At 41.1% G+C, this 72,089-nt stretch overlaps 1 protein-coding gene and 1 long non-coding RNA gene across 2 annotated transcripts; one reads left to right on the top strand and one right to left on the bottom strand.

Moving 5' to 3' along the window:
* Positions 1–31,371: 31,371 nt before the first annotated feature.
* Mrpl39 (mitochondrial ribosomal protein L39) lies at positions 31,372–54,872 on the bottom strand. Its single transcript, XM_048422592.3, has 10 exons — positions 54,716–54,872; positions 53,958–54,164; positions 51,917–52,056; positions 50,542–50,641; positions 49,734–49,801; positions 46,643–46,755; positions 44,076–44,141; positions 35,614–35,767; positions 32,523–32,570; positions 31,372–31,553 (listed from the first exon to the last, which is right to left on the bottom strand). Exons 1-10 carry the CDS (start codon positions 54,777–54,779, stop codon positions 31,503–31,505), a joined length of 1,011 nt encoding a protein of 336 aa, XP_048278549.3. The 5' UTR covers positions 54,780–54,872; the 3' UTR covers positions 31,372–31,502.
* Positions 54,873–54,994: 122 nt separating this feature from the next.
* On the top strand, positions 54,995–70,090 carry LOC146895696 (uncharacterized). The gene is made up of 3 exons (XR_015000634.2): positions 54,995–55,729; positions 60,766–60,875; positions 69,722–70,090. It is a non-coding gene; the product is annotated as an uncharacterized LOC146895696 (long non-coding RNA).
* Positions 70,091–72,089: the final 1,999 nt, after the last annotated feature.

Genomic DNA, 72,089 nt, shown 5'->3' with positions numbered 1-72,089 from the left:
TTTTAGTATGTAAGAATTTGAATTTTTAACTTAAACTAAAAGTGCTAAAGAAATGAGCAATAACTTTACTGAACAGAATAGACCCCAATTGCTCATGTTGCTGTCTCAGAAAGCTGGCCTCATCACAGTGCTGTTGGGCATTTTTCTCATTTACTGCAAATCCAAGACTTCGAATAGAGTTAAATAAAACGTTTTACTTATGTTAACAAACTATCTCTATGCCTTTGAGATTCTCTCAGAAGTGTAGTCCATAAGCTTGGTGACTTTTTTGCATGAGACGCTTGGTACATTTTTATGAACGCAAGTGTAAGCTGAAAGATTGTTCACTGTTCCCACGACTGATGGCTTGCCTGGCATTTCTTTTTTTCTTTAAGATTATTTTTCTATGCTAACTTTCCTGTAGAGGAAAATAGATGCAGTGCCTTTGATTCTAAACCCTTTGCTCACTTAAATAATGACATAATAATGAGCATCTTCCAAATCTGTAACTCCCTATGCTGAAGCTAACTGAGGAATAAAGTGATGTATGAACCAGTCTTGCAGTTTGAAAAGCAGTGACTAACTGCTATTGAGCACCAAGCAGAAGGTGATGTCTGCCATCACTGCTGAAACAGGGGGTTCATTATAATCACCCACTGACACAAATTCTACACTTTCCCCATGTAACCTTCAACATCAGGAAGAAATCAATGGGTTAGAGACAAAGTGAGTTGTGCCTAGAATTGAAAATTGCAGTTATTAACAGTCCACAGAGAATGCATATCAGAAAATGTCACTTGGAACTTAGCCTGGCTGGTGGGAAGAGGCATCTATGAGGTGAGGTATAGATGAAGGTTGCTTGTTCATTTTCCAGCTTCCCAGACCCAAAACAATCACACAGAAACTATATTAGTTATAAGACTGTTTTGGCCAATAGTTTAAACATATTTCTTGCTAGCTCCTACACTTTAAATTAGCCCATTTCTATTATTTTATATTTACCACGAGACTCATGGTTTATCAGTAAGGTTCTGGTGGGCATCTGTCTCCTTCAGCAGATACATGGCATCTCCCTGACTCTGCCTTCTTTCCTCCTCTATCTGCTTGGAATTCCCATCTTACTCTATTCTGCCCTGCCATAGGCCAAAGCAGCTTTATTCATTAACCAATAAAAGCAACACATATACAGAAGGACTTCCCACACCATTTTCTCTTTTCTGTCAAAATAAAAAGGAAGATTTTAACTTTAACATAGCAAAATACATATAACAAAACAGTTATCAAGCAAAACTTATAGTTACAATATTTAGTCCATTTACATTTGGCAAATTAAGGAAAAAACTCATCTATTCTATCTTTGTGAGTCTAAAGTTTTATATCTAATCTATCTTTTATAATTATAACTATCTTTCTTCAATTCTATCAAAGACTCCAGAAGGACATAATATTACCTAAGTAAACATGAAGTGCAGTGTAAGCAACCTCCAAAACTTTAGAGTGGACAGAGACATCTCACTGCCCGGACAGTCACCCAATGTTCTCTTTTAACATTGGGGCACCCATCTTCAGCCTACAGGACCATAGTATCTGGCAGACTTTTCCATTAAGCAGGAAATTTGAAAGGCTTTCGCCTCTATTGGCTGTATGTCAGTTACTTTATTCTGCACTCTGCAGAATGTCTGGCAGATTCTTTCATGAAGCAGGAACCCTGAAGGACTATCTCACCTTTAGGAAAGTTCAGAAGTCACTCTTCTGTGGTTCCTGCATGTCCAATTCATACACCATAACATCAAGCAGTCCAGGCAAGAACAGTTTCTTGCCCAAATGGCTAGGAAACTCCATAAGGAGTCTCTTCTATGCCCATCTTCCTCTTGAAGTAGCTTGGTGCTGCCAGAAGCAGATATGTCTCATTATTATGAAAAGTCCTACGTTCTTAAAACATTTTAAATGCCATATTTTATTTGTCTTTGAAAGATTTGAAGAATATCTATCCATCTAAAATATATATCTGTACATATGAAAAAAACTAATTAACATGACTACAAGTTTGACTGTTATAGATGACTATCTATTAACCTGTATTTCTTAATTATACATTTTTAAATGAGCTGCACATGCACAATACCTTAATCAAGAGCAGACCTATGCATATAACAAAATTGACCTTAATAAACCATGATCCATACGAATACATAGTATTCATCTCTATAGCATATTCCCCTTTAAATGTAAATGATAGATGCCAAACCTTACCAGTAAGCCACAACCACATGGAGATAAGCAGATTAATAGAAATGGGTTAAATTAATATGTAAAAGCTAGCCAATAAGATATTAGAGCTAATAGGCCAAGCAATGATTTAATTAATATAGTTTGTGTGATTATTTCAGGTCTGAGCTGCCAGGAACCAACAAGCGACTTCCTGCCAACAAATTGGCCCCAAGAGTTAAGCATGGTTTGGTAGTGGCATTTTCTTGGGTGCATGAAAGGAGCATGGCTCCTTTAAAAGAGGTTTTCCTAATTCAGTGGTAGCAGAAAAAAAACCACGCCATTTTGAAATGGCAGTTTTTTGGGCCATGCTTCCAGTAGAACTCTGATGAGGTCTGTCTGGCTATGAAGCATTTGAATGGGTTTAGTGAGCAAAGCACTACAACTTGCGCTTAATGACAACATCAACTCTCTGTGTGCTCAAAGATGAGGTAATATACATGGCTCTCTGAGGCAGCGAACAGCTCCACCATGCTGGACTGGATGGGGCAAGCAGGTAGTGCCATATTTCCCCTAGCAATGCCACAGCTTAGGTTTTAAAGAAGCACTTAGCATTTAAAAAAGCAGACCTGGTCAGAAAATAATTATAAATATATAATAAAGACAAATCCAGATGAAAAAGACCTCTAAATTGGTCACAGTCTGTTTAAAAAATGTACGTAGGCTTGTGGGAGAGAAGAAGAGTATAAAAATTGTCTCAAAATAATCTTTTTTCTTCTTTTTTTATATATATTTTCATTTTTCCATTCAAAAATTTACACTTCCTCCCCTCCTCCCTCTCCCTCCAGTCTTAAGAGGTGACAGGGTACCCTGCCCTGTGGGAAGTCCAAGCACCCCCCTCCATCCAGGCCTAAGAAATTGTGCATCCAAATAGACTAGGGTCCCAAAAAGCCAGAACATGCTGTAAAAACAAGTCCCAGTGTCATTATTAATGGCTTCTCAGTCAGCCCCCATTGTCAGTCACATTCAGAGAGTCTGGTTTGATCTCATGCTCGTTCAGTCCCAGTCCAGCTGGATTTGGTGAGCTCCCATTAGATCAGGCACACTGTCTCAGTGGGTGGACCAACCCCTCGAGGTCCTGACTTCCTTGCTCATCTTCTCCCTCCTTCTGCTCTTCAACTGGACTTTGGGAGCTCAGTCCAGTGCTCCAATGTGGGTCTCTGTCTCTATCTCTATCCATTGCCGGATGAAGGTTGTATGCTGATATTCAAGATATTCATCAGTGTGGCTATGGGACAAGGCCAGTTCAGGCACCTTCTCCTCTGCTGTCCAAGGACCTAGCAGGGGACATCCCCATGGATACCTGGGATCCCCTCTAGAGCCAAGTCTCTTGCCAACCCTAAAATGGTCCCCTTAATGAAGATATCTTCTTCCCTGCTCCTATATCCGCCCTTCCTCCATTTCGACCCCCTCACTCCCCCAAGCTCTCCCCAATCCTCTCCTTCTCCCTTCTCTCTCCCCATCTCACCTTCCCCCACCCCGCCCCCACCCCCATGCTCCAAACTTTTGCCCCGAGAACAGAGTACAGGCACCCTCAAAATAATATTTTAGTGAAAGATTAGGTTAATAAAAATGAAAATAATAAAATTCCTAGAAAACCAGGGAAGAAATTTGCCACTCTAAATGATTTTTGCTATGTCACTTATGATAACATACACCAATTTCTGAATTTCCTATTGCTTCTGTGAGCATTTTTATTTTCATTTTTATACTATACTTTACTATGAAGAAACAAGCTTTTTAAAAACTGTTTATCTAAGTATTCATTCATTTATTCATTTAATGCATGTGAACATGCAGTGCAAGCCGCCGTGGCTTTGCTGGAGACCTTTCTCTCCTTCAACCACATGGAACCAGAGATTGGACTCAGATAATAAACCTCGGTGACAAAGCTGCTTTACCTGCTGAGCCATGTCACTAGTACAAGACACCAACTCAATTCCTTAAAAAATGTCCCTAACTACCCCCCTACAAACCCACACAATTCTTCTACTTAAGTTTTCCACTATCCACTCTCATTCATTGCTTTTTCATAAGAGACCTGGGTACATTAAATTGGATTCATTGAAATTCTTAGTCAATCATAATTCCTGGAATTGGCATATCTTTCAGTATAAGCTTGCTTGGCATGTGTTAATGATTTAACAGCAGAACACAAGAACACCAGCTACACATCTTCCTCCATGCCAGAGATAGCTTATCTCTAACTTTGTGTTTATCATTTCCAAACTCTTTAAAACATATTTTTCATATCAGCATGCTTTTTTAAAAAAATGCTGTTTTGATTAGTTCAACCTTAAAAGCATTAGTTTTTATAGAAATATTTTGTCACGTCTTCTTGCTTCTCAAATGTTTAGTATTTTAATTGAAGTATAGCATAGGATAAATAACTTGGCAAGGAATTATTACAAATAATTCATACTTCATATAACAAATCTTCATACATTTGTTCGCATAATCTTCATGGACAGTGTATGAAGATTCCTTGTGGTGAAAGCCAAATACCAGTGAGGCTATCAGTGGGTACACAACTGAAGGCAATGGCTCCCCCTCCCTGACTCTCTCAGTAGCGAATAGTCCAGCAGTGTAGGGTAGGGATCCCTGAGTCCGTTCTCCGTCTGTGCCTGAATGTTGATGGGACCAGTGCCGGCATCCATAGCTGCTGTGAGTTGTGACTGCAATGGCTGTGTCTTGCCCAAGAGGAAACATTCCCTATCTTCTGGCTCTTACATTCCTCCTGGCCCCTCTTCCTTGGTGTTTTCTGAGTCTTAGACATTTAGGAAACTAAATGTCTTGTTTAATCACTTACTCTCAGCACCTTGAGCAGCCATGACTCTGCGTTTAGAGACTTCTCTGATTAAGGCTAAGAATGGTTTGTGTCTATGGCATGCATCTATGGGTATAAATATAAATATTTAGAAGGCAGTTTGATATTGTTGATTTTATAAACCACAGTATTCAGTTCACCTCTGGTACCTATGCTCTCCCTGGTATGTGGGTTTTTTGGCTGTTTGTTTTTGTTTTTGTTTTTTTATTTTGTGGTTTGGGTTTTTGTTTTTTCCCACATTTACAGTAGATTCCCAGTAGAAGACATAGATTCCCTCTCTTGGAGTGTGCCTCAAAGACAACAGATGATTTTGCCAAATAGCTTCTTTTTAACATTATTTCGTTTTAAAATACTACATGAAATTGTTCTTTTAACAAAAATTGTAACAGAATTGTCTGATATAACTAGTATAATTCCATATTAATTGTAACTATTAGTGCTGTTTTAAACAATTTTTTACTTATTTTTATGATGTTTTAGTTATCTTTGCTAGTGTTAACCAGAAAATTTTTCATATTTAAAAGTTCTATTCATAGTTGCTTTGACATTTTAGGGAAGAATAAAACTCATGTATCCAATCAACAAATATACTCATCCCTTAATCAACAAATATGCTCACCCCTTAACTCTTCTATTCCATCTGCTGTGATAAAATAGACACATTATGTTTTTAAAAAATATAATCTACTTTAGTCTCTACATGACTTAAAATCTAGTTGAAATACAAGCAATTGAATAAGCATTTATAAAGCATTATTAAAGAGGAAGTTACTGGAAATGTGTGTTAGTTTCCTGTCATTATGACAAATACTGAGACAATCAACTTACAAAGATAGAAGATCTGTCTTGTGTGCCACTTTTGGAAGTTCCAGCCCATGATCAATTGTTGTTTTGGGCTGGGGGTAAGTTAGTACAATACGATATTATGGCAGACCATAATAGTTCACTTAACGGTCAGAAAGTGGGAGAGAAGAGGAAGGGCTTTGTCCCACAACTACCTTCCAGAACATTTCTCTCCCCATAACCTCAACAGTAAGACACACCTCCTTCCACCCCCAACTATCACCAAGCTGAGGATCAAGACTTACCCCAGGGAAATTTAGGAAATACTAGAATCCAAATCTTCTGGAAACAGAAGATGTAGTAGTCACTTCTCTCATCACTGCAAAGGAATATCTGGGAAAGGCAACTTAGTCGTGAGGCCATGTGTCTACTTCTCCTCTCATTCTAGGCCGCTCTCTCGTGTAGACCTCTGCAGCCCCTGTGCACACTCCTCAGTCTCTGTGAGTTCAAATGAGCATCAATCCTGTTTAGAGAGCCTTGTGATCATGGTGTCCTTAATCTCCTCTGGCTCTTACACTCTTTGCATCTCCTTTTCAGCAAAGTTTCCTGAGCCCTGTGGGAAAAGATCCCATATAGGACTAAGTGTTTGAGATCTCTCATTCTCTGTAGAATGGCTGAGGGTCTCTGTATTTGTTCCCATCTTCTGTAGGAGGAAGCTTCTCTAATGATGGCTGAACACGTCACCAATCAATGAGCATAGCAGAATGCCACTAGGATTCTCTCTCTCTCTCTCTCTCTCTCTCTCTCTCTCTCTCTCTCTCTTTCTCTGGTTGTCTGAGGTTTCTGTCCTGCCCGGTTCCCACAATCGTTAAGTCCCAAAGAAATCACACAGAGGTCTACATTAATTATAAACTGATTGGCACATTAGCTCAGGCTCCTTATTAACTATTACAACTTATATTAGCCCATTATTCTTATCTGTGTTAGCCACGTGACTTGGTACCTTATTCAGCGGGGCAGTCACATCTTGCTTCGTCTGTGGCTGGGTCAAGACTGCAAAAAGCAGAATCCTCTTCCCAGAATTCTCCTGTTCTTTTCGCCCTGCCTATACTTCTTGCCTGGTTGTTCTGCCTATACTTCCTGCCTGGCTACTAATCAGCGTTTATTTAAATTATAATTGACAGAATACAGACAATTGTCCCACACCTTTCCCCCACCCTCTCTCTCTGTGTTTTTGGGATTTTTTTGTTTTTGTTTTTCAGAATAATAGTATTTGGTTTTGTCCTAGATCCTGGGCTATCTAGTCTCAGGCATTGGGTCACCCAAACAGTGCTGGTCTAATTTCCATCACATGGAATAGGCTTTAAGTCAAATCAGACATGGATTATCCCTACAGCTATGTGCCACCATTTTCCTAGCATGTCTTGCAGGCAGGGCATCATTGTAGCTCAAAGGGTTGTGGATAGGTTGGTATTTACCTTTCTTTCTTTCTTTCTTTCTTTCTTTCTTTCTTTCTTTCTTTCTTTTTTTGATAGCACACAGAGTACCTTCCTGTACCAAAGGCACTAGGACATAGGGGTGAGGGTTCTATGTAGACATCAGTCAGTTTCTTTAAGTTCACTGAGTTGCCTTGCCACCAGTTTATAGAGAACAACCTATATAGTCTTGGCAACAACCTGGGATGTTTGGAGGTTCCCCTGGGGCCCCTTTGGTCAATGACTCAATTAGATGTAATCCAATTGCAATACTGGATGCTTCATTTAGTGAAAAAAAAAAATGTGACTCTGTCTCTTCCATCATTCGGTGATTTTATTTTGATCCCCTTATCATATGTATATACTTTACAGAACTTCTACTGTATTAGGTTTACATACTATTCCTCTGATCTTGGCTATCGTGAGAGGTGTAAGATGAAATCTCAGTGTAGTTTTGATTTGCATGTCCCTGATTTCTTTAAGTCATCCCTGGTCATTTGAGTTTCCTCTATTAAAAAGTCTTTGATGGCCGGGCAGTGGTGGTATACACCTTTAATCTCAGCCCTCAGGAGGCAGATATAGGTGGACCTCTTTGAGTTTGACGTCAGCCTGGTCTACTACAGAGCTAGTTTCAGGGCAGTTAGAGCTGTTACCAAAAAAAAAAAAAATCTTTGATTAGATCTCTACCCCATATTTTAATTGGGTTGCTTGTTTTGAGTTCTTTATATATTTTGAATATTAACCCTCTATCACACAATTCTTTCATTTACTTGGCTAGAGTTCCCCCCAAAGTTATTTTATATTATTTCAGGCTATTGTAGAAGGTTTTGTTTCCCATATTCAACAAATGGTACTGATCTATCTGAAAGAGATTGTCCGGACTCTTGTCCTACCTCACATTTCTTTCTCAAAGCAGAATGAGTACACACCCATGGTGCTGATACCCAGCTGCCCAGCCAGTGCTTTTTCACCTGCTAGCCGACTACTCATACATTGCACACTGAGTTCAGGATATGAAGTCCTATGATATGTGTAGCTTGATATAGAAATTACATTTCTGCTTACAGAAGATAGTTTTTACTTCTTCTTAACCTTTCCTAGAAGGTGAACCTTTCCTAGAAGTTGGTATCTAAACGATTCAGTTTCCTGAACACATTTTTTGAGGTAGTGGCAGGATTGTATAATACTATTCTTTTTTAATGCCAATTAAGATGTTCAGGTTAAACTACAGCATTCCTGATTGCCTTTGGTAGGTTCCCATGGTAGTGATGGGAGAGGGCCTGCTGGGTGCATTTGTGCTTATAAGAAGGTTGACTTTCCTTTCTGGTTGGAATGATCTTTGATGATCTCCCCATCGTATGTCAACATCATACTAATAGGATATTTACAGAAGGCAGTGGCACAAAAAAGGTCAAACTAAGGTCAAGTCTTACCAAATGGGGAGCCGTGTCTTATTAAAAGGTGCTTTGTGATGTTGCATTGTGCTTTGAAGCAGTATGTGTGCACATATACATATAGAAACATATTTAGGGCCAGGAAAGCTAACTGCTGACCTTCACCTCGTCCTCCTTTCCTCCAAATCCATTCTCCTGTGTTATCCAGCCTCTTCTGCTCAGACCGCCTGCTACAGGCTCTCTCCTTCCTGTCCCCCTTCTCCTCCTCTCCAGGGGATCACACAGATATCCCCTTGCTTATTGCCTTCCTCCAGTCATCATTTTACACCAGTCCCCACCTCTGGCAGGCATTCCCTGGACATATGCAGGGAACTTAAGCCAGTGGAACGGGTAGCCTAACAAAGGACCTTTACTGTTCCCTCCTCTCCACTAAATCCATTCCCTCAGTCTCACCCCCAACTCTGTAGCAAACTACCTGTCACAGCCTCCCCTTCCTCTTTGCCCCCAATTCTAGTGGCTCACACATACCTCTGTCACCATCCCTTCACACTCATCCTGCTGTCTCAGTCCAACCCCAGAAGGCATTCCCTGGGAACCTGAGAAACAAGTAGGCAAACAAAGCAGGTAGGTGAGCTTCAGATCACATTTTTCCTCCTCTTCTTCTCATCAAATTCCCTAGTCACATTCTTAACTCTAGAGCAAACTACCTGTTGTGGCCTCTCCATACTCTCTGTCCCAATCCTCAGGGGACTAAAGAGATCAGGCTGGAACACCCAATTTTCTTCTCTCCTGTAGACTCCCTCAACACTCCTCATCCTATCCCATCCCCATCCCTAAGTGACAGCCCCCAATATCTAGAAATATGTTTTACCTGGAATACTCCAGTGACCACAACTAGCAAGATTCCAGAAGAATTCCCTACCAGGCAGAACATGAATTTTATTAAACCAATATGAGTGACAAATTTTTACAGTGTACAAGAGCATTGTCCCACAGCACAAAGCAGACAATGCTCTTTGAGTTCAATGCCATCCTTAACTACACAGTGAGTTCCAAGCTAGCCAGAGTTAAATGGTAAGACTCCCCCCCAAAAAAAATAAAAATAAAAAGTGGAAGTAAAGAGACACACTACTTTGGCTATATATGGTGTGGGAGACAGTTCACCCAAGAGGATTAGTGACTTTATTATAATAGCAAAATAGATGTGGGCAGAAGTGGATGGTGTTAGGATATGATTTTATGGTAGTTTCTATAGAATTCTTAATGAATTGGACATGTGCAGTAAGAGAAAGGAAGAAATCAGAGGTGTTCAATGAAATAGACAGTGGAACCAATTACTCAGATGGCCAAGGCCAGAGAGGAGTAAGTATTATTTCTTAAAGTAAGAGTTATGGCAACTGCCAACTTAAAATTCAATTTACATTATTCTTTAAGGAAGGGGTTCATATCAAAGCATACTAAAGATTCTAGTAGATGCTAACTATCGTATCTGCATTAACAGATCTTTAATCTGTTATATCAAAATTGCACCCCTATTTAGACAACCTTGAGTTTGGTTTTTATGTAATTGCTTTTGGGACAAGATCTAGCTCCACAGCGCTGACTGGCCTCAAATGTATGGCAGTCCTTCTGCCCCAGCCTCTCAAGTGCTGAGGTTCCAGGTGTGAGGAATTCCTGCTACATCTTGGAACAAAACTACCTATTGCTCTTTTGTTGACCTTCTGTTTCCTAGAAATATTATTTATTAACAACCAAATACTGATAATGCAGATATATGATGAAATCAAGATAATTATTAAGTGCAAAGCTTAATAATAGGAAAACATGGAGCTGAGGATATGACTCAGTGATCGAGCATTTGCCTAGAATGTGCAAGAGCCTGGATTCAGTCCCCAGAACCATGAAAATTAAGCAACAACAATAATAATAGGACAAATTAGAGTCATGGAAGGTTGAAGAGAAAGTTTGGCTTTGGAGACTAGAAATCTCAGAGAAAGTTTTGGAAGAATAAACATATAGAACACCAACAAAGCACTGTTTGCAATGCAGCATAGGGAACAGAATAGAAACCTAAAGACGTGAAAGACATCAGCCACTTCTACAGAGAGTTTTAACTACACACTCCTTTCCAGGCTTCTTTGAAACTACAGTAAAATGAGGTCACCTTGTGTGTAACAGAAGCTATCTTGCTCTATCAAAGATAACTGAGCCGGGAGCATACTTGGATGCGTATGTTTCTGGTTAGAAAGCACTTTTTCTACACCAATGATCACCGTGCAGCCCCAGCCCAGCTCCGTCCTCTAGGGCACTGCCACTCCTCATGCTAGTCCTTAACATACATTTTTTCCCACACTCTAAAGTCGCTGGGGTCATTCTTGGTTGTACGCAATAGAATGAACAATAGAAAAATGAAGATCTGAAGATGCTAAGGAAAGTCCAAATGATTTTGTAGAGAAAAACTGGTAGGATTTCATTTGCACAAAGCAAGGGAGAAAACCAAACACCCTACCCCAGTGAGTGTGGTAGATTGAACTATACCCCTGATTTTATTTTTAGATAGGACTTTGAGAGATAATTAAAGGTTACATAAAGTCATAAAGGTGGTGTTCAAATCCAGTAGAACAGGTGCCCTGGTGTGAAGAGGCAGAAAGAAATCTCTCTCTGCATGCACTCAGGATGGAGAGCGGTGCGGCCACAGTGAGAAGGCCCTCTGCAAGCCAGGGAAAGAGCACCCTCAAGGCATCTAATAGGTCTCACAGCTGAGATTAGACTTCCTAGGTCTCGAATTGTGAGAAATAAAATTCTGCCAGCTTAGCTAAAACTTTGCCTCCTGTAGTTTGTTAGAGTAACCGTAGCAAGAGTAGCGACTTTGGTGTTAAGACGTAGCGTTAAACACAGGAGGAGGTTTTGGAACTGGGTTCTATACAGAGCCTGAAACATTTTCAATATGCCTTCTAAAAACACAGGGGCCAAAAGTGAAGGCGTAAGTCACAAACAATCCCACACCAGTTTGGAATTATGATTAATAGAATGGTTATTTATTCAAAGGGGAAAAACTTACAGATCACCGTCCCAGACAAGAGCCCCTCTGCAGGAACAGGAAAGGAGTCTAGGAGCCAGAAGCGGAGCAGGAAGCCAGAGAGAGAATGGAGGACAGCCACTGCTTTTTCAAAGAGAGAGAAACCACGCCCCAATGGGCTGGTATTTCAGCGGCTATTGGCTGAAGGAGCGGAAGGAGCTCCCACAGCATAAAAGTGATTCTAGTGGTGTATAAAATGGAGAGAAGTGAGCCAGAGAGAAAGACTGTACCTTGTTGGTGAAGAAACTCTTGGTAGAAATATGTCTGCTAAAGGGTATTGCAGTGAGGTCTCCTAGAGGAATATGAGTTAGGCTGTCAAAAACTTGAGGAAAACCCATCCTTGTTACAAAGTGCCAGAGAACTTGCCTCAAGTGTGCCCATGGTACAGAGTCTTAAAGGGCGAAACAAACAGCAACAATAACATAGAACTTGAGAGGGATGAAATTGGCTGCTTAGCTGAAGATTTATCTAGGCAGAGTGTTGAGAGAGTGGCTGGATTACAGCAGAGTGGGAAACATGAGCAAGGAAGGAATTGTCAGCCAAAAGGAACAATAAGACTTGGAAAACTGCCAGTCTATGACAAAAACAAGAAGAGGACACTAGAGGTGTCGCTGGACTGTAACTCAGCTCAGTAAGGGTCCTGTTCAATTAGATAAGCAAAACATTTTCAGTTTGAATTGAAATGGACAGAGTAAAGATAGAATAAAGGAAGGCTATCCAACTCCTTGGCCCTAAGACACCAGAGCATTCAGAGTACTCTGCCACCGGTAGGTCGGAAAGGCAGAGCACTGAACAACAGATTATTGGCAAGTGTTACAACCAACCGAAACATGACTTGCCAGTCTTTGAACACCTGGCAATCGGCCACCTCCTCTTTCTTCCCTGTTCTCTTTTCAGTTTTGAATAAGAATATTTGTCCTATTCCACCATTACATTTTAGAATCAAATAGCTTATCTGGTTTCAGGAGTTCACAGCCAGAGAAGAAAATTAGTCTCTCTGCATCTGGTTTAGAAGGTATTCAGACAAGAGCGCGCACTGCAAAGTTGATGCTGGAATGAGCAAAGACACTGGAGACTGCTGGCCATGATATATCCCACGAGAAAAGGGCATGCAATCCAGGGAGGGCACAAAATACTGTGATTAGAACTAAGGTCTCCCTAAATTCCTATATCGAAGCCCTAACCTCAATGTAAATATATTTATATATAAAACTATTAGGATGTGGTTAATAAGGTAATAAAGGTGAGGTCCTTACTCAATAAAATTAGTGGCATTATTAGAACAGGAAGAGCGATAGAGTGAGCGACCGCTGAGTTCTGGGGAGGTTCTAGGGAATGGTTCACGAGATGCTGGTCTTCAGGCAGAAACAAAATCCAGAATAGACATTGCCGGTGCTTAGCGAAGTCTTCCCACTATTTCATGGAGGGAAGGAAAAAAGGCAGTGGAGAGTGGCTTATTACAAATGACTCATCATTCGCCAAGCACAGCTGAGAACACTGGACCAGGTCAGTTGAGATAAGAGTGTGACTGGGGTGAGTTACTGAATTTGAGTGCTGTGTGGAGGGAGCAAGCAGAGGAATTCGCTCTGTATGTGGTAATGATGGAGTCTAAGGCAAGAACATTTCCCTTTCCGTGATACACATGAACCAAAATGCTCTGAAATTTTCAGTCTGGGCCCCAGAGCCCCACTCTTCCTTCGCTGTGGGAAAATCTCCATAACACTGTGACAACCTGGCTTCCCAAGGCTTTAGATGAAATGAGTCAAACGTGAAAACTCTGAATCCCAAAAAGTTGAAACATAAAGTATAAAAAAGAAGCAGGGTGGTGGAGGTGCACACCTTTAATTCCAGCACTTGGGAGGCAGAGGCAGGTGGATCTCTGTGAGTTTGAGGCTAGCCTGGTCTACAAGAGCTAGTTCCAAGACAGGCTCCAAAGCTACAGAGAAACCCTGTCTCAAAATAAAAGAAAGAAAAGAAGGAAGGAAGGAAGGAAGGAAGGAAGGAAGGAAGGAAGGAAGGAAGGAAGAAAGAAAGAAAGAAAGAAAGAAAGAAAGAAAGAAAGAAAGAAAGAAAGAAAGAAAGAAATTATCTACAGAGTTGTGTATGCACATGAGAATCTTAAGAGACCTTGGCTCAATAACTAACCCATCATTATAAACACTGTCTCCAAGGTAGAAGTCGGACTTCATTCCACTGTTGTTTGAAGAGAATGGAAAAGAGAAGGCTGAAAGCTTAATGCTTTCTAATCTGTGAACTTCAACTACTGGGTAGACAGATAGCATCTACAAGTGAGCGGGCAGAGAGAAGACCACCCCTTTATCCTCTGAAGGTACCCCAGAATCTAAGAGGGCCACAGACTACAGAGGAAATGTGGGTGCAAAACATAAAACTGTAGACTTCAGACTTGGGCATCCAAAATGTTATAAACAGTGAAAGCAAGAAAAATTAAATTATGATAGGAAAATAAACACGATGCTTTGTTTGTGGCAAATAAAATGAACACCATTAAGTCTGAACATCTTATGAAGGCCACATTTTTAGCTTCAGGCATCAATTATGGTTGCTCCACTGATGGAGTCTAGAGGAAACCGATTCAGCCTGCTTCATCCTGGGGGACAGAGAGCATCTACAAGTTCACAGAATAATTAATAATATCCATGTTATTGTCCAATCGAGTTAACAGTGACCTGAAACCTTCGGCTTCGTTAAACAAACTGGCCAAGCCTGACACCCGGGTCTGTTTCTCCTCCCACTGTCGAAGATGTATTGTACACGCTGAGAAATATCCCTCTCATATTCTTCCAAAGAGCCAAGTTGCAAGTTGTGTTTGGTAATCACCAGGCCTGAATTTCAGCACTCGGTTAACCTTAAAAGATTATTTTTTTCCACCATTTATTTTCAGAAGAGGGAGACAAGAGGCTGGTTTCTAATTGTTCCCTATGATAATCATGAATTCTGTAGAACTTCATGGACTTGCTATAATATTTCTTTTCTAGCAAGAATCTTCACTGTTATATAGTTGGCCAGTTGTCATAATCTATAATCGGTTCATCCAATCTCTAATAAGCAATATCAACAATCACCACTTTTATCTGGGAGGCTACTGGTGGCATTGAGTAGTCGTGAGGAAAGGGAAGAACCAAAGCCAAATGAGCCCCAGGCACACATTTGAGCCACTATCGCTTTGCTAGGGTCACTAGGACACAGGACCACAGACCGGATGTGGATCACATCACAAATACATGACTGTTCTCAGAGCTGCAAGTGCAAGCTCACGGCTGTGGAGGAAAGATCTGTACATCTCTTCTCATCATCTTCACCTTCCTTCTGGAACTTTCTGTTCATGCCATGTTCTCTTTACAAGGACACCAGGTGTATGGGATGCAGAGCACACTCTACCTCAATGATCTAACTTTAACTAATTATACCACTAAGATCTTATTCCCAAATAAGGTATAAGATCTGGGGTTTTAACATGGATGAGGTTTCTGGCCAAAGTCATATCCATGGGATAAATATGTTACAACAAGGAGGTGGCCATTACTTTCTTCAACCACCATTTGGAACAATTATTCTGTATTAATGAAGATGAATTCAATAATCTTATTATTCTTCTCTTGGTCAGCTAGTATTAGTATAACAATATTGATATGCTGGGCAACTCAAATTAAAGAACCTAGATTTTTTGGAGACTAGAAAGTCTAAGATCGTGGTCCAGCAAGTGGGGTTTCTGCGGAGGACTCACTTCTTGGCTTATAAACAACAACCATGTCACACAAATGGCATCTACTTTGTAGAGAGGGGAAGGAGCAGGAAGGAGAGAGAAATAAATCTGCTTCCCCTCCCTCCTTTGGCTTCACTATGCCAATCTGTTTTGAGATCCACTGTTAGGACATGATTTATTTAACCTTGTACTTACTGGCCCCACATTCAAACAGAGTACTTTTGAGTGTTAAGAGGAAGCCTTCAGGGTTCATGTTTTCGGATTAGTCGATTCTGTTCATAACCATCCATTGTCCTCCTTACAGATGAGGATACAGACAATGCAACAAGATTAACTCTCAGTTTCTAATGCGCGAAACAATCCTACACCAGTTTGGATTCACATGGGGTATTTATTTTAGGGGGAGAAACTTACAGAACACCAGAACACCGACAGTCTAGTCGCTGGAGCAAGAGCCAGAACCAAGAGAGGAAGCAGAGGACTGCTGCTCTTTTTTAAAGAGAAATAGACCACACCCCCAGTGGACTGGTATTTCAGCGGCTATTGGCTGAAGGAGCGGAAGGCGCTTCCGCAGCAAATTTCTATAACCAGAACTAGTGTGAAATCCAAGTGACCTTGACCCCAGAAGTCCATTTCTCTGTCCACTAAGAGGGGAGGACCCATTAGGAATTGAAGGATGAAGGGTGAAATTGCAGCTGATGACACTTCTTTCCCTGCGGGATGGAGAACTAAGAAATAGAAACCCTGCCTCTGCTGCAAAGGGTTATATGAACTTGTTATCTGAGAGGTGGAGAAACAGGAGTTTTTGGCAGGCCTCACAAGTGTCTCTACCCTGCCTGAGTGGAGTCTAGTCTTCCTGGCTGCTTGCCCGAGCTACTTGCTCCTGCTGCCTGGTTCTTCCCCGGCCTGCAGATGCCACAGCGACCTGGAGAGACTCGACTGTATAGCCAGACTACCTGGGCTGCAGCTGGGCTTCTCAGCCTATACAAGCTAGTGGAAATTGTTTTTTAATATCTCTGGGCCTCATTTTCTTTCCCTCAGAATATCCTGAGGACCGAAAGAGCAAACACATGCGTGGAGTTTTAGGGGAAGGCCTGACTTATGTCAAATGCTTTATAAATATGAGTTATAACCAACATGGTCACTCTTTGAAATATACAAGAGGGAAATTTTATGCCTTAAAATTAGAGGCTTTTAAAATGCTCACAAGTTCCTTAATCAGTCTGGGCAGTCTGTAAATTAACTGTAATTTCCAACTCTGCACTCATTCGGGAGTTTAGAAACTAAAGCTCTCACATCAATTACATATGAACTATTCTAACATGTCTTCTGACCTTGGGGTGGAAGGTCCAAATGTTGGACAGTCGTCCTGGAATGCAGTGACCAACTAGATAGATAGATAGACAGAGATAGATAAATGATAGATAAATATTAGATAGATAGATAGATACATACATACATATATACATACATACATACATAGAGATATGGTGTATATGTGTATGTGTGTACCTATATGTATTTATGTGCGTGTACACACACACACACACACACACGTACATATCTACATATATTTATATGGGTCCATGCTGCTGAGGTTCGCTCTGTTTCCATCGTCTGCTCCCCTTCTGTTTCTTCTTCCCCTAAGTTGAATTAAGTTGAATGGCGGTTCGCTTGCTTGAAGTATAACCTAGCCGGGAAGAATTTTGTTCATTTCCACTGGCCCTATCAAGTGGCCTGCTCTAAGAAAATGCCTTCTTTTGTTAGAGGGAAGGAGGGTGAAGGTAAGGAACAAAGTCCGGGGGGGGGGGGGGCGGCGCGAGGGAGTGAAGGGAGGAAGGTAACGTTGGTGGGGTCAAAATTAAAGAACATCGAAGTTGTGTCTCTGGGTTCCCACGTGTAAATGCAAGTAATAGTAAAGCACAGAGTTTCTCAGACCTGTTGCGTCTTCTGAATCTGGGGTCTGGAGGGATCACGAGGGGAGAGGGGCCAGAGCCAGGATTCCCTGAAGCCCTGTCTGTCCTCATGATAGCTGAGCTGGGGGAGCCTACCACCTGGGTCTGGAGTTAGGACCTGCCACCCCGCCGCCACAAGTTAGCAACTTCCCCTCCAGCCGGCTGGGCCACGTCTGGCCGTCATTTGAATGCGTTTCCTTTAAGAATAAAGCACCGCGGAGCAGGTCAGGAAAGTACACGGAGCGTGTCAGAGAAAACACGCAGTGACACCCCCCCCCCCGCCCCCCGAGGAAGGGAAAAGGGGAAACACCGGTCCCAGCAGCGCTGGACTTTTTTCGACTTTTCCTTTAAAACGAAAAAAACTTTTTCGAGCAGTAGGTTCCAAGAACAGGCGGGAGGGGGGCGAGGCGGGGGCTTTTGCAGCCGGCGCTGGTCGGTTATGAGTCACGAGCGGGTTATAAAAGGGTCGCCGGTTCGCAGCGCGGGCTTCCTGTGTGCGACCGCCGCGGGCGGGCGGGCGGCAGGGCGAGCGTCTGGGGACGGGGAGCGCCAGGCAGCGGAGGCCCGGGACAGCTGCGCAGGTATGGCGGCCCGGGACGCGGGTGCGGTCGGCCGGGCGGGCGGGGTGCCAGCGGGAGTCAGCGGCGCACGTGGCCGGGGACCTGGGCGGACACAGGTCGGGTGGCCGAGGAGGAGAAGGAAACCTGATGGAGCAGAGCTCTGCGGTGCCCTTGGGGACAGAGGAGCCACCTGTGAGATGGCACTGGACGGTTCAGCGAGGCCAGCAAGTATGTCAACTGAAGGGTCGGAAGGAATTGGCTTCAGCTAATAATCCATCCGAACATAACGAAGTTAGGGTCCAATAGTTTTTGACCCAATGAAGCCTGGCCGACCATTGAGCTGTACCTACTCCTCCTGTTGTGCGGAGGAAAGGTTTTCCTGAGGCACCTTAGTTATCTTTTTTTTTTTTCTCAGAAATCTCAGAAATAGGTGTAGATCACGTTTTCAACTTTCAAGAATGGACCAGATCTTTTGGATCTTGTGCCATCTAAATCAGAGATATTAATAATACAACATACGTTGTAAATCCCAAGGTTGACAAAAATGAAGTCCAGACTACTTTAAAAATGGGATGCAGAGGACCAGACAAATGAAGTTATTTCTCCAACATCACACAGCAGATCTAGGACAAGCTGTGATTTGAAGAGCCCAGAGGCACCCAAGGATGATCATAACTTACATTTTGTGTCAAGTGGATATGGGGAAGTGCAAATTATATATGTATTCCTAAGAAAAAGTTACTGTTCATTACCTCAGTTTACATCTTTAGAAGTACCACCTCTTTTCTTTAATACAGTGTATATTCCAAGTATCAGGACGACCAAACTTGTAATGATCATGGGATTCGTCTTTCAAAGTAGGTGTGTGTAAAGTAGCTCATTGCTTGTGAGTGAACAGTAATATATGCTATTTAATTTTCAGAGAAACTCCCAATTGGGCAGTGACAGTGACTGGGAACTGGCAGAGTAGCTAGTGATATCTCATTTTTGACAATGGGGGCTGGGAACTTGAATTGTCTCTAGTAAAGTCTAGTAAAGATTCCTTAGAGTAGAGCCTACAGCTGAGTCGAACATGGGATGGATAGAGTGACTTGGGAGGCAGGCAGCCTGCTACCGATTCTCAGGTAGGCTTGGTTTCATGGTAGCTTGTTGCCAAGGGGCCAAAGCACATTTTAAGTACTTTTGCTGCAAGGGCTGTTCCTCAAGAGGATTATAAGAAATGAGTTTCCTTGCAGAGTAGGTCAGTTGGCCATGGCCACAGGACCTAGCTTCCTGACCACACAGGTTGAGAGAAAAGTATCAGCCCTGGGTGACACTTCTGAGAGATACAAGCAGAGTATCTGAGAGATACAAGGCAGAACAATGGTCTTTGCCCAAACACCTACTGTTGGTTTAGCTTCAACATGTACTAACCATAATAATGTATTCATCTTCACCCCTCGTAAAATTCCTAAGTGCCATGTTCTCTTTCTGGGATGACCATTTTCACATTGTGCAGTGTGGGACACAGCACTACTTAATGATACAGATAGGCACAGCATCACCCTCATGGACAGAAAGTGGGAAAAGAGGCTAACAGGATGCTGATGTGCTATTTGATATGATTTCAACCGTGGTAACCTTAAACCGCCAAACTAATTATAGTGTACCAAGAATTTTGACATTCTTTACTTTCCATGTGTCAGTGTGATAAATCTGTAATGTTTGTCCTCATATGTCAACAAATGAGTCCTCTAAATAATAAGTTCACTTTAAAAAGGATCGAAGTTTTATCCTCTGGAGTTTTCTCATCAGTTCTGTGTGTTATAACCAAGATGTAATGATCAATTTAAATAAGTCTTTTTCCTTAAGCCCCCCCACTTTTGTACATCTTTTGATTCTGATGGAAATTGTATAGGCTGTTTTCCAGAGATTACAGGGGTGGGCAGTTCCCCACACAATTCAGCACTTTCGTGCTCAGCCGCGATCCCTGTGGGTGGTCCATTTACACACTCCTATTTTGAATTTAGGAGGACGAAAGAGCTTGAGCAGAGGAGAGTAGCTTGTGGATTCTTCACTGTGACTAGGCACCTCGGTCTTGGCTTTCTGTTTCTTGAGCCCTGAACGATTGCTTAGCTAAAGATACTGATTTTAATAGCTTTATTGTTTGGGCATTAGCCCTCAACTTCCAGAAAGAGCCTAGGGTCTGCCAATGTTCTCAGAGCCACCTGTATGCAACAGTCCTGTGCCTTAGACAAGTGGCTGCGGCTGGGTTGGTTCTAAACGCTCTTAACCTGGTGATATTCTGTTATCCACAGAGACCATCAAGCTCTAACGTGTGTAGACACAGCTAGCCTCAGTATGTTCGTATCCTTTATGTTCAAAGAAAGTTCTAGTGGGCACTACTGGAAGCCATTATTGAATGTGTCTTTGTCTTTTTCCAGGTCCTAGGGCTCTAAACTAGCAGACATTTTTCAAAAACATTATAACTCCAAAAGCCTCTTTTAAGTCCCCTTTTATCTTCAATACACTGGCTACAACTTCCATATATACGTGTGCAGCTATATAAGAATATATATATATATATATATTAGAGAGAGAAATAAATTACAGATAAAATGTATAGCATACACACACACACACACACCCCTTCTCACTAAAACTCTTAAGAAAGCAATGCTTTTAATTTGATATCTGCTCTATAATTCTTACCTATAATGAAACCCTTAAGACCTGTCCATCAATGGCTTTGGACTTACAGTATCCAAGACCTTAAACAAAACCACCTCAAAAGAACATTACTGTTAAATTAGCACATATGTCATAGCCAACAACACGCTTGCAACCCCAAGGCTCTTGGTCATATGAAAGAACACTTGATTCCTAAATTACCATCCATGAACACAACAGCACACTCACCAGAAAATGAGATTTGGCCTTTATTAAGTAGCCATAGCTTAGCATAGATTGTAACTGTTTATGCTGGCCCTGATAAACAGAGAACCACGTAGAAAGACAAGGTTGAGACACTGGCACAGCAGATGTGTGAAGAATAAAAAACTGTTAAGAAACTGAGAAGCTGGCGTTTGGATAGGATGTCTGCCCCTTCTCCTTCAATAAGGATGTTCTGTATAAAGTGATGTTTCCTGAGTGTCCTAACCCAGAGATATGGTCCTTTATTCGCCCATGCATCATCAGATGGGCCATGAGTGGATCAGAGCATGTGAACTGCTGTGTGTGATTGTCCAGGTGCATATCATGACTGTGTCCTTCCTCTCCCACTGTTTGACATGAAGTCAATCACATTGGCTGCCTGTGCTCATTCTCCTGCATATACATGGCTAGTGCTCATTCCCAAGGTTGTGAGCAGTAAAGCAGCCAATCAGAACTGTACTTGCCACACAGGCAGTTGTGAGTGCTTGCTCTTATTATGTATAAATGGATGAGCTTGTACATTTCAACAAACCAATTTGGAAAGCAAGATGCAAATGAAGTCTGAAGGTGTAATGAATAAAGGCACAAAGAAACCTCTAAAAATTCTTGCCATGGTAAAAAAAATTACTAAGTGTTTTAACAGTTGGCAAATTCATTCATCTCCTTAACCAAAAAAACTAATAAAAGAGTTGAGAAAACCTCTTCTGCTGCATTTTGATCTTTTAGCAACTACTCTAAAAGAGGTCAAGAAAAGCAAAACAAATTAATTTGTTTATATAGGTTTTTGTGTAACCTACAGCTGGTATAAGGACTCAGCTATCCAGTGGTAAATATATTTGCATTTGTACATTTAAAAATGGCAGGGTTAAAGATCTCTAAGATCTCAGGGATAACTTGGATGTCGAGTGCTAGAAAGCATGAAGCACAGGTTCAATCCCCAGCTCCATATAAAATGAAAGGGCAATGTTAGCATGAGATTAACACTCAGAGAGTTGATGTCAGCTCAGATGATGACGACACAGCAGCTGATAGCCTTTGAACCCTGGCTGGAAGACTGACACTAGTGTCACTTAAACCGCACAATGACATCCCAATACAGAATGCCAACAAATTTATTAATATATTTCCACGTCACAACCTTCTACCACTCTAATTCAAGAATGTGCCTATTACTTCAACCCCACCAAAATGTTCCAGCGTCAATCTAAGCCCACTGCGCATGAGGAAAGGTCTTTAGAGTGCCTCATTCTTACTCTGGACTAAGTGCTCTGGACCAAGCACTGAGACCCAGTTTCTGCCCTCATATACAAACTAGGTCGGTAGCAGAAATGCAGACACCAATTACCATGCAATGTGATAGAGGGGCAAGAGAGAACGGACCACCTGGGGAAAGGCAGGATAGTCACTTCAAGCAGCAAGCATTCCCGATCCTCTGGGAATGTCCTACTTGAGACCGTGGGGAAAGGCAAGGTGAGAAAGTCCATACTTGAGCCTGTGGAGCACATACGCTGACTGCCTGAGGGTGTGCTGTCTTATAGTGACATCTGGAAGAGCAAAACTGTAATCCTCATTTGGTTCGTTAAGCACTGGCAAATGCTATGGGTGTATAAAGTAAATGGTATGGACTTACTTTGTTCAGAGTAATCGCCCACTTGTATCTCACACAACTCCTTTTTAACAAGACAAAAGCAAATCCTTCTATTGTAGAACTTAACATAATTCTTGTTACATAAATCCTTGCACACTTGGAGTCATTATAGTGTATGGGAAGAGGAAAGACATGAACTGTTGCTTTTCAAGGTGTTTTAATCATGTGGCTGTTAACTAATAGAGAGCACATAAGTTTCAAGGGGGAATTTTATTAAAATTAATTGTTGCCAATTAATACATGAACCCAAATATACAGAGAAAATTCATGAAGAGGGGACTCTTAAAGAGTGATAAAATACTATAGAATTAGTAACTGCTATACATTTCTCTCCCAAGATGGAGAAAAAGGTAAGGTTATCAAAATAAATTATTAGTGAAAAAAGAAAATAGTTATTAAAATCTTATTGGAGTTATGGCATTACAAAGTCTGCCCAGTACATGACAAACCTTTGCATAAATATGAAATTAGGAATAAATTCACAGATCACATCTCACCAATGAGCTTTCCCCTTCCTGTCTCTTGTTTTTTCCATGTTTATTTCAGAATATTTTTGCGGAGTTTCGGGCCTTCACTAAGCCAGTGAGGTCACTAAAGTAAGGAAGTTGGTCCCTCCCTGTGATGCACTGATATGGGGAGAAAGCTGGACTCAGGCTAACCCCACTCAGCATTAGCTACTTACTCCACTCCCAGACTCTGGGGGAAAAGAGCCTAACCTGTTTTTTTCCACATACTTATCTAATGAGTGAAGACATTAATCACAGCCCACAATAAAACTATTGGGATGGTTACTTCAGTTCCACAGGTCATTTTGTAAAAATATTCTAGTTGTAAAACTGGGAAAGACAGACTCTTCTAAGACCAATATTAATTCTCTTTTCTGCATTCATAATTAAATGTTCTCTCAGAATTATATTTCCATAGTGATCCCAAGATAGCACACTGGCATTCTTCTGAGACAGTTCAAAAGTATGCCATATTTTTGCTTGCATATATTAATCTTACTGGCAAATTCTCAAATACATAAACATGTGTATAAGTTATTCAGTATCCTTGGGCTTCTTTTAATAAGGAACTCATAATTTAGAAATGTTATGGACTTTTAATAAAGAGTTCTTAATTAGAAATAAGAGCAAAGAAGGAATTAAGGGTTTTATGAAAGAAAATATTATGAAATAAAGAATTAATAATTGCAAAAATAGCTTATAGAGATTTTTTTCTCATAAATAAGAAATATATATGAAATGTAATCTTTTGTAATTCACTCTGAGTTCAGGATACAGGCTATCACCACAAAGCAATCATTTTACCTTTAGAAGACGCATTTTTGCTTTAGAAGCAGCCAGTAGCAGGTCACACCACACATGCCTCTCTAATGATGGAACTCGTGGACTCAGGAGGAAGTAGAATATTATTTATTCCATTTCCTGATAGCAGAGAAGGAGATTTGTCCTTAAAATAAGTGACTGAGATGTGTTACAGAAAAATAATGTTCTACAGAAAACAAACATACTTTGCATAAACACACTTTAGAACAGCAGAAACTGAAATATTCCTTGAGACCAAGAAAATAGTCTTTATATGAAGCATTATTGAAATACATTCTAATGATGTTTAAAATACAAAGACCAAAGCTTAGCTAATGCCATTCAAAAGCGTGACTCTAATGTCAAACATAAAAGTCTTTGAGATAAGCAATCACTTTGGTCCAAGTCATTCTTTATTCCAGTTAAAGTCTAACTACCAATATGTGGGTCCTTTCTCCCTAGCCTCTGCTTTGCATCACGACTAGTTAATTAGTCCAGTTAGTGCAAGTTACTGAGGACTTAAACCCCACCCCAACTCCCCTCCATGCACTTTAGGAACTTCCTGAAGCCTTTCAGCCCTACTTCTCCCTCTCTGAAGGAATGGTTCTGACAGCTGGAGACGCGGGCTGAGAATGGAAACCAGGCCCCAGAGCAGACGAAGAGCTGTAGGGTGCAAGAACTTAGGGCATCATGTTCTGTCATCTTCAGCTTTCATCTACACATCCTCCTTAACCTTTACTTCCTACTTCCCTAGTCTAACCCAGAACTGCAGCTTCAGAATACTTAGGCTCAGGATAAACTCTGGTGGGAAAGCCAGATGCTCCACAGATGAAACTATTTGCAATTGATTTTAGTAAGTAAATCCATACAGGACTCAACTCTGAATTCTATCTTTATCGTTATATTTTAAAGGTAATTAATAAATAAACAAATAAATAAATAGAAGCATGAGAAATTAGATGAGGTCATCTGAACTAAATCATTTTAATTTAAACATGACTTTATTTTCACCTAGGGGCTTTAGAACTTAAATTTGTGTTGCCCTACCAACACACAACCATGGCTTTCCATAGAGTGGATTCACTTCAGGACATCGAAGTCAGTTTCTAAATATCTGTATGTCAGAGAGAACAGCTAGGGCTATCCCATGATGATGCTGGTCAGAAATGCAACCACTGGCTTCCTATAAAGAAATTTTTTAAACATCGAGTTTCTTTGGTAATAACAATTAAATGGTTGATGCTAAGAATAAACAGCAAAACAAAAATATAAAGATATATATAATTGTGGGGAGTTAGAACTCATGATTTTCTTGTTTGTTTGCTTGTTTGTCTGAAAAAAAGTCTCTCCCAATATAAACTAGAGTAGCCTGGAACTCCTGGAGAACTGCCTGCCTCTGCCTCCTGACTTTTTATAAAATGAGAGAAGATGAATGGAGCTATTTGAAAAGAACGGTAGGGATGGATGCAGAGCATTTACAAATGAGTTGGATAACTCCATCATAAACTTAAAGCTGGTTACAATAGCAAACTGTGTATATATGTTTCACCACAAAGAAATTACTGAAAATAAAAAAGATCAAGCCTGGGACATAGTCTTCTCTGAATAAATAAGCTGATAACATCATCCCTAGCAAATCAATAAGGTAAGATTAGAAAGATTGTGAAATCCTGTATCTCCCTCATACCTCAAATAATTATCAGGCAGAAAAACCTAATTAAAATGTCCTGGAGTGTCCCTTAGGCTTAGATCATAGTACAGGGAAAGAGTAATTTGCCATTCAGTGAGTACTACCTGGTATTAGAGTTTGTCTTAACTATATAGTGCTTACCACTGCACTAGATATCTACCCAAGGTCAAGAATTATTTTCAGTAATGGTGAGTAGCAATTCCAAGTGTTATGTTTTGTCATTTGTTGAGACAGGAGCTCAGGTAACCCAAGCTGAGCTGCTCAGAGGTGCTGAGTAGTTGATAACAGTCTTGACCTAATGATCCTCCTGAGTCCATCTGTCAAGTCCTGGAATCCTAGGCCTGCACCAGTGTCCAGTGTATGTGTTAATTGAGGACTGAACCTCAAGTTTCATGTATTTTTTTACAGATAAAATATGCCAGGTGTAGTGTTGTACAAATATAATCCCAGCTGTAAGTGTAAGGTCATGAGTTCAAGACCAACCTGGGTTACATAGGCAGCCTTGTGAATTCCTTTATTCAGATGATGTCTTTACAAAATAAGATTTACAGATACCAAACCTATTCAGTTAATGGAACTGTGTGTTCATGCATGCGTGTACATGCACACGTGTGTATTCTCCCTAAAATGGATCAAACAATGTTGTCTGAAGCAGAATAAACAATAGAATGTTAATGGAATTACTGAGCATTTACTGCACCCAATGCACTACGAAGGAGGAAAAGTATCTTGTTTTGGCTGAAAGTCTATAAAATAAAATCCTGGATTGAGAGTGTTTAATTCAAAGATTTTCATCATGAAACCAACTCATCTGAGAAAACAGCCAAGTTTAAAACAATACTATCAGTAAGTATGATAGATTTCCTTGGTTTGGAAATTTCCAAGCCACGATATTCTGCCCTGTCAAAATATATTCACTGGGGAATTTTTCACTTGATGCATTTCTTTTGAACTGAATCACATTTTTACATCTAGCTGGTTTCATTATTAAATAAAAGAGAAGGTGGTTCCCCTCTGGTCCTGAAGGGAACCACAGCCTTGAATGATGGTCTAACTTCTAGGTTCGCCTACAGTAACACCGAAACCAGAAACTTGTGGGAGAAATGTCACTTTATCTGAGAGAGTAAAATCAAACTCTAACAGGAAGCAGCAAATTCATCTTTTTCTTTTTCTACTCGACGCTCTGCTGGAGACCAAGTCCCGGGAGCCAGAGCTCTTTAAGTCACACTTCCTTTACAGAGATGAAACTGAAGCCACTGGCCTGTGCTTTCCCCAAAGGAATCCCTCCAGCGCAGTGGGAACGTTTCAGATACATTTTCAGAGCAGACCTGTACTGCCTGCATCGCACTACTTGGAAAAAAAGATGAAGGGGAAACCTCAACTACTCATTACAAAATGAAAATGAGTTCATTGAGTTTAAGTTTCATAAGTCAGAAAGCGCCACTCTAAATACCGGGGTTGTTTTCTTGACTTGTCTAGGGACCCGTAGGTTACAAATCAGCGTCTAACTAGACTGGAACTGAAGCTATGTCCTTTGAACTTCAGCATTTTGGAACTGTCAACAGTGGTTTTATTTTAAAGATGACACATGTGTACAAATTATTCTCACCCACAGAATTTAAAATGTAATTTTAAAATTAGCCTATTAAATGTAAATCTTTCAAAAATTTTTCCAAAAATTATTAGCATTTAGCCAGCTCTTTGCTTTCAAAGCTGAAATCCATCTTCAGATGTATAGTCAGTCACTCTGTCTTTATCACTGCACATGCACACAGAACTATTTCTTTTTCTCTCTCTGCAGGTGGTGAGAACCAGGAAGGGGAGCCTGTGGTTTAAGTTGCTGGCGCCTCATCCTCTGGAAGCCGAAGGCTCGCTGGAGGCCCGCTGGAGGCTGTATGCTGTTAATGCTAATCGTGATAGGGGTTTTGCCTCTGACTGACTCCTACATGTTAGCATTAACAGGATACGGTGCCTGTTACTAGCGCTCACACGGAACAAATGTCTGCCGTGGGAGGATGACAGGACCGTTAGTCACTCTGCTGCATGAGCACAGACTTCAGACTCTATCATTCTTAATGGGCTAATCATAATCTGGTTACTAGGATGTTCCACTGTAAGTGTTAAGATAAATGTCATTTAAAAGATTTATCAGCAGTATCCCAAACAACATTTCAACTTCAAGCCCACAGCATGTTTATTTTTATCTTTAATGGAAAATGAAACTTGTATCATTTATAATCCAAAATGATGCTTATAAGCACTTTCGATGATTCAACCAGAATACAGGCCAAATATACATATATAAAACATAACTACAATATCTCTGTAGTTAAAAGTTCAGGGCTGCCATTCTCCACTAACATCAAGGACTATCTGGAAGTACCTCTTATAAGACTTGGAATTAGCATTTTCCCCCTGTTATGGTGTCTTACTTAGTCAGCTTTGATTAAAGTTCTTAAGTCTCAATTTGTATTTTATTTTAAGGGATAACTGAGACAACACTGAATGATTTTTAAAATGTATTATCCAGGTGGTGGCACACACCTTTAATCTGAGCACTCAGAAGACAAAGGCAAGCAAATCTCTGAGTTGGAGGCCAGCCTGGTCTATAGAGCGAGTTCCAGGACAACCAGGGCTACGCATAAAAAAACCCATCTCAAAAAACATACACACACACACATAATATTTCCTCACAAGGCACAAAAATTTAACTTAGAAAAATTCTGATTTGAAATGAAACCCCATATCTAGGTTCAAGTTCAATAGCTGAGCCCCACAGTGAAGCTTCTCTGTTTCTTCATGCACTGAATAGGATGACAATTTCAAGGTAGTGTGTGACTTCGTGGAGATACAGAACTATTCATAAAATAGGAAAGTGCCACATTAATGTTCTCTCAAAGTTAATTCACAGCGCTACCTGCTGCTTTGTTATAATGAATAATTTGATTTGCAGAACCAATGTTTAATGTTTGAATTTCTATGTCATTCTCTCCATTACTTATAAACTATATTCAGACAGTTGTATTGTCATTATATTTAATGTATACCTGTTCTGACAGTTTTCCTGAACATTTTGTCAAGCACCTTTTTCACTATAGACAAATAAATTTCATGAGTCTTCAGCTGGCTTAGAAAATTGTGTGTGTGTGTGTGTATCTCCTTTTTCTTTTGCAAAGTACAGAGTGTAATTTCTGAAGCTATTTACACAAGAAGACGACAATGGAAAAGAGTTATAAGGACAGTGAGGGGAACGTTCCCGCCTGCTAGGACACAGTATTCCCCTGGAAGGGCACCCCACCCCCATCCCATGGCCCCCACGCTTTCTGCTGTGTGTGCTGCCAAGACAAACTCCTCTTGTCAACCCTTGGACGGATCCTGTGGTTCCACAGAGGTTCTGTGGAAATGATCACGCCAAGGTGTTTCTCTGGACTGCTGCTTCCCTGGCCACAGTCCAGCTTCAGGACTCCTTGTTTTCAGTCTCAATTCTTCACAATCCTTTTGCTGCTACAGCCACAACGTCAGAGCACGTCAATAACAACTAGGTTTTCTACATTCCCGTCCTGCGGTTCTAGTCAAAAGCTATGAGCTCTGATGCCTGTTGTGACGAGCTCTGGGCTATACTGCATGCCTAGGCAAATTACTTGATCCAGCCTCAGTTTCCTCACCAGTGCATGCATCTCTATGACTTGTCTGTTCTTAAGGATGGCAGGCTAAGATGAAATGCACAGGATAGAAGCACAATGGCTCTGTCAATACCAGCACTGTGAAAACACAAACCTTGAGCATTTCCATTTCCATCACCTAAACCAAGACATCTACGGTAGCAGGTGTCCCTAACACTCTAGCTCTCCAGCCATGACCCAGATGTGGCCCAAAGGTCGGGTCTTCTGATGCCCAACTCTCCTGGGCTTCTATTTGTTGATCTCTTCATCACAGACGGAATTATTCTGGACCAGTATTTCCAGCCATTCCAAAAGTTCTTGGAGCCTGAGTAAGACTGGGTGTGTTTGGGGTGGAAGGGAGTCATGAGGAAGTGGCAGTGCGCTACCTTGGCTGGGACTGATTTACACGAAGGGCAGGTTTATGGGGTTAAGGAAGGAAACAGCAATCCTGGTTTTGTACCCAGAAGACTGAATGACACAGGACACAAAGAGAATTCGCTGAGCACTCGCACACTCCCCCAGACACATGCTGAGCTCAAAACTAAACTAAACTAGAATTTTGGTGTATGGTTTTTTTTTTTTTTTGCAACACTTTATCAACAACTACAAACTAGCAGAGAGGGTTGGGACAGGGAGTTGGGAGACTGGAGCAGAGAAAGTGGCGTACAAGAAATTTTCTGAAAATAAATGGCCAGTACCAGAAACAATGGGGAAACTAAGAGAAATGGGAACTTGAAGAAAAATGCATGCAGGAAAAATATGCATTCATATAAAATTAAAAATACATTTAAAATTTTTGAAGCAGACTCACTAAGTACCAAGAAAAGTGACTGCCTGAGACGGGCACAGCTATAGAGAGCTGTCCTCTAACAGCAAAGGAAGGCCCAGAGTGACCACAGTGTGCTGGGTCTGAGGATGTGCACAGCTTCAGAACTTATTAACAGCATCACTGGCTAGATGCCAACTGAACTATTTCTAAAGGCTGACAGGGAATTTCAAAGAAGACTTCGGCATCTAGCCAGAGAGCTAGCAGAAGCAAGCACAGAGAAAAGCCAGTTAGGAACCCAGTTCACCTTCCCTTTTCCTGTACGAAGGATCGGAAAGATCAACTCCAGGAAAATAAGAATTGGGCAAGAAATAGACAATAAACTGGAGAGGGGAAATATATATTACACAGGAAATAATAGCTTCAGACAAAGCCTGGGCACCAGTTCAGAAGTATTCAGACTGGAAAAGAAAAAACAGTTTTGGCAAAGGCTTCCAAAAAGGAAAATCCAGTAATCAAAGTCTGCTCAAAGGTGAGATGAAGCAGGTATTTTCAAACACTGTGGAGTATCCCTTGTCAAAACCTGAATGCAAGTAAAGGACATGAGAGAGGAAATGGGATATAAAGCTAATTTCTTTTCCAGCTAAAACACTGTCATGGGTCTTTCACAGCTGGTGATGGCTAAGTGCATACAAATACAGTCAATAGTTAAAGTATGAAAATCCGATGTGATACTCCACGCCCTCCATCCCAAATGGCTATTCTAACTGCGTGGAAGTTCACTGAGTATGTGTACAGAGTTTGGGTCTAGTTAATTTTGGTGTTCAATTTTTTTTTATTTGCAAATTTTATAATAAAGTTTACTAAAAGTTTAATATTTAAATATATAAAAAAAGTTTTATATATTCTTAAAAAATACAAAAACCAAGCCCATTGGGGGCTAGCATCTGCAGCATCTAGCAGTAGCTTCACTACCGGAACTGCAACCCTATGCAGGTTTTCCTACAAGAGGCAGCACAAAGTAGCGGACCTGCATTCAAACTCTGTTTCCTCGCTTATGAAATGTCTGAACGAACTGTGACAATTAACTAAAAGGTTCACACCCTAATTCCAGCACTCTGGAGGCTGAGGCAGGAGGACGGCATAGCAAGTTCCAGGCCAGGCCTGACTAATACTGAGACCCTGTCTCAGACAAAAACACAGAAAAACTTTCTGTGGCGGTCTTACCATGTTGGCACAAAGTAACTACACAGTTCGCAGCGTCTTCTAACTGCAAACGCATGATTTTAGACAAGGATGTTTACCACACCACTGTGTAACAAAGCAAGAGATGGCAACACATACAGAGTATTTCCACATGTTTATAAATGGAGGTTGTGGGGCATGGACTTCGCTGACGTAGCCAGAGCTAAAGCAAATACATATTAAAGGCTTTTATTTTAACTTACTATACATACTTAAATTTTAGAAGGTTACTGGGTAGATACAGTGTTCTCTGTCTGTCTGATTTCATCTTCAGTCACCTGTAAAGACACCAACAGCTTTACTTCTCAAACAGACCTTTCAAAATTCACCCTAACCCACAGTCCAACCCTCCACTCCTCCTGTGAAAACCTGTCCCACTTTCCCTCAGTGATTATTACGGAAAGCTAAACAAGAACAAAGACTTAAAAAACAAGTTACTAATATAGATCCCCAAATGTATCCCATTTAAAACTACATAATCAGAAGCATATTACATGTAGACTTCCCAAGTTTCTCACCTTATTCTATCTATAGAACAAAAGCATTACCATAGGAAAAATCACCAGCTATGAAACACAAGGTATCTTGTGTGGGCACAGTTGTGTTTGCACCAGACTGCGTTACAGACCTAGTGCAAAGAGGTACCAGCACAGTCCGTGGTCCCATTCTATGGACAGGCTGTCATGAAGAAATTAGCAACTTGAAAATAAACTGGTCATGTATTTAATAAGTTTGCTGGTTAGCCTTAATTTATTGTTCACAGAGTGACTGAGTAAGTCAGAGAGCTGAGGAAGTCTCAGGCGGCTCTGACAACATGGTTGACAACATGGTGCTGGGGTCAGAAAATGTGACACTCTTACTTAAACCTCATAAGCCTTAATTTTTCAAATGTTCATTAAGGTCACAAAATTTTTTAAAAGGACTAACACAGCTACTAAGAACAATTACAATCACATTCCTTCTCTTTCAGTTCTATGCTATCATTTTAATTATGTTAACAAATTTAAAAGGCAAATTACAGCTTTATTCTTGCCAAAAGACCATCAGTGAACAGTCACTACTAATAAGAAAAATTAGTACTGTTTTTATTTTGCTTCTCTCCAAGGCCACTACCTCTATTTTGTTGGGGTTTTTTTGTTTGTTTGTTTTTTGGGGTTTTGTTTTTTTTTTATTTTTGTTTGGTTTTTGGTTGTTTTAATTTCTAAGACATCCCTTCACAGCAGAACATTTCTGCAGTGAAAACTTACCATTTTCCGTGATCTTTCCAACAGCTTGTCCCATATTGTGAAGTGCGCCTGAAAGGAGAACACCTGCTATGAATGCATACGGGAGGAAGCTGGAGCTTTTAGATTTATTTTATGTGTGTAAGTGCTTCCCCTGCATGTATGTACGTGCACCACATCTGTGCCTGGTGCCTGCGGAGCTCTCAGAGGGCCATCAAATCCCAGGAAGTAGATAAAGTTAAGGGTTTGTTAGGAGCCATCTTATGGGTGCTCTGAGTTGAACCCAGGTCCTCTGCAAGAACAAGTGCTCTTACCCACTGAGTCATCTTTCCAGGCACTCCCCACACCCCCCAGCCAAGAAAGGTTTGTTAAAGTCCAAATCTTTACACATAGCTTTTTAAAATCATATCTATGTGTCTATCTGTATGCAGGCGTGTGCATGTGGAAGGTATCCATTTGAAATCACATTTATGTGTCTATCTGTACGGACGCGTGAGCATGTGGACGGTGTCCAAGAAGGCTAGATGCCTCAGACACACTGAAGCTGGAGTTGTGGGTGCCATGAACCAAACTCTGGCCAGCCACTCTGAACCTTATAGAAGAGAAAGTGGGAAGTACACTTGAACGCATTGGCACAGAGAACCGCTTCCTAAATATAACCCCAGTAGCACAGACACTGAGAGAAACAATAAATGGGACCTCCTGAAACTGAAAAGCTTCTGTAAAGCAAAGGACATGGTCAACAAGACAAAATGACAGCCTACAGAATGGGAAAAGATCTTCACCAACCCCACATCAGACAGAGGTCTGATCTCCAAAATACAGAAAGAACTCAAGAAATTGGACACCAAAAGATCACATAATCCAATAAAAAAAAAATGGAGGACAGACCTAAACAGAGAACTCTCAACAGAGGAATCTAAAATGGCTGAAAGACACTTAAGGAAATGTTCAACATCCTTAGTCATCAGAGAAATGCAAACCAAAACAACTCTGAAATTCCATCTTACTCCTGTAAGAATGGCCAAGATCAAAAACACTGATGACAACTTATGCTGGAGAGGTTGTGAGCAAAAGGGAACACTTCTGCATTGCTGGTGGAAACGTAAGCTGGTACAACCCTTTTGGATGTCAGTGTGGCGATTTCTCAGAAAATTAAGGAAACAACCTTCCTCAAGACCCAACAATACCACTTTTGGGTATATATCCAAAGGATGCTCAATCGTGCCACAAGGACATGTGCTCAACCATGTTCATAGCATCTTTGTTTGTCACAGCCAGAACCTGGAAACAACCTAAATGCCCCACGACTGAAGAATGGACAAGGAAAATGTGGTACATTTACACAATGGAGTACTACACAGCAGAAAAAAAATAACAACAGCTTGAATTTTGCAGGAAAATGGATGGAACTAGAAAACATTATTTTGAGTGGGATAACCCAGACACAGAACAATTATCACATGTACTCACTCATAGGTGGTCTTTAAACATAAAGCAAAGAAAGCCAGCCTACAAACCACAATCCCAGAGAACTTAGACAACAATAAGGACACTAAGAGAGACTTACATAGATCTAATCTACATGAGAAGTAGAAAGTAGAAAAACACAAGATATCCTGAGTAAACTGGGTGCATGTGGACCTTGGGGGAGGGCTAAAGGGGGAGGGGAGAGGCAGGGAGGGGAGTAGAGAAAAATATAGAGCTAAAATAAATATCAATAAAAAAAATAAAATAAAACAGGAAAAAAAATGAAGCACAAAGGAATTAGAGTAGTTAACTTTTCCTACGGATACAATATATATACATAGGAAGTTTATAAAACAATTCCATGCGGCTCTTCCAGATGTCCATAGTTGAGCTGTTCCTCCTGCACCCTGCACTCCCATTCCTCTCCCCACTTGACCCACCCTTCCCATTATCCCCTCCTCCTTCCTATCACGTGTTTACAATCCCTGTTCCTTTAAGATCTTGCTTCCTCTCCCACCCCTGCCCCCACTCCTAGCTGAGAACTGACAGCTGAAGGGGAGGGAGAGTCCATTTTCTTTAGGGTGGGGCCTCTGGCACTTCCACCACACTCTAGTGGATGCCCTCACACCCATGAGTGCATAAGCACCACAAACTGGACTCCGTGGAAATATAAAAAAGGATGACACAAACTTAGAAAGGAGGAGAAAATAATAGATCTGAGAGGAGTTAGGGGAGAAGGGAGTAAATATGACTAAGATACACTGTATACATGAACTGTTCAATTACTAAAATTAATTAATAAAAACATATTGGCCAGGCATCATGGTACATGCCTTTAATACCAGCACTTTGGAGGCAGAAGTGGGTGGATACCTGTGAGATCAAGGCCAATCTGGTCTACATAGAGAGCCCCAGGATATCTAAGGGTATGTAGAGAGACCCTGTCTCAAACAAATATATTGAAAAAATAAAAATAAAAATGTAATTTTGACAAAGAACAATAAAATGGAATAAATTATTTACCCTATTCAGTGCCCTATTTATAGCCACAGTAATTAACACTGTGGGTATGGTAGAGAGAAGGTGACCGATGGAACAGAACTGAAACCCAGAAGCCGTCCCACCCACCCGATTTTTCCTATCACCGTGTCCATACCCTGACAGCCACACTGTATTTGTTTTCTAAGACATTACCACTGAAGAAACCAGACACGGGTTTCTTCTGTGTCTGCATGACACGTATTATCTCTTATAACTATAATTACCACGAAAACCAATGTTTAAAAAAGAAGTGAAAGGAAGAGCATTAGTAAGAGGTGGGGGCGATGTGGGAAACAATCCTAACGGTAGGGGAGAGGGCGACTCCCAAGGCCCAGGGCGTTCCAGAGGCCTCACTCACTAGCAACCACCCCAGGGTCCCTCAATTCGTCATTACCTGTTTCTCCTACGCTACTTCGGAAAATTAAAAACACTATCTCAATTTGATTCCTTGAATGAACCTTCTGTTTTACATTATGAAAGAGCTTGCAAAATTATTAGTGGATCCTGAGGAAATAAAAATGCTTGTTCTTCCAATTTCTATAAAGTCAAGTCTAGAATCAGTCCATCCCCGCACTAGAAGCTGTGGAGCTTCGCTTTTACTTACTCTCAAGTGGGTGGGTAAAGACAGGCCCTGAAATCTCCTTGTGAGGCTCGCCTGAGTGGAGTGGAGATTGTGGACTGCTGACACTTCGTACTGGAAACAAATGCTTGTTCTTGGGATAAGAGGGCCTTCACTCACATCGATGAAGTCACCAATTCTGGTTTGATGTTAAAAAATAAGCAAAGAAAACATTAATATCAAATCACAGTAGTGTGAAAAAAATGACTTCTTTCTGCTAGATCTCAAGGCAAAAATAACCTGCCCAATTGCCTTTAATAAGCCTGATATACAATGCCCAGAGAACAATCCACCTGTAACAACCCTGACATACAATGACAAGAATAATCCACCCAATCCACCTGTGACAACCCTGACACACAATACCAAGAATAATCCACCCAATCCACCTGTAACAACCATGATATACAATGCCAAGAATAATCCACCCAATCCACCTATAACAACCCTGACATACAATGCCAAGAGAATAACCTGGAAATTGTAAGATAACTCATTTTTTAAATTAGGATTCATATAACTATAAAGGATTTTGAGAGTCATGGGACCCATCATGTTATCAAACACATCCAATTTGTCTACAACTGACAACTTACAACCTTGCAACAACTCAAAGTAGCCAAGTCTTCAATTTGGTACGCAGAATAAAAGAACTGTTTCTACAAGAAAACACCCTGGAACTTTGGAGCTGGGAAAAACTCAGAGTTATATGAGGACTTGATGTATAAGCATGAAGACCTGAGTTTGATGCTCAGCAACCACACAAAAGCCAAGCACAGAGGCAGGGAGACTACTGACCAGCGAGTGGCACTGATCCTGAAGCAGAAGATACAATGGAGGGGTAAGTGTGTTCCTGACCGCCACACAAGTCCGGTAAGGGAACACACAATCTTCCTGCCATCCTTATCTCCCTGGCTACTCCAAAGGGGTGGCTTCCCCCAGCTAAACCCTCTCTCCTCCTACCCCATCCCGGCTTTCTGCCTGGAACCCCTACCCTTCCTCTCTCCCTTTTTTGGGGCTTAAAATCCTTCAACTCAGCCTGTGTGGGCGCTGCCAGGTCAGGGCGGTGAGTGCAAACGGGAGGGAGTTCCTTTGTTTTAATAGCCTGCCTGCAGCAAGGTAGGACTGCAGGCAAAGAGATTCCTGGATAGCAAGGGGCAATAATCCTGTAGCAGAAGACCCAGCGGAGGGAAGAGCCATTGGAGAGCATCTGAAGGAAAAGATGGGCAGGTGCCAAGGCAAGAATTCCTCCAACAATCTGAAAAACAACATGAAAACACCAGATCCCAGCGATCTACGACAGAAGGACTTGAACACCCTATTCCGGAAGAAGTGGAAAACAGTGTCATTATGAAAGCAATAGAGTCTCTTAAACAGGGTATGAATAACTCACTGAAAGAAATAGAAGAGAAATATAACAAAAAGATTGAAGAAATGAGTAAAGAAATGGAAGAGAAATATAACAAAAGGTTTGAAGAAATGAGTAAATTTGTAAATGATACCCTGGGAAACCAAGAAAAAACAATCAAACAGGTAATGGAATCAGTTCAAGAATTGAAAACTGAAATGGAGGCAAAGAAGAAAACATAAACCGAGGGCCGGCTGGATATGGAAAATCTAGGTAAACAATCAGAGACTTCAGGAACAAGCATAACCAATAGAATACAAGAGATAGAAGAACAAATCTCAGATTATGAAGACACCATAGAGAAAATAAACGCTCTGACCAAAGAAAACAGCAAATCCAACAAATTCTCATCACAAAACATTCAGGAAACATGGGACATAATAAAAAAAAAAAACAAATCTAAGAATAATAGGAGTAGAAGAAGGATAAGAATTGCAGATCAAAGGTCCAGAAAATATATTCAACAAAATTATAGAAGAAAACTTTCCCAACCTAAAGAACAATATTCCAATGAAGGTTCAAGAAGCATACAGAACACCGAATAGACTGGATCAGAAAAAAACATCCCCTCGCCATATAATAATCAAAACACAAAGCATTCAGATTAAAGAAAGGATATTAAGAGCTGCAAAGGAAAAAGGTCAAGTAACCTATAAAGGTAAACCTATCAGACTTACACCAGACTTTTCTATGGAAACCATGAAAGCCAGAAGGTCCTGGATAGAGGTACTGCAGAAACTAAGAGACCATGGATGCAAGCCCAGACTACTATACCCAGCCAAGCTATTGTTCACTATCAACAGAGAAAACAAAATATTCCAGGATAAAAACAAATTTAAACAATACGTAGCTACTAATCCAGCCTTACAGAGAATATTAGAAGGAAAATCACAACCCAAGGAATCCAACATTCCCAACACTGCCTACAATAACTCAGACATCTAGCGACCCTTCACAAGCACAACTCAAAGAAGGAAAACACATACACTCTACTACCCAAAAAAATGATCGGAGTCAACAACCACTGGTCATTAATATCACTTAATATCAATGGACTCAATTCACCTATAAAGAGGCACAGACTTAGAGATTGGATACGAAAACAGGATCCAACATTCTGCTGTTTACAAGAAACACACCTCAACCACAAAGACAGACACCTACTCAGAGTAAAGGGTTGGGAAAAGGTTTTCCAAGCAAATGGACCTAAGAAACAAGCGGGTGTGGCCATTCTAATATCTAACAAAATCAACTTCAAACTAAAATCAATCAGAAGAGATGGAGATGGACATTTCATACTCATAACAGGAACAGTTCATCAGGAAGAAGTCTCAATCCTGAATATCTATGCCCCTAATATAAAGGCACCCACATATGTAAAAGAAACTCTTCTAGAACTCAAGGCAGTCATCAAACCACACACACTAATAGTAGGAGACTTCAACACTCCTCTCTCACCAATGGACAGGTCAATCAGACAGAAACCTAACAGAGAAATAAGAGAATTATTGGAGGTATTGAATCAAATGGACTTAACAGACATCTATAGAACACTCCACCCAAATAGGAAAGAATATACCTTCTTATCTGCAGCTCATGGAACCTTCTCGAAAATTGACCACATACTCGGTAACAAAACAAACTTCCACAGATACAAAAAAATATTAGTAACCACCTGTGCCTTGTCAGATCACCATGGATTAAAATTAGAATTCAACAACAATGCTACCCCCAGGAAGCCAACAAACTCATGGAAGTTGAACAGTCAACTACTAAATCATCCCTGGGTCAAAGAAGAAATGAAGAAAGAAATTAAAGTCTTCCTTGAATTTAATGAAAACAAAGACACAACGTACTCAAACCTATGGGACACTATGAAAGCAGTGCTAAGAGGAAAGTTCATAGCACTAAGTGCCCAATTAAAGAAAACGGAGAAAGCACACATTGGAGGCTTAACAGCACACTTGAAAGCTCTAGAAAAAAAAGAAGCTGATTCACCCAGGAGGAGTAGAAGACTGGAAATAATCAAACTGAGGGCTGAAATCAACAAAATAGAAACACAGAAAACAATCCAAAGAATCAATGAAACAAAAAGCTGGTTCTTGGAGAAAATCAACAAGATGGACAAACCCCTAGCCAAACTAATCAAACGGCAGAGAGAGAACATGCAATTTAATAGGATGAGAAATGAAAAGGGGGACATAACCACAGACACAGAGGAAATTCAGAGAATCATTAGATCTTACTACGAAAGTTTATATGCCATAAAGTTGGAAAATGTAAAAGAAATGGACATCTTTTTTAGATAAGTACCATATACCAAAGTTGAACCAAGACCAGGTGAACAATCTAAATAGACCTGTTAGTCGTGAAGAATTAGAAGCTGTTATCAAAAATCTCCCTACCAAAAAAAGCCCAGGACCAGATGGTTTCAATGCAGAATTCTACCGGAACTTCCAGGAAGAACTAATACCTATACTCCTTAATGTATTCCATAATATAGAAACAGAAGAGTCATTGCCAAACTCCTTTTATGAAGCTACAATTACCCTAATACCAAAACCACACAAAGACACAACCAAGAAAGAGAATTACAGGCCAATCTCACTCATGAACATCAACGCGAAAATTCTCAATAAAATACTGGCAAACTGAATCCAAGAACACATTAGAAAAATTATCCATTATGATCAAGTAGGCTTCATTCCAGAGATGCAGGGCTGGTTCAACATATGCAAATCTATCAATGTAATCCATCATATAAATAAACTGAAAGAAAAAACCATATGATCATTTCATTGGATGCTGAAAAAGCATTTGACAAAAATTCAACACCCATTTATGATAAAGGTGTTGGAGAGATTGGGGATACAAGGATCATACCTAAATATAATAAAAGTAATATACAGCAAGCCGACAGCTAACATCAAATTGAATGGAGAGAAACTCAAAGCCTTTCCACTAAAATCAGGAACACGACAAGGCTGTCCACTCTCTCCATACCTCTTCAATATAGTGCTTGAAGTTCTAGCAATAGCAATAAGACAACATAAGGGGATCAAGGAGATTCGAATTGGAAAGGATGAAGTTAAACTTTCGTTATTTGCTGATGATATGATAGTGTACATAAGCGACCCCAAAAACTCTACCAAAGAACTCCTACAGCTGATAAACACCTTTAGTAATGTGGCAGGATACAAGATCAACTCCAAAAAATCGGTAGCCCTCCTATACACAAAGGATAAAGAAGCAGAGAAGGAAATCAGAGAAATATCACCTTTCACGATAGCCACAAAAAGCATAAAATATCTTGGGGTTACTCTAAGCAAGGAAGTGAAAGACCTATTTGACAAGAACTTTCAGTCTTTGAAGAAAGAAATTGAGGAGGATACCAGAAAATGGAAAGACTGCCCCTGCTCTTGGATTGGGAGAATCAACATAGTAAAAATGGCAATTCTACCAAAAGCAATCTATAGATTCAATGCAATCCCCATCAAAATCCCATCAAACTTCTTCACAGACCTTGAGAGAACAATAATCAAGTTTATATGGCAAAACAAAAAACCCAGGATAGCCAAAACAATCTTATACAATAAAGGAACTTCTGGAGGCATTACCATCCCTGACTTCAAACTCTATTACAGAGCTACAGTATTGAAAACAGCATTGTATTGGCATAAGAACAGAGAAGTCGACCTATGGAATCAGATAGAAGACCCGGATATTAACCCACAAACCTATGAATACCCAATTTTCGACAAGGGAGCTAAAGGTATACAATGGAAGAAGGAAAACATCTTTAACAAATGGTGCTGGCATAACTGGATGTCAACCTGTAGAAGAATGAAAGTAGATCCATATCTATCACCATGCACAAAAATCAAGTCCAAATGGATTAAAGACATCAACATTAATCTGTCCACTTTGAACCTGATAAAAGAGAAAGTGGGAAGTAGTCTACAAGATATAGGCACAGGAGACCACTTCCTAAGTAGGACCCCAGTAGCACAGACAATAAGAGAAACAATGAATAAATGGGACCTACTGAAACTGAGAAGCTTCTGTAAAGCAAAGGACACTGTCAGTAAGACAAAAAGGCTGTCTTCTGACTGGGAGAAGATCTTCACCAACCCCTCATCAGACAAAGGCCTGATCTCCAAAATATACAAAGAACTCAAGAAACTAGACACTAAAACTCTAAATAACCCAATTAAAAAATGGGGTACTGAACTGAACAGAGAATTCACAACAGATGAACTTCGAATGGCCAGAAGACACTTAAGGTCATGCTCAACCTCCTTAGCGATCAGGGAAATGCAAATCAAAACCACTTTGAGATACCATCTTACACCTGTCAGAATAGCTAAAGTCAAAAACACCAATGATAGCCTATGCTGGAGAGGATGTGGAGTGAGGGGAACACTCATCCATTGTTGGTGGGAATGCAAACTTGTGCAGCCACTGTGGAAATCAGTGTGGCGGTTTCTCAGGAAAATGGGAGTCAACCTCCCTCAGGACCCAGCAATTCCACTCTTGGGAATATACCCAAGAGATGCTCTATCATACTACAAAAGTATTTGTTCAACTATGTTCATAGCTGCACTATTTGTAATAGCCAGAACATGGAAACAACCTAGGTGCCCCTCAATAGAAGAATGGTTAAAAAGGTGTGGAACATATACACATTAGAGTTTTACTCAGCGGTAAAAAACAATGACATCTTGAATTTTGCATGCAAATGGATGGAAATAGAAAACGCTTTACTGAGTGAGGTAACCCAGACCCAAAAAGAGGAATATGGTATGTACTCACTCATAAGTGGATTCTAGCCATAGTTAAAGGTCTTTGAGTCTATAATTTGCGATCCTCGAGAAGCTAAATAAGAAGGTGAACCTGAAGAAATCATATAGTTATCCTCCTGGATATTAGAAGTAGTCAAGATTGCCAGACAAACTTGGGTGCACGGGGGGGTGGGGAGGCGGAAGTAAGGAGAGATGGTTAGGGAGAGGGGAGAGGGGGAGGATTGATGATGGCTTGGGGGAATGGGAGGGGGGGAGGGAGGAAGGATGGTTATGGGAGCAGGGAAGTTTATATCTCAACTAAGGGAGCCATTTTAGGGTTTGCAAGAGACTTGATTCTTGAGGGGTTCCCAGGCCCAAGGAGAGGTCCCCAGATTGTACTCTGGGCAGCAGAGGAGAGGGTGCCTGAACTGGCCTTGGCCCATAACCATACTGATGAATATTTTGCATGTCACCACAAGAACCTTCATCTGGCGATGGATGGAGATAGAGACAGAGACACATATTGGAACACTGGACTTAACTCCCTAGGTACAAATGAGAAGCAGAGGGAGGGAGATCGTGAGCAAGGAAAGCAAAATCATAGGTGGCCTTGCTCCGACGATGGATGGAGATAGAGATGCAGACCCACCGTGGAGCACTGGAAGTCAGGACCGCGAAGGGTGCGTTCACCCACTGATACAAGGGGACTGATCAAATGAGAGCTCACCAAGGCCAGCTGGACTGGGACTGAACGAGCATGTGATCAAACCGGATTCTCTGAATGTGGCTGCCATGGGGGGCTGACTGAGCCCCCAAGGTCCAAATGAAGACTAAGTAGCCATTGACAATGGCACTGAGTCTTGTTTTGTCTGCATGGACTGGCTTTTTGGAATCCTGGCCTGTTTGGTTGCTCACCTTCCTGGACCTGGAGGGAGGGGGGAGGAACTTGGATTTCCCACAGGGCAGGAAACCCTGACTGCTCTTGGGAATGGTGAGGGAGGAGGAGAGGGAGTGGGGGGAGCGGGAGGGTATTGGGAGGAGGGGAGGAAGTGGAAAGAGTGTTTTCGGATACTTGAATAAACAAGTCTAACTGAAAAAAAAAAAAAGCCAAGCACAGCTATGTATGCCTATAACCGCTATTACATGAAAGGCAGGGACAGATAAGTCCCAGAACTTCACTGACTAGCCAGTGTAGCTGATGCTATGAGTTTCCTGCTTAGTGAGAGCCTTTTCTCAAGGGATAAGGCAGAGAGCAACAGAGGATCCTCAGTATCCGCCTCTGAGAGAGTATGAGCTCATGAGCTCTTCTCTCTCTTTTCCCTCCTTTCCCCCCCCCCCCAACCCCCATACCTGGAAACTGCTCTCCATGGGAAAGCATCAACATAGCAGTGGATTTTCTCCATTTTACAGAGAGTACATTCCAATTAATTTACATGAATCATAAATAACAAATTAACACACATGGTTCTATACTACCATGTCCAATTCCTAACTAAATGTTTTGCCCAATTTCAGAATCAATTTTCAAAAATTTCATTTTTAACATTCTAAAATCTTCAACTGAATAAAAATAAATCATAAGATCGCATGTGGTAACACATGCCTATAAATGCTGTGGAATAATCCTTTTGTACATTGTTACAATTGGTTTAATAAAACACCGATTAGCCAGGCAGGAAGTACAGGCTGGGCAACCAAATTAAGGATGATGGGAAGGAAAAGGGCAGAGTCAGGAGATGTCTGCCAGACACGGAGAAAGCAAGATGGGCATACCATACTGAGAAAAGGTACTGTCATGTGGCAGAGTGTAAATAAGGAATATGGGTTAACTTAAAATGAAAGTGTTAGTTAGTAATAAGCCTGAGCTATTAGTCAAGCATTTATAAGCCTCTGTGTGGTAATTTGGGAAGCAACTGCCAGGTATTTGGGACTGAGCAACTCTGAGACAGGAAACTTCCGCCTACACATTCATGTAATCTCAACACTCAGGAAGCTGAAAGCAGGAGCATCACATATTTGCGGCCAGTTTATAAGAAGCCCTGTCTCAAACAAACACAGAAAGGTAGAAAATACATAAAATGAAAAACGAAAAACACAATTGTCCCTAGAGATCATGTGAAACTCCCAGTTGCCACATAAACACTAACAAAGCAACAGAGGAAGGTAGTGACAGCACAATACTGTACACACGCATCTACTGCACTGGGGGAACACAGCCAGGCTTCCTATAGCATAGCCACCCAATTTCAGACACTTACCTGTGTAACTTGACTATTCTTTCAGGATTCTGAGATGCCTTCTCCTCTATGAAGTCCACCTTATACCTGAAAAGCAGCACCAAAAAAGAGAAAAAAAAGATCAAACTCCAACTATCCAGAAACACCTAAAGATGCCGTTTTCACTTCAGCTGCAGCAGTTGCTTCAACTGCAGCTTCCTAATCCTCACTTCCCTCTTCTCAGGCTCCGGTCCCACAGCACCACTAAACGCCTCTCACTAAATTCACAGCACGATGGTTGTCAACCGAGTGGACACTTTTTGTGTGTGTGTGGTATTTTCAAGACAGGTTTTCTCTGTAGCTCTAGAGCCTGTCCTGGAACTAGCTCTTGTAGACCAGGCTGGCCTTGAACTCACAGAGACCCACCTGCTTCTGCCTCTGCCTCCCAAGTGCTGGAATTAAAGGTGTGCACCACCACCCAGCTTCGAGAGGACACTCTGCTTCTCTCCACTTCTTGCAGCATCCTTTCTGCTGGCCTCAGTGACATGCCAGCTGCCTGCTAACCCAGCTCCTTAGCCACCCTTCACTTCCCTTCCTTTTAAGGCCAGTCTATCCTAGACCCTCATTTTCACTTAAGCATCTGCCTTAAAGTCACTTCTTGACTTACAAGTGTTAGCTTCCACTGACACAGTTAGCTCTCCCACACCCTGCCCCAACCATGTCTCTCCTCCGTGCTAGAGATCCAAAACTTCCTGATATCCCACAAACACTTTAACTCACCAGTCACCAAATGGAACAACAAAAATGTCTCCCCCTTTTCTCATGAATTTCCTATCTTAATATGGTAACAAAACTGTTCGTGTGTCTCAGTGAAAAACCAGAGATTTCTTTGATTCTTCTAATGCCACACCCCGTATCACTACCACCAAGTCCTGCCAATTTCAGTGCCTGAAGTCCCTGAGTTTACCCAGCCGTCACTATAACTAATTAGTACACATGCAGAACGTGGAGCCCAGATAAACGATTACTAAGAACTTGTTCGTTTATCCTCAAGCCCCAAGTAGATATCCAGTGGGCATGAACATGAGGTCGTGAACTGTGGATGCAGTGGGATGCACCGATTTACACCCAAGGCAGATGGAGGGTCAGTTCCCTTGGATATGCCCTGGACACTGGACTCTGAACACCTCAGAATGGAGAGGATATAAATACTTAGCAGCTTTGATACTGATAATATATTAAATTAACATTTTAGTACCACAGATTTTCTCTTAACATTTTTATATAGCCACAAGAAAATTTAATAAAATTAGGTAAATGGTTTAATCATATTCCTATATGTATGCCTTGACTTTTGTCAGAAAGAAAGCTGATGAGCTCTGATAACCCAGGAATTGTCTTACGGCATCAATGCTACAGGATGGTTTGACCTATGACATTAGGTACTATCTAGTTCAGTTAAACATACTTTAGTGCAAAGTGTAAACACTTCACAGCAAAGGGCTTCCCAGTCAGTCCTTTAGAGAACGCTGTCTTCTACCCCTCGGGAGGCCTTGCTTTGCAAGTAGGCTAAGTGTGGGCTTAACACTTCAGCATCAATGTCTCTGGAGGTATACTGCTTTCTAAGACGCCAACCCAGACAATAAGTTGAGAAACCTCTTGATACATTTATGACAAAATATTTCTATAAGAGTCTGAGTTCATGGCTACGTACCTAAGGAAATTCTCATCCACACTCTTCACTAATTCCAAGGTGTACACTGTGGCTTTAGGCCACAATGTTTTCTGTTTTCAGCACAGATCTCCCTTTAAAGTCTCTGTAATGTTTTCTAGTACATGAATTCTCAAATTCAGTGTGCTCTTAACAACACAAGTAGAAGGGAAACTATAAATTTTAAGGGAAAAAGAGACTAGAGAAGCCAAGCAGGATTTGAAATGTTGGCAAACCCATCATATGGCTACTTCACAGAGAGAAACGTATGACCTAATGCATAAACACTGTCCAAACTATGTGTATTTTCAGTCTTAACCTTTCCACTGGGCCTGGAAGACCATGAGGGAAAGGCTGCTGTGTGCACAAAAGAACAGCGTCTGTAAACACAGGTCAGCACTTCAGAGTGGAAACAAGGGAACACACTATCCTGATAAAAACGGAGGGCTGGCCTAAAAACAGACACTAAAACCCAGTGAGGAAATTATTGAGGGAATAGACACCACTTTCCTCAGGAAATCAGCAATGAGATGAACACAGACAACACAGAAAGAGAAATGTGATTAAAAAAAAAAAAAGAATAAATCTTAGGGCAAAAAAATTAAAATGATGTCTTACGTAAACCAAAGATAAAAATTCCTGCTGTGTGGAGGTGTAAGGGCCCCACAGCCCCAGGTTCCCACACTAGGACAGGAGGATGAGGCCTGCACAGCTTTACTGACACTGGGTCTCACACTCAACAGCAGAAGGCTTGCTAATGTGCACAAGACCCAAGGCTCAACCAGCAGTACTTGAAAAATATATATACTAACTAAAATAAAAAGACAAAACTACTTAAAAGCTGAGTTTTCATCATTATATCTATTCTTAAAAGAATGCGAATGCAGCCAACACTTACTTGTTATGTTGAAAGATTTCTAAGGCTACTTTTGCATCAACTTCCAGAGTTTCAAAGGGAAGGTCCCGAAATATTAAAGCATGGGCATCTTTTGTGAAAGAACGCAGGTTCTCCTGGGGAAAAAAACAAAGTGCTAGAAACCATTCACCCAAAATCATTTCTCCATAAGACAGAAAGACGAAACCACATACTTAGTGCTGCAGATCTTAGTTTAAAAGAAGGAAAAACTCATTTATTAGGATACTTTTCATTCATAATATTTTTTCAATCTTTTCAATTTTACAAACTAAAAATATTGTACTGTTAAAGATAAATCTGAAGAGAAAATCTGAACATTTTGCCCAAAACATACAAATAAATGTTTACTAAATAAATATGTTTACTAAAATTATAACACAAGTAGAAACATTAATAAGCAGTGAGGCATAGAAGACTGCATACTGTGTACACATGACTAAAACTATGTTCAATAAATGCAGGAAACAATGCTGAGATTCCATCTTACACCTGTAAGAATGGCCAAGACCAAAAACACTGATGACAACTTATGCTGGAGAGGCTGTGGGGGAAAGGAAACACTTCTGCATTGCTGGTGGGAATGCAAACTGGTACAGCTCCTTTGGATGTCAGTATGGTGATTTCTCAGAAAATTAGGAAACAATCTTTCTCAAGACCCAGCACTACCACTTTTGGGTATGTATCCAAAGGATGCTCAATCATACCACAAGGACATGTGCTCAATTATGTTCACAGCATCTTTGTTTGTCATAGCCAGAACCTGGAAACAACCTAAATGCCCCTTGACCGAAGAATGGATAAGGAAAATATGTACATTTACACTACGAAGTACTACACAGCAGAAAAAAATAATGACATCTTGAAATTTGGAGGCAAACGGATTGATCTAGAAAACATCACACTGAGTGAGGTAACCCAAACTCAGAAAGACAAATATCATATGCACTCACTCATTAGTGGCTTTTAGGCATAAGGCAAAAGAAAAACAAAAATACAAGCCTACAATTAACAATGAGGACCCTAAGAGAGATGAGACATACATGGATCTAATCTACATGGGAAGTAGAAAAAGACAAGATCCCCTGAGTAAATTAGGAGCATAGGGACCATGGGAGAGGATTGAAGGGGAGGGGTGGGGAAGGGAGCGGAAGGAAGAGGAGCAAAGAAAAATGTATAGCTCAATAAAATAAATAATAAATATATACAGGAGAAAAATATCACTGTTTTCATCCCTCAGTTTCGCTGGTCATGTAATGTTAGTACATCCCAGATCAGTCAGGGCTGCCATTTTTTAATGAGGCAGAAAATACACAATTAGTTAAGGTTTTTGTTACATATGTCATTGCTATTTGGGGTAGTTTTTCATGTCTGAATCTTAGTTAAACTCACTCCTTTTTAAAAAAAAGTTTATTTATTTTATTTGTCTGTGTGTGTGTGTGTGTGTGTGCGCGCGCGCGCGCGCGCGTAAGTGCCCACAGAAGCCAGGAGAGGGTGTCCGATCGACTGGAACTGGAGTTACAGACAGTCGTGAGCTGCCTGATGTAGGTGGCAGGAACAGAACCCAGGACCTCAGTCAATACAGCAAGTGCTCTTCTCATTGCCGAGTCATCTCTGCAGCCTCATCTGGCTCTTGCTATGTATGACTCCTGCATATACAGAACGCTCACTGTATGCACAATGCTAAAACAGTGTAAGGTGGCAGTTTGCACACTCTACTCTGGGGACCCAAGTAAGTATGGTTCCAGGTCCCCTAACACAACATTAACCAACAAGATAAGCTCATGCATACACATGCATATGTATATGGGGTGTGTGTGTGTATGTGTATGATATATATGTATTCATATATGTACATGCAGGTCTGAGTAGTGGGTGGTATATGTGAACCTGCTGGGGTGAGGGATACATGCTAAGGCCATAACAGAACATCAGGTATCATGTGTCCTGCTCTGTCATTCTTTACCATATTCCCATCAGTGTCGGTCACAGGACCTGAAGCCAGGCTGATGCTCTGCAAGCCCCCCGTGATCCCCTCATCTCTGCTCCAGCACCCCCAACAGTACAAGGGCGACAAGTAGGTGCCGTCCCACTCAGCCTTTTACAGGGATACTGGAGATCTGCACTGAGAACCGCATGCTGTCACAGCATCTGAGGATTTTTACTGCTGTGAAAACACCATGACCACAAGCACAGTCATGGAGGAGAGTTTACTCCACTCACCTCCACATCACAACCCATCATCAATGGAGAGCAGGGCAGGAACCAAAAGCAGGAGCCATCGAGTAGTACTGCTTAATAGTCTGCTCCCATTGCTTGTTCCACCTGCCTTCTTACAGCATCCAAGCGCATCAGCCCAGGGATAGCACTACCCACAATGGACTGGGCCCTCCTACATCAACCACTAACTAGGAAAACTCTATAGAGTTGTCCACAGGCCAATCTGATAGGAACACTTCTCAGCTGAAGTCATTCTTCCCCTATGACTCTAGCCTCTATCAAGTTAACAAAAAGCTAGACAGCACCCAGCAAGTTTCTTACTGAGCCACCTCTCCAGTCCAGCTCCTGTATCTTATACTCTGGATGTCCTAAAACTACTACCTTAAGAAAGGCACCTCAAAGGCTAGGTGTGTTGGTACACACCTTTAACCCCAGCACTCAGGAGGAAAAGGCAGGCATACCTCTGTGAATCTGAGGTCAAGTAACTTTGTAAGTTAGTCCCACGGAAGCCAGAGCTATACTGTAAGACTCTCATCTCGTGCAAAAACAAAGAAAAGAATAGACAAACAAGAAAGAGAAAGTCAAGCACAAGACAGAAAATATCCTAATCCAAATAAATATACAAATAAGCTGAAAAATCACCAACAGATGTGTTTACAATATAGTGATAGAAAAAAGATGAATGGGTGGATGAGAGATTAGTGACTGACAGCCACACAAATAACAGGGAGATATTACTCTTGGAGAGAGATTTTCTAACTGTCCTCAATGTGCAGAACCATTCAGCAGTACTGACAGCACCATTTTAGCAGAGTATAACACACTCAGAAAAGAATACTCCAAAAAGTAGACTTACTTTTGTTGGCATCCATTCATCCAGCCTCTTATCCAAAACTACATCATAGCAGAAGGCCCCAGCAATTACTATGAATCCAACAGCAAGCAAAAAAAAAAAAAAAAAAAAAAAAAGCAAGCCAAATCTGTTAGAGCAAGAAGTTTCTAATCTGTAACAACAAAGTTAGATCACAGAAAGAAAAGTTAGCAATTACCCCAACTCTACAAATGGATACAAATATAACTCTACAGGAAATGCCCAAATTCTTATCTCTTAGAATTCATTTTTTAATTTTTTGTTCTTAGACTCATCTGAGCTTCTTTCATTCATTTTCTCTCTCCCTCTCTCCCTTCCTCCCTCTCTCTCTCTCTCTCTCTCTCACACACACACACACACATATTAATTTCACACATTGCTGCTATACCTAACGATGAGAACTTCTGGGGTTAACAAAGTTAAAGACTCTTACCCTTGTACCTCATCACCAAGCTGCCCTTCTGGTCTGGTCTGCTTCTGAAGAACCCCCCAAAGCACAGCTCTTTTCAGCAGCCTACCCATCTGCCCATTCTCACATCCTCCCACAAATTCAGTTTAGTCCTCAAATGGACTAAACTGTATAATAGTGATTTCCATAACATTTGTATGCAAGAGTAACTAATTTCATCGTGTTAATTACTGACGTCTGATTACTTCACATTTCTTCCTAACATAGTATCTGTATTACCTACAATACATGAAGCACATGCCTATTCTTATACTAAATAAAATCAAAAATCAATACCAAAACATTCCCAGACCTTAAAAGCATAAATATTGATATATATATTACCAGGAACTTCTGGTGCTCTCACCAAGCTGACCGCATAATCGTCTTTGAAGGCCCTTTCTACTACACAGCCCATGATCATGGCACAAGAACGCCAGTAGGCCTAAAGAAAGAAATACACACATAAATGTAACACACTAAGATTCACTAAAGTTTCTACAGCATTAAAACTTAAAGCAACTCTTGGCTTAGTACATATTTTTCCAATACCTGCCCACTCATCCAGGGCAATTATGCAATTAATACAATCAAAAATCTATTACGCTTTTGTCAAAATACCCAGGTTCACATCCAGACCTTACTACTTTGTAACTAGTAACCTTAGTCAAGGTGTAGAAGTTCTCTTTATCATTTATTTATGGAAAATAGGAAGAAAATCACCTACTCTCTAGAGTTTATATGAGATCAAATGAACATCTGTCAATTACTTAAACCAGTACCTCAGTGTTACTACTCCTAAAGGCTCTTAACATCTTCCTGTCTAAGTATGTTATTTCAATAGATGTTTACGAACATTTCCTGAAGTGAAAGACTAGATCTAAAAAGGAAACTATCTCTGTATTCACAGAAGGAGTCTAATGCACCCAGCATTAAGAATAAATAAGAATAAAAATACTGTATTTAGCGTCTCTAGCCAAGTGTTGCTAGAGCCTAAAGAATTTTGATAAGATGAAACCTAGTAGGTTCCACAGCACAAATGGCATCCTAACTGAACCATAACACATAAACAGAGCACTAAAGGGGAAGACGGTGATCTGCTCTGAAGGAAGAGCACGACAAAAGCAGGGAGGAGTAATAAGTGTAAATCATTCACCACCAAGTCCTCTCATGTGGTCAGAGCACGAAAGGGGCGGGGGGTGGAGAGCCAATAGAGGGCAAGACTAAAACAGCAGGCTGGAGGCACAGCATGCAAACCCCCAGAAAGCTACGTCCACTTTACCATGCACACAAGTTCTTCAGGGATCAATGACAAGACCCCCAGAAAGTCACTGATAAAATGTAACAGAACTGCAAAGGATGATGTTCTAAGAGGTAGTTGGGGTGGGACAGAGTCAGAAAGTTACTAAAATCATCCACAGTCAATGGTTTGATTTCAGACCAAATTCAAGTTATATCAGTAGAAGTGGAACTCCCAAATACATAGAGGGTTACTAAAGGATATGAGCATAAATGACATGCCCTATAGTCTTATCAATCCGAAATACAAACAAGTTGATACCACTAGTATTTTGAGCTACAAAAATACTTAAGCTGATCGGTAAAACACTAGTAGAATACCACATGGGCATTTGGTCTGATTTTTAGATTTTATACTTCATAGAACATGGGTTTAATTTAAAAGGAAGAGAAAAAAAAGCTGGAGGAGGCAAGAAAATACCTTATTCACTTCTCTTGGGTCAGGGTCTTTGAAAGTAAGAAATTTAATCTCACAGGACTTGGTCAAAGGCTTATACATGTCCCACGGCTGTCCATCCACAAGCGCCAGAATGGACTTCCTGCAGTACCACTCACTTAAATCTGTGAATACAAACTGGATTGATGATCAGAATCTAACAAAATCCAATGTGAAAAGTTACATGTTTAACTGCTATGTTCTGAAACAAAATAATGGAGAGCAAAATTCTGCCAACTATTTTTGCAGAAATATTATATATTTTACATATGATGAATTTTAAAAGAAAACATCAACACACAAAAGCATTACTAACAAACTACCCAAACCTTTAACAAAAGCTATTACAGCTAAATGTAATCTTTTAAATTAATTTGTCAATTAATAAAATAATCTTCAAAGAGCTATAATTAAATAGTCAAAGAGAAACAACATGGATACATGGATTCATTAACACACAAGTCAGAAGAAAAGGAAAATATATCTATACATTCACGCAAATTTATTTAAATGATCCTTGAGTCTTGCTCCCAAACCACCGCTTTCTTATATTATTGCATTACAGACATTTCAAATAAAATAATGTAGTTACCACTGTAAAATTATGTGAATTCACATATAAACCAATCACCTCTAATCTGTTCCATTGCCCTACCCTAAGATTCTAACCCTAAATACACATTCTATACATATTCACAAAAATGGTCAAGCTACAGAGTCTAACATATAAACTAGTATTAAGTTCCATAACAAAGGTCTTAAAGGTCAAGACAAGGACGGCTCAGAAACTTCATCATTGCAGAAGGTATGTATAGAGCTCCATTGGGGCCTTTGGTTTGTCTTACTCTCCTCTGTAATCGCCTGGACCACACAGCAAGGCTAAGCAATACGTGAATATCAAATGAGTAATTACCATCAGTGCTTGTTTACGTGTAGAGTAGAAAGAGAGAGGGCTGGAGAGATGGTTCGGTGGTTAAGAGCACTGTCTGCTTTTCTAAAGGTCCTAAGTTCAATTCCCAGCAACCACATGGTGGCTCACAACCATCTGTAATGAGATTTGGCCTGTAGGCATGTATGCAGGCAGAATACTACACACACAATAAGTCAATCTTTAATTTTAAAAAAAAAAAGCCGGCTGGTGGGGTGGTGGCAGTGGCAGTGGTGGTACACGCCTTTAATCCCAGCACTTGGAAGGCAGAGGCAGGCGAACCTGTGAGTTCGAGGCAAGCCTGGTCTACAAGAGCTAGTTCCAGGATAGGAACCAAAGCTACAGAGAAACCCTGTCTCAAAAAAACCAAAAAAATAAAAAATAAATAAAAAAGAGTAGAAGGAGACCGAGAAAGCATGCCTTAAACTAGTTTCAGCTAGCAGCTAATCCTGTCAATTACTGAAGTGGTATTATTACTGAGTCTCTTAAAAGTTTAAGCAACACAGCCAATCATTCCTATTTACTATTTGGAGATATGCAGTTTAAATATCATGTGTATCAAAGCCCTATCCAAATGTCTTTAACCCCTTCATTTCCACACCAAATCATATATAAGCCCAAGGCTCTCTCGAACAATATAAACAAAATAATTAATTTTTATCCCTCATTATGCTTCACATCTTCAATCATACATTGAGTATCTGTACTAAACAAAACCACAACACAAGGGGCAGGCAGCAAGCAGATGAGAGTTATATTCGGTAAGGAAAAAAATGCTAAAAAGGAAAAGGTAGGAAAAAACAAAAACTCAAAATACTTTAATGAGACCTGCAGGATAAAGGCTCCCAGTACATGGAAAGAGACAATCTCACCAGCACCAAGCACCCCAGGCTTAGTCACATTCAAGCAAACTTGGAGACAACCTGCATGCTGCAATATCGGCAGTACCCACAAAGTAAAAGAGACCGTGAAGGACAACCAAGCGCCAAATAAAAAAATCCCTTAGCCTCAGAAAGCAATTACAGCACTTTCCCCTCCGCAGTGTTCTATGCAGCTCGCGTCAGATGGTCGGGGCTGTACACTGATTCTGCTACTTACGCATGGCACAACTGTAGGGGGTTGAAATGTTTTTGTTCATCAAGAAGACGACGCCAGGATCAGTTTTCCCAACATGCTTAACTTCGATCTTTTCTGTTCGGGGAGTTAACGATAACTGCCTACTTTTCTCTGTGTTAAAAAGTTCGTTCCTCATTTCTGTCAGTTTGGTGGGTGACAGCTGAGCAGCTGGCGATGTCGCTATAAACCCTATGAAAAAAAATGAAAGACTGAATAAATGAATAGCTTACTATAGGCCTGTAACAAGTAGAAAAAGCAGAAGAACTTTTGCAAAACATAGGCCAAAAATTCGACCGGGGCATACTTATACCACTTTATAGCATTAACAATTTTGCTTAGCATAGGCCCGCACCTCTGGTTTTCTCTCACATCCACTGATCTTCTCAGTGGCGTCCCAAAAGCAAGTGGGAGGAAACTACACCAGACTCGGTGGAAAGGAAGCAATGTTGGAGTTGGAAAGTGTCTGGGAGGGGACAAGAAAGTTCCATGAGAGCGGAAAGCCCATGCCCAAACTATCAACATCTGGCACGAGAAACGCTGGGCTTTTCTTCCAAACCCCAAAGCAAGAGACTTGGCCAGGCAAGCACAAGTATTCACTCCCTAAAGGAGATGGGGACGTTTGCAGGAGGCTAGGGCTGCTTCCTAAAAGCCCCGCAAGCGCCTCCCGTGCGCGCGTCCCTTCTCTTTCCCCGATTCTGCACTGCAGATTGTCTACCCAGGCTGGGAACGCGAAAACTCACTCCAGCGGGCCCCGCCGCCCGGGCTGGGCCGGCAAACCAGCAGTCTTCCGACCGTTGTAGCCATGACCGCCAAGGAAGCCAAGGGAGCCTTTTCGCCAGGGTCCTTCTCGTCCCTCTTCCTCCGGAAACCAGAACCGCACGGCCGAGGTTCCGTAGGACTGCTCAGTTCCGGACCCGGCGCTGGTGCTGCGTGGTGCCACAAGGGGGCGCGATCGCCCTTCTTTGAGGATTGATCTGATCAATCCTTGATTGCAGAAAGTTCTCCAAGGCGCAGGGACTACCCTGTGCGAGGCTGCCTTGCTGAGCAGCAGAGACGTCTCCTGTACAGGGGACACGCGCGAGTCACACACGCGCCTTTGTCTTCTGAGGCTTCCAGCTTCTGGGCAGAAAAGTTACGGGAGGACTTTTACGCTTTGCTTTTTTGACAGTCTGGCCAGCCACCCGGGATACAACTCTAGGTGGTGGAATAAAGAAAGAGTTTTGCAAGGGTGAGTGTTTAGTTCCGCTGCAGTGGATCTGTGCCACGTTTCTGTGGTCTTGGAAAAACATCATGTTGATTTTGGAGAGAACATCCTAGAACTCTTTGTGAATGGTCTACGAAAGTTTGCATGGAGCCTTTAACCAGAGAAGAGTAAACTGGAAATTGAATCACATCCGTGGATAAATTCCTAAAGAGCAACCGTTCTGCACGGTTGGCGCTCAACAAATCTTTGTTATGACTGGTAGTGTAAAAGTCCTGCTGCGTCTAAGGCCTTTGTGGTGCAGAGTGTTACTGCTGAAGCAGCATACATATCTATACTTATGCAAAGTTGGACCAATATAGTTCAATAAATTTAGCCTGGGACAGTCACATGACCTCTTCTTTTAACTTGCGGTGGAGTACACCGCCACCAGGTGTCAGCTGGGACACAAATACTCTGTCTTAGCCACAACAAATGTGCTGGCTCCTGGGTCCAAATAATACATATTTACAACTGCATAGGGAAGGTGTTAAGAGCTATCCTCAACCTTAAGGTAAGAAATGTAAGTTTGGGTTCAACCATTTTACTGATCTATATCTCAGGAAATGCCCTGATTCGGACGGGAATGGTGATGCACCTCTGCCGTCCTTCCTCAAAGAGTCTTAGGCGGGAGGACCAGAGCTGAAGGAACTGGAGCTGTCTGACAGGACTTTTCTGATCAGCGACCAAAATTCTAATTCAAACCTGGAAAAGTATATGCATGCGTGCGTGCGTGTTACTTCTTTAAATGAACTACGGTTCCCTGGAAGCTTTCAGTCTCACCAGCCTTTTAGAGACTGTATTCATTTAACCCCACCTAGAAACGCTATGGTTTGAACTCAGAAATCCACTTGTCTCTGCCTCCTGAGGGCTGGGACTAAAGGCATGTGCCACCACATCCATTACAGAGGCTCTTGTTGCCCAAATTTAAGAACTGCTTCTCCCAGCTGTGGTAGTTTGAATGTCATCCCTCCCCACCATAGGCTCTTAGAGAATAGCACTATTAGGAGGTGTGGCCTTGTTGGAGGAACTGTGTCAGTGTGCCTTTGTGTTTTGAGGTCACATATATGCCCAAATTACGCCCAGTGTCTTAGTTCACTTCCTGTTGCCTACTCAAGCAGTAGAATTCTTAGCTCCATTTCCAGCACCACGTCTGCCTGTATACTGCCATGGCCCACCATGATGATGATGGACTGAACCGCGGAACTATAAGCCACCCAATTAAATATTTTCCCATATATCAGTCGCCATGACATAGTGTCTCTTCACAGCAATAGAATTCCTAACTAAGACACCCCCTTTCGTTATTTTTTAATTTAGTATACAACGTATTGGGTTTGTTACAAAAATTTCATGTCATTAAACATTTCCAATTGTTCCCCAGCCCCTCCTGTGCCACACTTGCTGATCCCTTCCCTCAGACTGCCCACTGTTTGTTAACACTAGGTTTCCAATCTGTGTGTTAGTGCAGTCCTCTGAGGAGCAGACACAAAGGCAGAGTTCAGCAGGCAGAATTCAGTAGGCAGGGATTTTAGTAACAAAGAATTATGATAAGGAATTAAGGTATACATACTAAAAAGCACTAAATCCGTAGTAGCGTTCAGAATTAAATGGCAGTAGGGAATGAAGGAAGAGATTTCTTTACCAAGAAAAAATACTATATAATAATGAAGGGAAAGGAACCAACATTCTGCAACTGTCTATCTCATAAATGGTTCAGGTGAAGGAAATCTTCATGGAATGCCAAAGTAAGGGAAGTTGGCAAGCATTTTAGCTCACGCCTTTAATCCCAGCGTTCAGGACATAGAGGCAGGAGGATCTCTGTGAGACTGAGGCCAACCTGAGACTGAGGTCTACATAGCAAGTCCCAGGCCTGCCAGTTATCTAGTGAGGCCCTATCTCAAAAACAGTAAAATTAAATGGGCCAAGTTTGCTTGGCGTCCATTCATATAACTTTTGTGCTTGTGTGTGGGCATGCCTGTGAAGGCCAGAAGTTAGCTTCAGATGTTCCTCAGGCATTGTCCAGCTTGTTTCCTGAAGTGAACTTGTTTCTCTCACTGGCCTGGAACTCACTGATTAATCAGGTTGTCTTGCTATCTAGTCCCAGGAATCCAAATCTGCCTCCCAGTGCTATAACTATAAAGGTGTGCTTCCAAGCCTACCTTTGTACACGGGCTCCAAAACTCAAAGTCAGCTGCTGATGGTTACATGCCAATCACTTTGCTGATTGAGTTCTCTCTAGCCCTGAAATTCACTTAATCTTAAGTATTACTTAACTAACCACAGAGCAAAAGTTGTTCCTTTTCAGTGGGGCAAATGTATACTATCTCCAAAGACTTTGATTTTGTTTTTCAAAAATTTGTATTTGATTTTATATTTCAAATTATTAAACATTCATTTGTATAAAAAAATATTTAAAAACTGTTAGAAGTGCATAGTGAATCATTTTCATTCCAACACTTTTTACACACACACACACACACACGCAGACATGCACACACATGCATGTATGTACATTCGTGAAGCTTCCCTAAACTAAGCCAAATATGTATCTTTTCACTCTTTTGATCCAAATTCAACATACCAAACATATGACTCTGTGTCTGGAAAAACCATATAGTGTATGTTAGTGGAGTCCATAGAGGAAGAAAGTTCAGCATGCAACTGGGAAAAGGCAGAGTTGAGCATGCAAAGATTTTATCAGGGGCAATGCCTGTGTCTCAGGGTTTTTATTACTATGATAAAAGATGACCACAAGTAACTTGGAGAGAAAAGGGTTCGTTTCATCTCACAACTCTCAGATCACACTCCCTCACTAAAGGAAGTCAAGGCAGGAATCTGGAGGCAGGCACTGAAGCAGAAGCCGTGGAGAAGTGATGAATACTGGCTTGTTTGCCCTGGATTGCTCAGTTTGCTTTCTTATACCCTCCGGACCACTAGTCCAGGAGTGGCACTGCTGGAATTGGGCTCTCCCACATCCATCATTAATCAAGAAAATGTCCCCATATGCTTGCTTGCAAGCCAGCTTATGGAGGCATTTCCTCAACTGAGATTCCCTCTGCTAGAAAACCCTAGTTTGTGTCAAGTTTGAAAAAAAAATGGTGGGGGCTGGAGAGATGGCTCAGCAGCTGAGAGCACTGACTATTCTTCCAGAGGACCTGAGTTCAATTCCCAATAACCACATGGTGGCTCACAACCATCTGTAATGAGAACCGGTGCCCTCTTTTGGCCTGCAGGCATACATGGAGGCAGAATGTTGTATACATAATAAATAAATAAAATCTTTAAAAAAAAACTAACCAGGATAGCCTGTGAAGAAAAAGAACATGCAACCTGGTAAGGCTGACCACACATAAATCCCAAAGGAAGGAAAATTAGGAAAATTAACTAGAAACATCCTTGACCACCCAGGCAATCTAAAGGTTTGTCAGAACCATCATGGAACCTTGAGTCCAAGTTCACCAAGAACTTTGGTGCCCCAGGAACTAGTTTGCCTCAGCATCCCTTCCATGTTCAGTATTTTAGTGGGAGCAGATCCTGAGAAGTGGGGACTGTAGCCTCAGAGCAGACACGAGAATGAGCTTTAGAATTCATTAGGAGGAGGAGGATCAGTCACAGTACCTGTAGCTGGAAGTCTCTGAAGCACTTGAAATAAGTTGCATTTTAAAAATCTAGTAATTTACGAAGCAGTTGAAACACATTTTACATGCACTGAGTAACACAAACGCACACACACACACACACACACACAAACTTCTTTTTTAATGGAAATATACTTTACTATTTCATTGATTCAACTGGTAAATCACATTTCATTCATATCATTTAACCAAGATTTTTTTGTCAGCAGCTTATACCCATGAAATAATTGTTGAATGGTCTTTATACTATACAAGGATTTGTGTTTTGTTACGTTGTTTTGTTTTTTGTTATTTTTAAGATGGGATCTCTCTGTGTAGCACTGACTGTCCTGGAACTCACTCTATAGACTAGCTTGGCTCAAACTCAGATATCTATCTGCCTCTTCCTCCTGAGTGCTTGGATTAAAGGCATGAACCTCACACATGGCAAGAGGTTTTATTCAATACAAAGCTGAAACAGGGCAAAACTTAGCATTAGAGCAGAGTGTAGTAGAAGGGGGAGATAAATATTTAGAAGAAAAATGTGATCTGTGCAATAACCACTCTCTCCTTCTAGTCCCATACCATCAAAAAGGAACAAATGACTTTAACAGGGAGAACAGTGGCACTTAACAATGAGCAAGCTCACAGAACGCCATTCTTACTATTCAAGGCACGGCCCGGCAGCTGGTAGCTTTATTCATTTGGAAAACACACACACTTCTATCTTTTTCTTTCTGCATCAAGAATCTATTTCCACCTGATTTCAATGATGCATGGTGCTGCGGAATAACCCAAGATAAAAGGAAATTTAAAAAAAAATTTCCTCTCTGTTGATGCATGATTCCATGAAGTTAAATGGTGGGGTTCTCCTAGTAGCTTTATCAACTCCCTTGCGAACTGACTTGGCTGTGAACCTGTCTCTGTATGTCAGATGTCCCTGGGAGATAAAAAGCTGTTGATTGTAAAAACGTACACAAAGCCAGGGACGTGGCTGTGTAGTAGAAGGTTTGCCTAGCATGCACATAGCCCTGGGTTTGATCCCAACACTGCATAAAGATTTTTTAAAAAGTAGAACAAAGATGTACAATACAATTTACCCCTTTAATTATCATTCCTGTTTACACCACCCCTGTCCGTCCTTAAGCTATAAGAAAATCTAATCAGTTCTTTCCTAAAATTAAAGAGAGAATCAAAAATATAGACCATGAAGGTATAGTATTTTTTGCAGATAATACTTTCCCATTTCATTTTACAAAAATACAGGTAATAGTGTATATACATGTATATGTGTTAAGTACTTTTACCTTCACTCATAAACATAAATAATGTTTACTTAAAATGATCATTCAGTAAGTGCTGAAAATTCCAAATGAAATCACAAGTTGAAAAGATAGTACAGATTATTTATCCCACTCCTCCCCCTCAGTTAGTAGCCAGAGAACGTGAATCGTAAAGAGACTGGTATTTGGCTCAAGGTCATCTGGAATGCTAGCTTGGCGTCTGGGTTTCTTGGAAACACTAGAGTATGCCAAAAATGCCAAGACTCCTGAAGCATGTGGCATGTGGTCCTTAAACCACTCAGATTTACCCCAGCGTGGGACAGTCACATAAAAATCCTTCGCTTCATAGTTTGGAGGGAACATCACAAGAATTCCCACACCCATTTGTTTAAGATTTCAAAGATGTACTAATCTGACAAACATATGCTCATAGGAATTTTCTTTGAATGAAAGAGGCAAGTATGTTCCGTTTAGATGGGAACCGACACCCTTCTTCAGATTGAGAGCACCTATCAGACCAATCTGCTCACATAAAGTTTTAGGGTGGAAATTCATGGGTCCTGGAGAATAGAATAAAAATTGGTTAGAGTTTCTTTTTTTTCTTTTTCATGTGTGAGTATAGTAATATTTTATTTATGTTTTAATAGATAATGCTTGCCTAAAGATCAGAAGTGAAAAGCTAAGCCATTAGAAGTCAAGCATTGGTGGAGCATACCTTTAATCCCAGGATTTGGGAGACAGCCGCAGATGGATCTTTGTGAGTTCAAGGCAACCCTGGGCTACATGATATCAATTCAGAAACAGTGCCTCACACCTTTGATCCCACTTCGAGGGAGTCATACACCTTTAATCTCAGCACTAGAGGGAATATAAAAAGGGAGGAGAGAAAGGCTTAGTCTGTTTAGTCAACAGTCGCCCAGCCTTGGTAGAGGTAAAACTTCTCCAGTGGCTTGGCTGTTTTGATTTTCTGGTTTTCGGGTTGAACCCCAATATTTGTCTCTGAGTTTTTATTATTCATGCTACAAATGTGCATGCGTGTGTGTGTGTGTGTGTGTGTGTGTGTGTGTGTGCGTGTGTGTGTGTGTGTGTGTTTGTAAAACATTCCTTCGAATCCCTTTAGCTTAGTTTCACAAGGTACCTCTTGTCAATTGTTCTTAAAATTTCTGGGTCCTATTTAGGAAGCCTGTTTCTGTGTAAGTAAATTGAATTGTACTCCCTAAGAACACTTTTTTCTTAATTCTGAATCATTATCCTTTCATTTTCTTGTTTCAAATTCTTGACCCACCTTTCCTTGTTTCTAATCCCTTGACTTCAACTTTATTGCTTTTTGCTCTCTCCCCAGCCTGAAATTTTATGGAGATTGGGGTAGAGAAAGAGACATTTATCTATAAAGGACAGTTGCAGGAAGACGATAAACCAACTACATTTAAGTAATAGAGAATGTGTAAGAAAAGCCCACATTCTTCAAATGCAGAAGCTAGACACTGTGTCAATCACTCATAAAAGGTGAAGACTCCTGGGTCAGGGCTTTGAACTTCTAACCTTTCCCAGTTCTCCATTCCACCTACACACTTGGAATTGCTAGGAAAAAAGAAGAACTGTCTCTCTAGGAGGAGAAATAGTCTTCCCTTGAGATGAGCCCCCAACTGCTTATCCAGTTCAAAGTCTTGCAAACATATACATACAAACAATACTCAAAGGACTCAGCAGTCTTTTGTTTGTACTGTGTATATATAATCTTTGTGTCTGTTTCTCTCTCTCTGCTCCCCTAGTATATTTGAGATTGAAAATTTCCTGTAGTAAGCATCTGTCTGTCCTTCTGTCTGCTTTTTTTTTTCTGGAAAGGTATGTGTAAGTATTTGCCCAAGAATATATGAACTTATCATTTTGATAGAACTGCCAAGGAGACCACTAAAGCTACTAACATACAAAACAAAGTAGATATATGTATTCACAACTATATTATAGATAATTGTGAATAATTAATTGTGAATTAATAATTGTGAAGAAGGGCTATGCTTGCTGCATCTTTGAGCTTGTGGTTGAGGCCCAGGACCACACTTTCCCAGTCTTCCACCTTTCCTGCTTCTTACGCAATAGTTTTCAAACCCAGGTTGGTACCGACCCACTGCGGTCACCACAGAACCTGCAAACTCAGCCTCAGTCTGTTTCTAAGGACCGTGGGCTATCTCTGAATCTTCTGTCACATTTTGCAGCACACAATTACACCCTTTGACTAGAATAAATACGTCCAGCCCGACTTGCGTGATCCTTTCTCTATAATCTTTCTCTCTAAAGCTTTTGAGGGGTTTTCTCATTGTTTCACTTCGCACAACAGCTGCCCTATAAAAATGCAAACATTAAGAACACAGCACACATAGACAAAAAGTATGAAACCTATACTTTCCAGTCTTCATTCTATTGCTGTAGGTGACCCTCAGTCCAAGTTTTAGAATCTAACCACTGCACCATACATTATTTATATTATTCAAATAAATCTCCAGGAAGTGGCAAGACAAGGAGTTTGTAAGGACATCGAGAATAAAGAATCAGTAACCCTCAGAACAGTTCGCTCTGTGACAACTGTGGGAGTATTTTGATAAGTGTTGGCAGCAGGGCAAGGCATGTGATGTAGGACAGAAAACTTGGCATTCAAACAAGCAAATGGTTTGGCGACAGTTTCTTAAATTTCTGCCGTGTTTGCAAATGCCAGTAGCAATTTCTCAGACTGCAGAATTGCTACACGTGACAGGTTCGAGAATGCTTTACAGAATTTCCACCAAGTAATTCATCCTTCCAAATTAATAATTCCATGAACCCTTTGAATAATTGGAACTGCTAAAACTAAAGCCATGCTGGGACTTTCTATATTTAATGTGTGCATTTTGATGTTCCGCTGTAGAATCGGAAGCAAGTCAGGAATCGAAGTGGAATCTTACATAACTCTGTTTTTATGTGACTGGTGGGAGGTGTGTGCACACAGGGGTGTGGGGTGTGTCTGGGTGCCCGGGAGAAGTAAGTAAATGGGAGGGTCCGCTGCCTGTCTCTCTCAGCCTTATGGCAGAGTCTTTCACTGAACCTGAAGCTTGCCACTTAAGCTAGGTTTTCCTGGTCATTGTGCTCCCAAGAACCCACCTGTCTCTACCCCCAAAACACTGGAGTTACAGACACACATGGCCATGTCCAGATATTTACCTGAGTGCTGAAATTTGAATCCTAGTCCTCTTACTTTCAAAACACGTGTTCTTACCTCCAAAGCCATCTTACCATCCCCAATTAATCTCTCTTTTACACGTATGAAGTTAGTAAGCTGGTTGCATGCCGTGATATGCACGTGCGTGTCAGATGACTGATGGAGATACTTTTTTCCTTTCACCAAGTTGTGGAGCAAACTCAGGCTTGGTGGCAAGTGTCCTTACCCACTGAACCATCTTACTGGCCCCTAATTCAGTCTTCATAGGTTTCTATCATATTATTAACTCTTCAGGATAAAATCGTACCTTGTTCCTTCCTAAATGTGTATAGGCTTAACTGCCTGCATTGCAAGAACAGGCAAATTGAATGGGTATGTGGTGAGAATCCTGACCCTTGTAAATCCTTTCTATTGGCACTCATTTCTGCAGTTTCTCCAGAAATGTGGTGTGCTTTGAGCTTGTTTCCAAGGAAAACTCAATTCTAGTGAATTCAATTTAGACTTTCCCATGCCCTCACTGCAAAGGTCATAAAATCAGTGTAGGGTGTCTGCATGCTATCAAGTAGATCCAGTCCAATAATACACTCTGAAACTGGGGAAATAGCCACAGGATAGATTAGGAAACCTACAAGGCTCACTGCAAAATGCACTCAAGCTAAAGTTTATTGATATCCTGACACCAGAAGCTCCTGTTCTAACCACAGGAGGCCACGTGCCCATGTGGAGCTGGTGACTGAAGTCCATTAGCTCCTCAAATGTCTGATGACTTACTCTTTTCCAATGCTAAATCCCTAGTTAAAAAAAATCATTAGTTTAAAAAATTTTTAAAACTTGTGGGAAAACTAATGGAAAGATTAACAGTATAAAGTTTCAGTGTTGGAGTCCTTTATCAAATGTCCCTCCTGCTCACTGAAAGGTTATGGACCTATTGATTAGCTCAGATCTGAAAGTGGATGGAAGCTGTGTATTTCTTGTTTTTCTCCTAGCTGTAAAAAAAACACTTGACTGAGGAGAGGAAAGATTTATCTTGGCTCACAGGTTCAGAGGTTCCAGTCCATCCTGATGGAGAAGGCATGACAGCAAGCACAGTGGTCCATATAGGAGGGAGTATGAGCTGGCTGCTCTTCACATCTTGGATCTGAAAGCAGAGAACACAGACAAGAATTAGCAGTGGGTAAAACCTCCAGGTCCCGTCCTAACAAAGTGTTCAAACTATGGGAGCCTAGGGAGGACATTTCACAGTCTATCCAGACCATGTTATGACTGTTTTGGGATTTACATTAGGCCAAGAAAGAAGGTATACAGATTATCTATTTCATTTCCACAAATACCATAATCAACCAGCAACACTAGAGGTTTGAACAAGACAGCTCATCCTGATTGCTGCTGTGACCCTACTGCCCATACATCACTTTACCCACTACCTGTGGTGATGGAGAGAATCCTCTTTTTATCTTTATTATACTGGGTTTCCTGAGCCAGTAACGGCAGCTTCCACTATTAAATCTTCCCTACAGACAGAGGCCATGAGATGTACAAAGTTTCCAGGACTCCCTTCACCATCATTGTGAAATGTGTCTTCTTTGAGAAGTCAGGTGTTATTCTGATAGGTCTGCCTCTGTATGTTACTTGACCATTTTCCTTTGCATTTCTTAATATTCTGTCTTTATTCTGCATGTTTTGCCTTTTGATTATTATATGGCAAGGGGACTTTTTTCTGGTTCAGTCTAGCTGGTGTTCTGTAAGCTTCTTTTACCTTCATTGGGATATCCTTCTATGATTTTGTTGAATATATTTTCTGTGTCTTTGAGCTGGATTTCTTCTCTTTCTCCTATCCCTATTATTTTTAGGTTTGGTACTTTCATGGTGTCCCATATTTCCTGGATGGTTTATGTTAAGAATTTGTTGGATTTAATGTTTTCTTTGACCGATGAATCTATTTCCTCTATAGTATCTTCAACACCTGAGATTCTCTCTTCCATCTCTTGCATTCTGTTAGGTATGCTTGCCTCTGTAGTTCCCATTCATTTACCCAGGTCTTCCACTTCCAGAATTCCCTTGGTTTGTGTTTCCTTTATTGCCTCATTTTAGTCTTCAAGTCTTGAACTGTTTAAACTGTTTGCTTTACAAACTGTTAAGAAAAACATATATAGATTCACCCTGGGAAGGGGAAATAGACAATATCTCCTGACAAAATTGGAAGAATGGAAGTGGGGAGAGAAGGGAGGGCTGAAGGGAAGGAGAAGAGGTGATGGGGAGAGGGGAGGAGAACTTGAGGGTACAGGATAGTCGAGATGGGGGAATGACAGAGGTGGAGAGCAAGGAAAAAGATATTTTGATTGAGGGAGCCATTATGGGGTTAGCAAGAAACCTGGCCCTAGAGAAAGTCCCAGGAATTTACAAGAATGACCTGAGCTAAGACCCTAAGCAATAATGGAGATGGTGCCTGAACTGGCCTTGCCTTCTAGTTAGATTTATGAATATGTTAAGTCTCACCATAGAACCTTTGTCCAGCACCCATTGGAGACAGGGCCAGAGACCCACAGTGGAGCACTGGGCTGAGCTCCCAAAGTCCAGTTGAAGAGTGGGAAGAGTGAGAATATGAACAACGAGTTCAAGACCATGCTGGGGACACTCACTGAAACAGCTTACCTGAGCTAATGGGAGCTCACCAACTCTGCCCAGATAGGGAAAGGACCAGCATAGGACCATATGAACATGGTGGACAGGTATATAGCTGGGGCAGACAGTGGAGCTACTGGCAATGGGACCAGGATTTGTGCCTGCTACATGTACTGGCTTTTTGAAATGCATTCTCTTTGGATGGATTCCTTGCTCAACCTGGATATAGTGCAGAGTGCCTCCTTGGTCCTTACTAGGAGCAATGTGCCTTACCTTCTCTGAGGAATGGATGAAGAGGGGGAAGTGAAGGGAGTGGGAGGAGGGGAAGAAGTGGGAACTGGCATTGGTATATAAGATGAAAAAAGATAGTTTGTTTTCTTTTTAAAAGAATAAATTTTTAAAAAATAATATTATCCTAAGTGAAAAGAAAGAAAGAAATGTGTCATCTTGACCCTCTCAGCATGAGGGACTAGATCTGAACTGAAGGATTCATTCTAACAGTCCAGTCTTCCTAGGCCTTGGCTTTTCTCACTCGGCACTAAACTGGGGGAGTTTGATTGTCTGCTACTCACCCACAGTGGAACGCCTGTGGTCCATGTTTCAGGCAGACAACCAAGCTGCTAGAGCCCTATTTATTCATATGTTTATTCATTCACTTTCTGTGTAAAATGCTTTTTTTTTATTTCCTGATTGGCAGGCAATAATTATACTTTCTATAGAATAGAATGTGTTTTAATAGATTTGCAATGGTCAATGTAGGATGTTTAGATTTGTTCACTTACTTCAACCACATTGTTTCTTTGTATGAGAATGCTGGAGATCCTCTCTTATGGTTATGTGAGTTGTGTGGTACACCATTGTTACCTGCGATCACCCTTCTGGGTAGTAACACACCAGAGCACGTTCCTCCTCTCTGACTGGGATTCTGTACTGTTAACTAATCTCTCCCTCATCCCATACCTACCCCACCCACAGCGTCCATGCTTCTACTTTCAGCTCCTATGCACTCAGCTTCCTTAGATTTAATATGAGCAAATCAAGCAGTGTTTGCCCATCTGTGCCTGACTCTTTATGACTGCCGGGACTATCCATGCTATTGTAAATGACAGGATTGCATCCTCGGTATTCTAGCATTTTTACACATACATTTTGTTAATCTAGTCATCTGCTGATGGACATTTAGGTAGAATGTGTGTCTCAGCTACTGTGAATAGTGCTGTATTAAACCTGATAATGCAGATACCATTTTGGCACACCTGTTTCAAATCCTCCAGCTGTATATTTAGCAATGGGATTGTTGGATCATATGTAAAGCTCTACCTTTAACATTTTCAGATGCTTTTCTTACTCGCTTCATTGATTTATATTTCCATCACAATGTACAAGACCTCCTCCTTCTTTGCATTCTGACCAGCATTTGCTATTTATTTCTCCATCTGATTGGCACCAGAGATTCTAATTTGGGTAAATGCTGCATTGCAGATGATTTGCATCTTGATGAGGACTGATGATATAGGTGGAGCAGTCTGACATACGTGCTGGCTATTCCATGTGTTAGAGTCCCTTTGGACAGCCAGAGCTGTGACAGTGGATACGGAACCTTGTCCTAGAGAGCTCATATCAATAGATTTGGCTGGACCTAGCTTTCCATTCTTCTCACACTATCCCGTGCCCTCAATGTCCACCCCTACATATGCTCTCCACATTTCTGTCTGTATCAATTAGAAACCTCAAATAGTTTTTTGAAGTGCAGTACACATGGGCCATATTTTGAACCCAACCTTCCAAGAATCTGCTTGGAGTTAAGTACAGTTATAAAACTAGAAGCAAAACTAATGGGGATGGTGACTTCGAGGAGAGTCAGCATTGTGAGACAGACAACTGTCTCAGACAGATTCTATTGCAATCCCCACAGGCACTACAGGGCTAATTGTAGTAAGAGCCCACTTGTTCATTTCTGGCTGCTCAGACCCGAAATAATCACACAGAAACCATACTACTTGCAATACTGTTTAGCCAATAGCTTAAGTGTACTTCTGGCTAACTTATATCTTAAATTAACCCATCTCCATTAATCTGTGTACGGCCATGAGGCTGTGGCTTATTGGGTAAATTTCCGGAGGCCGTCTCCAGCAGGGCTATATAGCTTCTCTCTGACTCTACCTTCTTTCTCCCAGAATTCAGTTCAGTTTTTCCCACCTAGCTCTATTCTGCTAAGCCACTGGTCAAAACAACTTCTTTATTCATTAACCAATAAAAGCAACACATATACAGAAGGACCTCCCACACCAGCTAATCTTAGGTGGAGATATCCATGGCATTCAGAGGGCAGTACATGTATAAACATTGAAATTATAGCCTTTTAACTTTGCACTTAGTTGTAACTTGATCATTTGTTTGCTCTGCAATTCCTTATTTGACATAAATCATCTCAGAGGTCATGATATATTTTATTTTTCTCTCTTTTCTTTGCAACCAACAGTATCCAGGTGCAAACTTCAAGCATTTCTTCTTACATTAATAATAGATTCCTATTGTGTTTGTCATTGAGACTCTCCATGGTGATATATAGCTAGTGTCTCCAGTATTAATAATTGATTATTTAATATTTAAGCAGCCTTGTAGACTGACTTTTTTTAAGACTGACTTTTTATTTCTCCAAGTTTTATAAGACTTTATGATAGTTTGAAGCAGTCTCTCTCAAACTTTTTCTCACTTTACCGCTCCCCAAAGTTGCCTTTTTTGTGTAGATGCCGGTGTCTGCTGCTGCGTATGTTTGAGAGTACGTGTGTGTGTGTGTGTGTGTGTGTGTGTGTGTGTGTAAAACCCAGAGGACAACTTCAGGTGTCATCCTCGTACTGTCACGTTCTTGGAGACAGGACCTCTCACTGGTGTGGAGTACATCAAGTAGGCTAGACTGGTCAGTGTACCCCAGGCATGTCTACCCACCTCAGTGCAGGGGTCACAACAATGGCCACCACACCTGAATTTCTTATGTGGTTCTGGGAAAGGGTTTTACATTACTATAGAAAGCAAGACAAAACAAAGAGGAACTGAAGTGTCTGTTTTTCTCCCCAGTTAACTTGACTTTCAAGGTCTCCACAAAAATTAAAGTTGTTTTGGCAGTGATTATTTGCCTTGTATCAAGTAAATAAGTAGAGCCAGAGATGAGAAAGGGAGTTTGCTTATTTTACTAGTGAAAATGGAAAATAATCTATTCAGAACCAAGTATGAATATGAGTAACCCTGACCCGGGGAAAAGATTTAAATTACCTGGTGTGACATGGTCCAGTGTGGGAAAAGTTGCAGGGATTTTATAGCCAAAGAGAGAGGTCATTCATCAGCACATATAAACAATATACTGATGGGGCATTAGGTAAATAGGACATAGCAGACTTGGAAGTCTCTTCTATGGGCTTTAGTTGCCATAGCATTTTTATTGTAACTTTAAGGATAGAGATCCGCTCTGCTTAGAAGATATGAGTTTGCCTATAAACTCACAAAGAAAGCTAAGACATGAAAGTTAACGTGACTATCATTAAAGGGCCTGTGATAGTTCTAGAACTATCAAATCCACCGCTCCGCAATCACAGTGCTCCTGGCCAAGGTCAATCTGCAGGATCTTGAGCATAGTCAGAGATTTAGTCAGAGAACTGCAGCTTCACAAACGTGGCAAGGCAGCAAATTAACTTAAGGAAGAAAGGGGCACAGGGTAATCCAGTATACCAAGGTTTCTTTTTGATGAGGGTGGGGTTAATTAACGATCTTTATGTGTGTTAATATTTTAGACCTACAGGAAAGAAGGAACAAGTAGCGTGACCATTGCCATGTAGCTACCTGCAGTGCTACTGTCTGGATGCTGAGTCCTCATAATCACCATACTGAGCCTGGTCCCAAATGTGATAGCATCAGGGACAGGACCAGTGGGAAGCGATTACATCATTGGGTAGCATCCTCAAGAATGGAACTAATGCCTTTATAAAAGATGTCTTGGGCAGCTGCCTTTCCCCTCCCACAATCCAAAGATGCAATAAAAGAGATTCATCTGTACCTCAGAGTGTGGAGCCTTAATAGATACTGAAGCTGTCCTTGCCTAGACCGTGAAGGTCCCTGCCTCTACAATTGCAGGCAACACAGCTCTGTTGTTTATAAGCTCTCTAGCTTACAGCATTTTGCTGCAGCAGTCTCAAGAAATACCTGGGTTAATGATCAGTCACATTGCTATTGCTGCCGCTTTATTCTTATGAAGTATTTTATCATAATCCATAGTTAGCATATTATTTTTCTTCAATGTATATCTTTTATAAACATACTATTTTCTTATATAAAAAGTGAATTTTACTTCTGAAATCTTAAAGATTAAAAGAAGACACTTCTCTTTTTTAAAAGCATTCATTATTATTCTCATCACTATTTCTTCTACTAGCAAAGGAAAAGAAAAAAAACTATTTGGACTTGTTAGAATAGGTCCAAGTAGCAGCTGAGACTTTCTATTTTGGTGTTTACAGAGAGGCCCTGACAGGAGGAAGCCAAGTTCTTTTTCATCTTGAACTATTGGTGATGACTGTGGTCAAGTTAGGCAAAAAGCTAAAGCTCCTCTCATTGAAAGTGCTATACAAAGATTTCACTAAATACTGGATGTTTAGTCAAGGAAGCTGGGAAGATGGGCCAGTCAATGAAGTGTTTTCCACCCAAGCATGAGTTTACTTTGGTTTTGTTTGTTTGTTTTTAGAGACAAGGTCTCTCTGTGTAGCCCAGAGTGTGCTGGAACTCACTCTGTAGACCTGGCATTCCTTAACTCAGCGATCCACCTGCCTCGGCCTCCCGTGTGCTGGGGGGCATGCGCCACCACGGTCTGCAAGGACCTGAATTTAATACTCAGTACTCCTGCAAGAAAAAAGTCGGGGTTGTGGGGGGGGGGGTTGAAAGTGCCAAGATCTAAGTGATGATGGGATCACTGAGATGAGGGAAAGGCCGAGACGAAGGGAGGGAGTCAAAACTAGACTATACAAAAATGCCCTAAGGGAACCTACTTGTGAAACTAGTTTAAAAACAAGATTTATAGATAGATATAGATATAAACAGCTGGGGGTTATCATCTCAGATAGGAAAGCAGACAAGAAAGCGTCTGCGAGGCATACTGCCCAGTAATCTAATCAAATCCTTGGGTTCCAGGTTTAGTGGGAGACCCTGCATCAAAGGGTGGAGAGCTATTGAAGACACTGGCATACACCTCTGGTTTCCACAAGCACAGTGGTCATATGTGCTTGTAACCACACACACACACACGTGCGTGTGTGCACACAGAGAGAATCTCAGCCACAATGTGGGTACAGGAAATTAAACCAGGGCTTTCTGCAAGAGCAACCCGTGATCTTAACCTCCGAGACATCTCTCTAGCCCACTTCCTGGTAATGTGAGTCTGGTCAAAAACTACAGCTGGCAAAGTCATAGGTTCTAGGAGAGAACTCGCTGATTTATTAGTTAAATTGACACAGAGTTAAAACACCTTCTAAATATTTATGTTTATGCACAGAGACAAATGCTCCTCTCAGCCTTAACCAGAAAAAAAAAAAAATCCTATTTCTTTGAATGATGGCAAACACAGAGATTCACGCCTTCTCAGGGTGCTAAGAATGAGTGACAGTTGATTACTTAGCCATAAACAAGTCGTTTATATCACCACCACCCCCCCCCACAAGGTTCAGGGAACTCGGAGAAAGAGAGGACAGAAAAAAAATATTTAAGAGTCAAAAGATGGGGAGCAGGGCCTGAAATGCGCTCTTCTGGGTATGACAAAGTGATTGCAGTTACGAGTTAACAGCAGCTGCCCTGCTCTGTACCTGTCAACTCCTGGAGTCCTGCCCCTGCCCACTCATCTGCTGACTCCTGAGATATTCTAGGAGAGAAGGGGCATTGCCTTCAACTCTGTTCCCACGGGTGAGCCCACCGAGCCCAACTCCAATGGCTAGTTCCAAACCATAGCCACACAGACAGCCATGACTAAACTCGGAGCACCGCAAAATCAAGCAAAAGACATGATTGTGAGAAAGGAATTGTAGGGAGTTAGCAAGAGTGGAATGGAGAGTTAAAAAAAAAAAGGTGTGGTGGGAGCAATTAGGATGCATTATACAGGTTTATGAAATGTACGTGTCA

The sequence above is a fragment of the Myodes glareolus genome, chromosome 2 (genome assembly GCF_982192425.1).
Source record: "Myodes glareolus chromosome 2, mMyoGla1.1, whole genome shotgun sequence".
NCBI lineage: Eukaryota > Metazoa > Chordata > Mammalia > Rodentia > Cricetidae > Myodes > Myodes glareolus.
Note: the sequence above shows the minus strand (reverse complement) of the source record. Positions and strands in the feature narration are given on the sequence as shown.

What these genes read in the sequence shown, in the direction of transcription:
- Mrpl39 (XM_048422592.3), bottom strand. Translation starts at nt 54,779, where the DNA reads ATGGCTACAACGGTCGGAAGACTGCTGGTTTGCCGGCCCAGCCCGGGC. An exon ending in GGGCGGCGGGGCCCGCTGGA is followed by an intron (nt 54,165 to 54,715) that starts GTGAGTTTTCGC and finishes TTTTTTTCATAG; the next exon opens with GGTTTATAGCGACATCGCCA. An exon ending in CTTTACCCACCCACTTGAGA is followed by an intron (nt 32,571 to 35,613) that starts GTAAGTAAAAGC and finishes TTCTCCTTTCAG; the next exon opens with GCGCACTTCACAATATGGGA.